Source organism: Brachycentrus maculatus, unplaced genomic scaffold, assembly GCF_059751285.1.
Source record: "Brachycentrus maculatus isolate JH-2025_06_01 unplaced genomic scaffold, ASM5975128v1 h1tg000326l, whole genome shotgun sequence".
In the NCBI taxonomy this organism is placed as follows: domain Eukaryota; kingdom Metazoa; phylum Arthropoda; class Insecta; order Trichoptera; family Brachycentridae; genus Brachycentrus; species Brachycentrus maculatus.
This window is the reverse complement of record NW_028281075.1, coordinates 2,624,869-2,696,957: the sequence shown is the minus strand read 5'-3', so window position 1 is coordinate 2,696,957 and position 72,089 is coordinate 2,624,869.

Here is a 72,089-nt window from a genome sequence, read left to right as displayed (position 1 = left end):
GCACTATGGAGGCAGACAAATTACATTTATTAACTCAAAAATAATCATGCGTTTCATACTAACATTTCGATCATGATGTAATCCCGCAAAGTTAATACGAAATAAATAAATGGCACACTAAGAAAATTTAACAAATAATTTTAACTAAAGTTTTTTTTTTTAAATATCCAATGACATTTAAAATATGTTCATTATATGTTCATCACTATTTATTTGACACCCCCCTGTAAATCGATCCCGGGACCTTCAGTACGGTAGCCGAGCGTGCTTACCATTACACTACGGAGGCGAACAAAGTAATTAACAACCTACAAAAATAATAAAAGATTTCTTTTCTCTACAGAAATTTTGCATAAAACACTTTTACTGGAGTTATATTAGCAAATAACAAATGAAAGTCGTCAGTAAAAAAAACTGTTTAAATACATGTTTATAGAAAGGAAATGTTTAGCCGTTGTTGTCATGCTAGTGTTGTATGTGCAATGTAATCAACTACCACAACACGTACATGTGCCACTAACGAAGTTGTTTTCTAGTGCATAGGTTTGAACCAATAATTAGAGTTATATTACATAAATACTATCATAATCCAATTTACCTTCATAATCCTAACATACCAATCTAAAATTTAGATCGTTTAATTTTAGACTGAAGAAGTGAGTATAATAAAACCTTACATATGCTAATAGCCATATTGGATACATCCAAACTAAAGTGATTAAAAGGTTAAAATATTATATTCTCAATATTATTAATATTTAAAGCTTTGAATAAAACTTTGTGGTTAGTCATTTTTACTTGTTTATTTTTTTACAAAAATGTTAATTAAATTAGTATATAACCACTCACCAAGATTTTTACGTCTACCGGTTTTGAGACGTACCCGTCTCATCGTCAGGACAATCACTAACACAGCATGCAAACGATACTACCCTTCACCACCATAGCACTATTTACACACTCAAAACGACACAAAATGTCTAACACGTGCGATTTTTGGTCGACCCGAAGACCAACATGCACTATAGTTTTTAATACAGATTTGCGTTACGAGCCGAGGTAAAACGTGCAATTTTACACGTTAATTTTGCACGTTTTACCTCGGCTTGTAACGCATTTCTGTATTGAAAACTATAGTGCATATTGGTCTTCGGGTAGACCAAAAATCGCACGTGTTAGACATTTTGTGTAGTTTTGAGTGTGTAAATGGTGCTATGGTGGTGAAGGGTAGTATTGTTTGCATGCTGTGTTAGTGATTGTCCTGACGAAGAGACGGGTACGTCTCGAAACCGGTGGACGTAAAAATCTCGGTGAGTGGTTAAATACTAATTTTATTAACATTTTTAAGAAAATAAATAAGGTTAAAATATTTTCATTTTATTCAATACTTTCAGTAAAAATATTATTTGTTGATTCGGCATTAACTTTGTGGAATGACATGTTGATTTTTTTTTAACTCAACACTTGAATATACCACCTAATGAGTTTAATTTATATATACGACTAGTTTCGAAAACTTACAGATGTTTTCATCTTCTGGTAAAAATAACGAACAAAAAATTTGGGGTATATATAGGTTAATAAATATAGGGAAGGGCGGGTTAAGGAACAATATTTTTTGTAAAAGGAAACATAGATAATAATGGGGCTGTATTTTGGAACAGTATATTATTAATTAACGTTTTATCTGAATTATTTTTTTTATTTATTTTTTTTTATTCAAATTTTCTAAATTTTTATGAATAAATTTAAGTTTAAGTTACTGGGTTTATTGGATGCATAATAAAAATAAAATGAATTACACGTTTTGTCGGTTAAAATAATTTCACATTCGTCACTCTATACTTGAATTGCAATTAAATTTGATTTTTTAATTTGCTCACATAATATAATAGATTTTGTTTAATTTGAATAACTAATGTTTTGATTTTTGTTTTAAATAGGATTATTTAAAAAAAAATATATACAACATGTTTTTAATATTGGTTAAGAGTAGCAAAATATGATTTGTATTTTTACTATTAGGATCGAAAAATAATAAATATATATTTTTTTAATGGTAAAAAAAGTCTTAAAATAGCACCCATTTTTTAAAAAATGTATCTCAACATCCGTTATTATTTAGAAACATCAAAACAACGAATGAATCATATACACATTTTACAACTAGAAATATCGTTTAATTCAGTTTCGGAATTATTTATTAGAGATGTGCATATTTCATTACCGACTAGATCACATCCAACTGCTACTAGATAAACCGGCTTAAAATTGAATTATCGATTACATTTGCGGGATAAAAAAATCTTCGTGTGTGTTTTGTGAGTGGCGGTGTCGGACGAAGCCATCGTGATTTTTTTACCAGTTTACAATCACAAATTAATCTCATTAGCGGCAAATGAGGCAGCACTGCGGACAACGTGATGAACGCTGCTACCGGTCTTGATTTCGGCTCACAAAAAACCGGTTCGGTATGCGGCTTCGGCGGAAACGGTAGCCGTCTGCCACGCCACAAACCAAATTATCACTCACCGCAATACTAAATAAACCAAGACACATTTGCCAGAAACACGTGTTAAGGGCCTCACCCACTCCGCTCACAAGCGCCAACGGGTGGCATATTAAAAAATAAAAATATACTTTTTAGTTTCTAAATTTACTGACACGATTTTTTTTAAAAAAGATAATGGTCTGCGGGTGTGAGGAGAATGGAACCATATTGACTCCTCCCGTAGGCTACTCCCGGGCAGACCACGAAAGAGATGGATTGGCATCGCATGAGGCTAGAAGAAGAAGAAGTTTTTTAAACCAAGTAAAAATGCTATGTAATATTACTATGCACATATAAATTAAATATAATTTTTAAAGTTTTTTTCCTACTATGTAAAGACTTGTTAACATGAGTTTTGGTTAATCGATACGTACAAAATAGACTACGACCATCACTGTAGTCGTTAGGGGCCTTTAGTTTTTCTACTATTAATGGCGATGGATTGACAATGAACCAGGCAGTAGGAGAATCATAAATTTCCCGGAACACGTTTACAATTACTAAATTTTATGAAGGCAAATATAAAATGATTACTCGAGATATGAAGTGTTACTCTATGCAAAAATTTTACGACCGCAATACGTTTTGCAGCATCAAAATCAATTTGAAAAAAAAAACTCTTTTTGTGAAAGTAAATGAACTTTTCACTTTTAAAATATCAGAGATCATAGTAATTTATTGAAAGTGGAACTTTTGATGCTGGAAAAAAACTAGATTATTTGTGAGAACAATACTCAAAAAATTAGGACAAAATAATAAATATTGTATTTCAACTGTGTTTCACTTCAAAATACTCCTTATAAGGATTTATTCAAATTCAGAAATATTAATAAATTGGGTACCATACATAAACTATATCGCTCAAGAATCTCATAAATTAAAAAAAACTTGATTTTGCAGGAGAACGTTTTTAATGTTTAAAAATATAGTACAATGCATTAAAAATAAATCTCAAGCCACATATTGAACTTTTTACTGTGCATCAGATCTTTTTAGGTAAAACCTGAAGGTTTTTTCTCCATTTGAAAAATATTTAGTTTATCAAAAAAATTAATTAAACAATACCTTTTTTTAATATGCAAAAACAACACTTTCTGCCCTGTAGCGGGTAAATATTGAGTTTAAAATATGCCTCTTTTGCTGGGATACAGTACATTTTCTGGGCATTCCGAAAACATACGCAACTGAAAATTGACGGTTGTTGATTTAAGACGTTCTTGAAAGGAGTGTGCGTATATCATTTGACTGTGACATTTATTTGATGTGGTTCTTTATCTTAGTATATTTTTTCAATGAAATTAAATAAGTACTAATCTGGACTACTACCTGAATCGCTGAACCAATCACCTCGCATTTATATAATTACGATCAATTTAACATTGCATCACTTTGATAAAATGCCCTTTCCACCATTGGGTTTGGATAAGGGTTAGTAGTAGTAGAATATGATTCACATTTTCACTTTAAATATTAAAATTCAAATATTGTTTTTTATTAATTATATGACGTTATAAAAACACGAATATAAATAAAAGCGTTAAGTAGGAATACGTGTAAGTCGAGCAAATCAGTAAGTCCCGATTATGGTTGTAAATTACATAGGTCAACGTTTATATTACTAAATGGGTTATTAAAATTTTAATTTCTTATCTTCATAGGGCTGAAGTGCACATAACTGAGAGAGGAAGTAACAAAAACAACCATATCAACCTACATATGTAATAACTTTTTATATATTAGCTTTTAAAGTGTAGTGTTTTGCAAGTTAAACAACAATGCAACACAGTTTAGGCACAATACCTAACTACATAACAATTTTATTTATATTACTTACACAATTAAGCGTTTAAATAAGAAGAACATTGCTGATCAGCTTCCATTATCGAAATAATTTAAGCATTCATCTCATAGATACAGAACCCGTTCAACATTTCAAATAAGTAAAATATTACGAATTTTATGGGTGCTTTTAAAACGTGTAATTAAAACATCGTAATAAAATAACGGTGAATCATAATAAATGTGATATTTTCTATATGGCTTCTTTACGAAATTTGTCTCTTATTTGCCCATTAAAATGCAGTTATTATCATTATTTATAGACGTAAATGCATGTATGTTTCTTGTAATAAAGCAAAGTCGTTAACATGAGACAAGATTTATGTTGAATCTGCTCTATTTTGCACTCTGCAGATTATTTTCATCAGCAATCTTTCAATAATTATTACTTCAGAGTGTATAAATTTTCATCAGCTGTCTTTCAACAAGTATTACCTCAAAGCGTTTATATTTTCATCGGAAATTTTTCAATATTTTTTACTTTACAGTTTCCATATTTTCATTGTCAATTTTTCAATAATTATTTATTTTCAGTTTCTACATTTTCATCAGCATAATTATAACTTCGCAGTGTCAATATATTCATCGGCAACATTCAATAATTGCTCGTTTTTCATCGCAATACCTATATTTTCACCAGCAGTCTTTCAATAATTATTACTTCGCTGTATCTTTATTTTCATCAGCAATCTTTCAATAATTAAAACATACTTAGCAGTGTCTGAATTTTCATCAGCAGTCTTTTAATAATTAATACTTCGCAGTGTCTATATATTCGTTAGCATTCTTTCATAGCAGTATTATTTTTTGACATATCAACAAAGATAAAGAAAAATATGGATGTCTTGGCATTTTCGGGGCTTACTACCGTCATAGGCTGGTTTAATTGATCACTTTGCATACGCGTAACATTCACCAATTCTACCCATGATTGACAACCACACTACTCAAATTCTTGGAAGTTCTATATATATGATCCAATTTCAAAACATTTCTCCGTAAATGCTCAAACTTGCATATTCTTCTTCATCTATGTGAGATGTCAAAAAATAATATTGCTATAAATAACTCCTATAATTGAACATATCTAGATTTGTGTACAAGTATTTGGACACACTCAGAATGTTGTTAATACATCGCAGTGTTTGTATTTTCGTCAGCGATCTTTCATCAATACTTAAGTGTCTAAATTTTCATTAGCAATCTTTCAATAATTAATACATCGCTGTGTTTATATTTTCATATATTTCTGTAATTACTATTTGGCAGTGTCTATATATCAGAAATGTGTCACCACGTCGAAGGATCGAGGGGGAAATTGATTACATGCTAATAGCGTCGGTAATTGTGGTTACATCTGAGGCTCTACGCCGTATTACGTGATAGCACGCATACGTGTTTGCTGTTGGATACGAATGATTAAGCAGGTACATTGGAATAATGGATTATGATTGAAGAAATACAAAATTAATGCAATCATTTCCAAGGTCCTTGACACACTGAGTCACGAATCGCAGATGAATACTCTTCGGATTCTGTTCTCCTGTGTTCTCAACCATGATAATATACAAAAAGTCTCATTTGCATAATTACAAAAACTACAATACCTTTACTTACTTCTTGTAATATATTCTATCTGCAATATTTTTCTTCGGGTACCTCTCCAACCAACGAAAATGGACTGCCATCCCTAAATATTGTAGAAAGTTTTATTTTATATAGTTGTACTTCAATCTGGTTCAATAGAAAATAAACAAAAGAGAAAACACACATTTCTTTTATGATAAATTTCACAATGTATTTTAAGCAATGAAAATATTAAAAAGTGTATGAAACAACAATGAAATTTGAAAAAAAGGAATTTCTAAGTGACAGCAAACGTCAAGAAGCACTATGTTCGCTATCAATATTTAGTAATCAGTTAGTCACTACGTTTAATAGATGGCACTGCGATCGAGGTTAAGAACCGGTTTTTACCTCTCACAGGTATCACCTTTTACAGGAATATTACCATTTTTATTTATATACATTAATAAACACGAACGTTTTGTAATGTGCAACGTTGTGTCACAATTTTAAAGCAATCGGTGAGTAACTTGTGAAGATGGAGGATTTATAACAAACTAATATTTACATATTCATTTACAACATAAAGATATGAATACAATTTGTAAGTAGTTTCTAACCCATTAAATATTACAATTTGTCACATTTTACGTTCGACCTACCGAAAATCAATCCCTCTTATCCTTTGTATTTCAATTATAGGTGAGAATAGTATCCCAGTTACTAACTTTTCGCTAAATTACATTGTCCACAATTATTCTAATTTAAGATCACTTATATGGGTAAGACTCCTGATATTACACAACTTGTAAATTTTACAAAATCTACAAATGTATTTACAAAGTAGGTACTAATTATTTTCCAAATATTCCTATGAGATGGTAGAGTAGATCACAAAAAATTATAACTGAAAAATACATTACTTTTATTGCCTTAAATAAATACTTGAGAATAAATACGTTTTAATCCTGTTCACAAAATTTATTTTTCTGCGCATTTACGAGAGAAAATCCCAGAATTTATTTTCATTCCTTTTGAGTCTTCATTGTTCTAGCCTCTTGTATTTCTTAAATAAAAAGGGGTAGGTACATTAAAAATGATTTCACCCTATTGTTTATTTTCTATGGTTTTTCGAGAAGCCAAAGAAGTCAAGTTTAAGGCGGTGGCGGTTTTTAAGCCGGTGCTGAAGATGATATTTTAAGGATTTTTAAAGGTAAATAAATATAATGGATAATTCATAAATAACCACAAAAATGGGCGCAAAACAAAGGGTTAAATACCTTAATACCGGCTGAATAAACCATTAAATTTATTGTTTCTTACTTTTTTTCCAATACATATATTTAGGACATATTTTTTCCAATCCATATATAGACTCCTTAACGTAAATAAGGCTACATAATCGTAATGAAATTTTTTACTAAAAATACAAATCAAATTGATGTCAAAAGACACAACCGTAATAAAAAATGTATGTGGAATTTAAAATAAGGATTAAAACCATTTTACTTTTCATATATTTTTATTAAGACTATATTTAAAAACGTTCTTTGCTGTGTCATGAAGGGCTGAAAAGTTTATTATTTTTTATTATGTGTTTTTATTAGTCGAGTTCAAACAATCGTTTAAACATGAATTATGCAACGGTAAAAAGTGATTTTAATCTTTTGTCACGAATCTTAAGATCCTGGGAATAAACTTTACGAAATCGTATAAAACAAAATCCTAAACACAAAAAAATCTTAATTTATCATAAAGCTAAATCCTAAAGTATCTCATAGTAGCTTACGTACGAGAAAATTAATTTACATTTTGGTAAAAAAAAACTGATATGAAAAAAAAAAGTTTATTACTGAACCTTGTCCGTGCTCAATGGTGCATAGGGCACTGCATCAAATTGATACAATGTTCACTTGATCGTTTATTACACGAAAGCAAAGTGATCAGTCCTGTTCTTCAGGTCAGAGGTAATCACCTCACGAGTCGAGGGTATTATTGAATAAGTATTGGAGTGAAAGAACACTTTTTTCGCTCTTATATTTATTACAAAACCCGGGAAAAACAGCGGAATCGAGCACGGGACCTTCAGCATGGTAGCCAAGTGTGCAAACCATTACACTATGGAGGTGTGACATGTTTAAAGTACTTACTCAATCCTGCAATTTTTTATGATAAAAGCATGTGATTCGTGAATACCTGTTTTATGAGTCTGACAATTTAATTTGAGACAGCATGCAGTGCTTTCTGATTACAGAAGCGACTGGAGTGAAAATGTCTTTAGAATCGTGACAAAATGCATCCCACATCTCGTATTATGTGCAATATGCAGAATAATAATTTCCTCTAATTTGAGCTCGGGCGCCACCGTTGACGACCCCACAACCGCAGTGGTTTTGCATTTCGAGCATAATTGGTATGCGCGTCGCAGTCTGCGCATGATTCATACATGATTCGTGCAGCTTTTATAATTATTTTCATGCGGAATATTAACTTTTATCTTAACTGCATATGATGACGCCGCGCCGCGGTACTTGCGCAATGCAAGCGACTATACTCATTGAAGTTCCCGGTCTAAATCTTTCTGTTTGTCTTTGTGCGACATCTTCAATGCATGCAATCTTAGGTAAAACTCCAAGCAATCATATTAAATGCAATACAGTGGAACCTCCATAACTAGCACAATTATTATTAATACCTAATAATAATACTCACTAAGTGAAACATTTTTGTTTTGTACGGCGCGGAAGTCTCGGTTCACAAGTGAATGTCGTGAAAAAGGGACTAGCCCTTTTTCTGTAACTCGTTATGCGAAATCTTGCTAGTTAAGGGGGAAACATTTTCAATTTTTTTTACTCGTTTTGCGAATAACTCGTTATGAGAGGTACTCATTACGAGAGGTTCCACTGTACTTTAACTTGAAAGTGTATACAATGCTTAGTCCCGGATATACAGGAAATTTTATTTACTTTTTTCTTATCCTCTTTTAACCCTCATCCGCGCCCAACAGTACGTGCGATACATATAAGAAGTGTTATCTAAATCGCTTAATACGCGAATGAATGGTGATCAGCCCTGCGCTTCAGGTATCAGTCGGGGGTACTTTGTGTATATATATATATATATATATATATATATATATATATATATATATATATATATATATATATATATATATTTATATATTTATATATTTATATATTTATATAGATTTTTGACAATTAATTTCTACATAAATGTGTAAATTCGAGTTTATCTGGCTTTTCTAAGGAAACCATCAGTCATTTGTTAACTGAAACTACATGATATAGTAAGTAACCCGTAAAAATATATAATTAAATATATACTAAAGATTATGACAAAGTTCCCAAAAAAATACTTGAGAAATCCATGTGGTGTAGTGTTTTATTCCCGCTTAACCTACTAACGACTATTTAATACTATTACTGCGAGCTTAAAGTGTTAACTGTCTCTAATAGAATATGCAAATTTGCTAAGAAACTCGATCTTAGTTCGCTACCTGACCGAGGTACTTATTGACAGGTTAGAACAGCGCTATGCCGATACATAATTTACATGCGTAAGGCATTGCGTAAGGGGAATTTGATTTTAATAATGTCATAACGAGCGACTATTTAATTTCTCCCGCAGCGAACTGCAGAGCATAATTGCAATGTGTGCATTATTTACGATCGAGCACATTTTCCGTATTATGCCTACATTATTATTTCATCAACTGTTAAGGCTCAGCATTCGTAAAAGCGCATTCATTCCACCAGACACCACCGGAGAGGTCATATGTCTGCTCACACCCGATTATTTTTAAGAATGTATATTGGATATTTTTGTGTTATTATTTTTTTTATTATTTTTTTTAAGAAGGGAATAGCATATATTATTTACCTTGCTTTTTATGCACAAGGTTTAAAGATCATTAAGTGAATTTTTGTTTTTCTTTAAATCGTTGTTGGGAATACAAGGGATAATTTAGTGTGGGCCAATCAGGAACATCTCAGCATTTGCTCATTGCTGTGAGGAAACCACGTAAAACTCCTACTTTTTTAGAATATATATAGAAAATTACTTTTGAAAAAAAAAATTATATCTCAACAAAGATGAAGATGAATATGGAAGTCTGGGCATTTACAGGCTTACGACCGTCAAAGGCTGGTTTAAATGATCACTTCATTATACACGTGTAATATTCACTAATTCTACCCATGATTGAGAAACACACTAGGTAGGTACTCCTAGGTAGGACCGTCTTAGGACTTTTTATCTCCTAACCTTTCAATAACTCTTTTCTTTTCAAAACCATCTAATTACATCGAAAAAAAACTTATTTGTTCAATGCAAAAACGGTGTTTTAAAGAAAAAATCTATTACGTAAAATTTTACCTGGATTTAGAGAAAATTATGTTGCGACTTTACGAATGCTGGGCCTTAATGTTATCTACATATTAACATACGTACACACAGGCGTAATGCAACTTTAATAGCTACCGTATTTAATTACGGCATTACTTAAATGCATTATGAATACGACAGTTAATCGATAAGTTTATGTTTAAACGCAATAAACAAATTCAGGATAAATTGATTTTATTATTATTCTATTAATCTAGTTATACTTTCCAATAAAATTTTCATATTATATTTTACGATGCTAATTATCAACATTGTATTTAAGAAACAGGTGTACTTTAAACTTGAGAAACACTCGCACTCAGTTACTTAAAAGCGGTTTAAATAAATATGTAGGTATTATTTTTTGACATCTCATCAAAGATAAAGAAGGATTTGGAAAACTGGGCATTTACGGAAAGTACGATATTATTATGAATTAATTGGAAAATTAATAAATCCAAAAAAAACTTAATTCTATTAATAATTCAATAAATAATATATTGTTTCGAAATTCTTCACCTTTGCTTTCCATTTTTCCTTTATTTTCAAACATCGCCTCCTTGACCAACTCCCCCTCCCTCTCACTTATCCCACTCCTTATTTATTATTACAGTTTATTATTATTTATGTTTTAGTTTACATTTAGACCTGAGGATGGAAGCTAAGCTTCCGAAACTAGTAGTCATAAATAAATTGATATAAAAACAAGTGTTTTTTAAGTATTTCTTCTGCTTCTAGATATTAACATAACATTATTTAAATACACTCAAAAAAACAAAGACCTACTTATTCTTAGGTGTATGCACTACTCTCGTATACAAGTAAACAACTTGTATACATCGTTGTATTTTATGACAGTAACTAGAGCTAAATTCATCAAATTAGGTAAATATAATGAATATGTATAGAAAATTGAGTAAATCCGTGTCGATATAAACCAAGCGAGAATGCTCATAATCCCTTCAATGAACCATTCTCTCACACTTTACAACAGAAAACATGTTCATCTATGAAATTTAAAATATATTTATATGCAATTACTGCATTATAACCTAATTAGTAACATACTATAAGAAATTTAATAATTCATGGTAATTAAGTGAGTGCTTTTCGAGTGATCAAAGTTTACTAAAGCGATTATCTTCGGTACTATTGATACCGTTCATTTCAAAACATTTGTGGATATTAAATTAAAATTTTTGAAAAGGATTATTACTATTATGTATATTAGAAATTATTGCAAGTACATGGAAGTTCCCTTACATAGTATAATTTTATTTAAAAAATACTTTTATAAATTACAGGTACCAAAAAATCGTTTTAAAAATCATGATACAAAAGTCTTTAAATATGTGAGTAAATTCAACGACGGTCTTTCAACTAATATTCGGTATTTACAACATTTTGAGTGTCTCCAAATAACACACTGAATATTTGGAAACCCTCAAAATGTTGTAAATATATTATCTTATTTACATATCACCAATAGATGTCTTTAGTGAAGTTCTAGTGATTCAAGAACAAGGTTTCTAAATTGGTTTATATATATATATATATATATATATATATATATATATATATATATATATATATATATATATATATATATATATATATATATATATATATATATATATATATATATATATATATATATATATATATATATATATATATATATATATATATATATATATATATATATATATATATATATATATATATATATATATATATATATATATATATATATATATATATATATATATATATATATATATATATATATATATATATATATATATATATATATATATATATATATATATATATATATATATATATATATATATATATATATATATATATATATATATATATATAATTTCCAAGAATTTGAGTAGTATGGTTGTCAATAATGGGTAGTATTGGTGAATGTTACACGTGCATTTATACCGTAATTATGTCATTCTTCGGGTTCATAGGTAAATGTCCACTCCTCATCCATACAGTACAATTGTTCTTGACGTGATGGCATCAAAGTTTACTAAAGCGATTATCTTCGGTACTATTGATACCGTTCATTTCAAAACATTTGTGGATATTAAATTAAAATTTTTGAAAAGGATTATTACTATTATGTATATTAGAAATTATTGCAAGTACATGGAAGTTCCCTTACATAGTATAATTTTATTTAAAAAATACTTTTATAAATTACAGGTACCAAAAAATCGTTTTAAAAATCATGATACAAAAGTCTTTAAATATGTGAGTAAATTCAACGACGGTCTTTCAACTAATATTCGGTATTTACAACATTTTGAGTGTCTCCAAATAACACACTGAATATTTGGAAACCCTCAAAATGTTGTAAATATATTATCTTATTTACATATCACCAATAGATGTCTTTAGTGAAGTTCTAGTGATTCAAGAACAAGGTTTCTAAATTGGTTTATATATATATATATATATATATATATATATATATATATATATATATATATATATATATATATATATATATATATATATATATATATATATATATATATATATATATATATATATATATATATATATATATATATATATATATATATATATATATATATATATATATATATATATATATATATATATATATATATATATATATATATATATATATATATATATATATATATATATATATATATATATATATATATATATATATATATATATATATATATATATATATATATATATATATATATATATATATATATATATATATATATATAATTTCCAAGAATTTGAGTAGTATGGTTGTCAATAATGGGTAGTATTGGTGAATGTTACACGTGCATTTATACCGTAATTATGTCATTCTTCGGGTTCATAGGTAAATGTCCACTCCTCATCCATACAGTACAATTGTTCTTGACGTGATGGCATCAAAGTACTTAGCTCATGAATCATGATACTCGACATCTTCATGTTCACACAAAAGAATGAATTGAATCTCTCACGTTGCGTCGGCATTGCGACTGTGGGAATAATAGTATTTTTTAAATATTTATAAGCTAGAGCGTATGGCCGATTAAGTCAAGTTTAATTGCGTAATGTGCGTGTCGAATATATACTCATTAGTGAATTGAGGACACCTAGAACGATGCAGCAGGTTTAGCATGCTTTTTTTTATCGACTATCAATTGTTTTTATTTTAATTTAAACGTTAACACGTTGACAATGCCTGCTATTATCTGGGATAACCATGCGATGAAGAAAATACTTAAGAGAAAATATATTAAGAATTTAATAATAAATAAATAATAAAACCCTTATCCGCACCCCAATGGTGCATAGGGCACTGCTTCATATAAGCACAGTGTTATCTTGATCGTTTATACATGAAGGAAAGGTGATCAGCCTTCCGCTTCAAGTACCAGTCCAGGGTAATATTGAATAAATAATATTTATTAACCCCCCCTGGGAATCGAACCCGGGACCTCCAGAACGGTAGCCGAGCGTGATGACCATAACACTACGGAGGCGGACAGAAGATTAAGAAATAACTATTATTTTTTGACATCTCATCAAAGATGAAGAAGAATATGGAAGTCTGGGCATTTACGGGGCTGACGACCGTCATTGGCTGGTATAAGTGAATAAACCAGCCTTATAAAATAAGTGTTTAAAAAATTAAATTTAAATGACTCCTGTAATTGGAGATAATCCAGATTTAGTGAACAAGTATTTGGATACTCTCAAAATGTTGTTAAGAACTAACAGGCATTGATATTTATTGGTACATTAATATTTAAATGAATGTTTTTGCAATTGAATCTGAATTAAAAGAGTACCCCGTCCCCCTTAAAATACCGTTTATATAATTTAGTACATATCGCTCACTCCTTTCAAGAACGTCATAAATCAAAAAACTTGATTTTTCAGGAGAACGTTTTTTAAGTTTAAAAATATAATACAATGTATTAAAAATAAATATCAAGCCACTTATTGAACTTTTTACTATGCAACAGATCTTTTTAGGTAAAACCTGAATGTTTTTTCTCCATTTAAAAAATATTTGACATTTAAAAAAAAAATAATTAAACAATACCTTTTCTTCAAAATGCAAAAACAACACTTTCTGCCCTGTAGCGGGTAAATATTAAGTTAAAAATATGCCTCTTTTGCTGGGATATAGTATATTTTTTGGGCATTCCGAAAACATGCACAACTGAAAATTTACGATTTTTGATTTATGACGTTCTTGAAAGGAGTGAGCGATATAAATACATTAACATTTTTGACATCTCAATATAGATGACGAAAAATATGGAAGTCTGGGTATTTTTAGGTGTTATAACCTATCATGGGCTGGTTTAGTAATCACTTTACACCCGTGCGAAATTCACCATTCCGCCCATGATACACTTCTTAACATACTCCAAGTACCTAACAACACTACTCAATTTTTTTTACTCTTTGATATTTTGATCAATCTCGTGTCACAGTTCATATGAATTAACAACAGCCTGTATGTTGGATTGAGCAAGCTTTTATTTAGCAGAGACCCTTTTTTAGCAGTGACTATTTTTTATTAAAAATAAATGGAGAAACCCATATTTGTGAACAAGTTTTTGGTCACATTCAAAGGGTTGTACATAAATACTTCGCTCATTCGTAAAGCAATATTTATGTTTTTAATTGATTTATTGTAATTTGTAATTTTGTCCGCCTCCGTGGTGTAATGGTCCGCGTGTTTAGCTACCGTGCTGGAGGTCCTGGGTTCAATTCCCAGGGTGGGGGGTGAAAATAAATATTATTGATTTGACACTGTAATATTTATTTAATATTGGTTTCCGAAGCGCAAGTATGATCACCTTGTCTTCATGTAAGTAATGATCAAGATAACACTGCGTCAATTTGATACAGCGACCTATGCACCATTGGGTGCGGATAAGGGTTATAAGTAAGTAGTGTAATTACTCTTACTGTCCGCCTCCGTAGTGTAATGATCAGCACGCTCGGCTACCGTTCTGGAGGTCCCGGGTTCGATTCCCAAGGGGGGTAAAATAAATATAAGTGATTTTTTTCTCTGTAATATTTATTCAATATTACCATGGACTGGTACCTGAAGCGGAGGGCTGATCACCTTTCCTTCATGTGTAAAAACGATCAAGATAATACTGCGTTTATATGACACAGTGCCTTATGCACCATTCGGGTGCGGATAAGGGTTTTATTATTATTATTATAGTGTAATTACTAGTTTACAGTCAAATATCTGCAAATTTCCCTAGCGGTAGATATTCGTAAACTTGGTTGATTTCTATATATAATTAATAAACTAAACATGAAAACATTAAATAATATACTTTAATGATAATCAAATAACATATAACCGTTGTCAGATGGCAGAAGAGAATGGTAAATGTAACCTGATTTTAAACGAAACGTCTCTGTTAGTTACAGCTGTAAAATGTTGATGGTAGGTCTAGAATCTTGGTAACGTAAGTAATACTTCGTATTAACAGGTCTCTAAACGTTCGTATAAATTTTAAAAATACTATCATTAGGTAGATAAAGTTGCATGTTAAATTTGTTCCGCTTTGAACACAAGATTTATCGCTGCAGGGATTGCTTCCAAAGTCGCCGAGTAAATACGAAAGCACACATATCACGTTACGGAAACTTCCTATAGCGGTGGACCAGTCGTCGGCAAACTTATCACCAAAGAACCACATATGCACATTACGACGAATAGAATATTTCTTGAGAGTCGAATCTGTTTTTGCTATTTTAGTACACCTTAATTATAATTTTAGACTTTTGTTAAATTACTGGTACACGCCCGATAAAACTTAATTTTACAAATCAAATTCACCTTTACAATAATTGAAATCCGACTTTCTCTGGGAAGTGGGCTCTTTTCAAATGAAGAAAATTTATGAAGATTGTAATTATATAAAAATTATTATAATAAAAATAATAATAAAACCCTTATCCGCACCACAATGGTGCATAGGGCACTGCGTCATATAAACGCAGTGTTATCTTGATCGTTTACACATGAAGGAAAGGTGATCAGCCCTCCGCTACAAGTACCAGTCCAGGGTAATATTGAATAAATATTACAGTAAAAAAATCACTTATATTTATTTTACCCCCCTTGGGAATCGAACCCGGGACCTCCAGGACGGTAGCCGAGCGTGCTGACCATTACACTACGGAGGCGGACAAAAATACTATCATTAATTTGTTGCGCTTTGAACACAAGATTTTTTTGTGCCAAATCAAATTTACCTTTACAATAATTGAAATCCGACTTTCTTTGGGAAGTGGGCTCTTTTCACATGAAGAAAATTTATGAAGATTGTAATTATGTAAAAATTATTATAATAAAATAAAATTCACCATCTCTTAATTGATTTTATGACAAAATTACGTAAAAATATCCACAGATGCCATTTCTATACAAGTTACATCATATTAACTGACAGAAGGATTTCGACGTTCAGTAACGTTGATACTCCTTTGAGAAATATTCCCACCGACGTTCATTTACGTCCATGCTCCCGGAAAGGTTAATAAGGATTTTATAGGTGCGTTTGATCGGCGCGTGATCACGGTGCGCGTAAATTCGATCACGCTTAACTGTCGTAGTTGCTTTTATTTTAAAAAAAAAAACGGTCTGCCAGACAGTAAAATTCCGTGTAGTGCACAAGCGCACAAAAAGTCGCATGCTGTTCCGAAGCCACACTTTTCCGATCCATGCTGTAGACCATGGGTCGGCAACCTTTTGTTGTAAAAGGGCCAAATATTTTTCATGGGGATCAGTGCGGGCCGCACTTGCAGTAGGTATACATACAATATTTATGTACAAATATTTTAGTTTTAAAAATAAAACGATAAGTGTATATTTTAACGACATTTGTTGTATTTAATAAAATCAATGAGATTCCCTTCGCTCCCTTTCTCGCTTCCTTTCGCTCGATTGTGTATAATATCGTCCGTCATGTGCGTTGCGGCGAGAATCTCGCGGGCCGCACCAAGATGTCTCGCGGGCCGCAGGTTGCCGACCCATGCTGTAGACTAATGCAAATCGTGTGTCTAATATCTCAATATCACATACGATACTGATTGATTGATTACCTTAAACTTGATAACGTCCTACCCGCACGCTCTATTAGTTTGATAATTTGTCACTATTTTACCTGTAAGTTTATATGTGTAATGATTTATAAATACGATTATGGTCATATTACACATAAGTGAACACACTTTTAGCTCCGGGCGATGCTGCAAAACATATTGGTCAGATAAATCATATATCATTACAACTAATAAAGTTGTTGGGGTTGACAGATATGTCAATCTACCAATTAGCACTTGTTAAATACAGCCAATCGCAGCATGAATAAAATGTTTTTTTAGGAATATTGAAATGTAAATGATTAATATCTTTTTGATCATTCAGTATAAATATGTATTTACGTACCTACAGCCGAATACAAATTAACCCTTCACTGCATAATGTATAAAATTTGTTACATACCCAAAAGTTAGTGTTAAAACGTCCTTTAAAAATATAAGCAACCATTCTTTGTTGTTACTGATTAGATACATTGATGACTCACGTATACAGTTCATAATTTAGCCAAAAGACGCGCTATGAACGCCAAAATACTATGTTCACTTGTCTCTCGAAGACGAACTGTCAATGCAGTCATGCAGTCATGCAAAAAAAAGTGATGCAGTGAAGGGTTAATATTTATTTAAATAATTTGTTGTATTTCATTCTCTAACAACAGTCAACAAATATTAATTTAATTTGTTATTTGCACCCGGCTACGCATTTTATTAAATGGAAAAGAAAGGAAGCAGAAAGCATAGAATTATTTGATATTTAATTTAACAATGCTTGTGAAGCATTGAAAACTTTTTAAGAATCTATGAAACAACAATTTAATCAAATTTAATAAAAATGTTTAGTGGCAGCAGCCAACAAGAAATATGCTGTCCGCCATAGACAATATTTTATATTGTTTGTGTCAGCATAATGGTCAGCACGCTCGGCTACCGTTCTGGAGGTCCCGGGTTCGATTCCCAAGGGGGGTAAAATAAATATAAGTGATTTTTTCACTGTAATATTTATTCAATATTACCCTGGACTGGTACCTGAAGCGGAAGGCTGATCACCTTTCCTTCATGTGTAAACGATCAAGATAACACTGCGTTTATATGACGCAGTGCCCTATGCACCATTGGGTACGGATAAGGGTTTTTTTTATGTCTAAAACACGCACATGTTTGAATTCAATGTTGTGTCAAAATTCTTAACTAATCTGTTAATAGCACTAGAAGATTTAAACTTTTGAACAAACAAACAGTTAAATTTTAAATTATATAGATTTTCTTCAATGTTATGAAAGAGTTTAATACGTTTTCATTTTCTTTCTAAACCATCTATTAACAACACAAATTTATGTTTGTTTTAAAGCAGTGGTTCTTAACCTGGGTTCGATGGAACTCCAGGGGTTCGGTGAGTCAGTCTCCTGGGTTCAGCGGAGGTCAAACTACACACCCGACTTATTGTATGACATATTGATTTATCTAATAGATCTAGTATATTATATTAAAATAATATATAAAATATTATGAAAAATGATACGACATACGATGTATTCATTTATACAATAGATATAGTACATTATTTGAGAGGAATATATCAATCCAGCAATATTTTTTTCAATTGAGGGTTCCGTGAACGCGCATATGAAACTGGTGGGGTTCGGTACCTTCAACACGGTTAAGAACTACTGTTTTAAATCATTTTTTTCTTCAGTAATTTTAATACAGCTCATGAGATATTGGTTTAAGTGCATGTTTTATTCCTTATAAATTAAAAGACATTTTTAAATAAAAATACTTTAAGAAAAATAATGACCTTTCTCAGGTATTTTATTAATGTAAACATTGATGTAAAGCAGCATTCAACGACGATAATTATTTGACAGACAATGATACCAGAAAACACAGAGATTTATTGCGTTAGATATATCGATACGTATGATATATGATACTCTACATTTGATACGACACATTGATTAATGGTAAGCATCCTGTAAATAATTTATTGTATTCAAACACGCGTTTTGCGAAAGCTCACAAACTACAAATTTATTTACTTTCATTGAGCAATTGAACATCTTAACAATTTACCGAACGAGCCATATTAAAATATTAAGCAAAAGTATCTTCTCACCTAGTACCCCCCATATACATTTTTTCTGGTGAATTACCAATCCTGGGAACAAAGTGAATGGTGCACTGAAATCAGTTATAGCAAATAGAAACCTATCAGCGGAAACTAAACTGGCAGTGCACAACGGAGTCCTGGTTCCAACTCTAATGTATGGAAGTGAAACATGGATTTGGCAAAAGAAGGATGAAAGTAGACTGAATGCAGTCGAAATGCGATCTCTCAGAAGAATGTGCGACAAAGCGATGTATGATAGATGTACGAATAGTGAAATAAGGAAGGAATGCAAAACTGAGATAAGCATTATCGATAAAATTAAGAAAGGTGTGTTGAGATGGTTTGGACATGTAGAACGAATGAGTGAGGAAAGAACGGTAAAACAAATTTATGGGCGAATGTTAGCGGGAAAAGAAGCAGAGGAAGACCGAGAAAAACATGGCACGATCAGGTATGCCGAATACTTGAAAGTGGTCAGGTTAGGAGTCGTAACAATCGGCGGGTATGTATGAGGAGATGCATGAACGTGGAAGAGGCGAAGAATGTTTGCAAGGACAGAGTGGTGTGGCGCTCTATTCTCTCTGCCTACCCCTGCGGGGAAGCGGCGTGATGGTTTTAATTACCAATCCTAAGGGCACAAGTGCCAAACAATCCGCAGTTAACTAAGCCCGTATCATTATGCTTAGCGGAAATTTACATTATTTTTTTTGATGCGGAATGAATCGAAACATATGTCATAATTACATATAATAAAACCCTTATCCGCACCCCAATGGTGCATAGGGCACTGCTTCATATGAACGCAATGTTATCTTGATCGTTTTACACATAAAGGGGATCAGCCCGCCGCTTCAAGTACCAGTCCAAGGTAATATTGAATAAATACTATTGTGAAAAAATCACTTGTATTTATTTGACCCCCCCTGGGAATCGAACCCGGAACCTCAAGAACGGTAGCCGAGCGTGCTGACCATTACACTACGGAGGCGGTCAAAACAAATATATTAAGTGAAACATAAAAAAAAGGAATTGTTAATATCTATTTATTAGTATATCTATCCAAATGAGATTTGAAAAAATATCTTTGGATTACAATATATGCTAAAGATGTAGCATTTTTTTATCATTTTCTTCAAATTGATTGGTAAAAATACGACTCAATTATAAATCAGACATTTAACGTGGTTGAGATCGATGTGTACAATATTATAAACGCCGAGTCATCATGTACAGGATACTGTTTGTGCATTTAATTAATCTTCTGATCATTCAATACATTCAATCGCGAAGAAACCAAATGACCGATGTAAACTTATTCAAATACGTTTAAATAGCTTGCTTACTTGCATTGTATATATCGCTCACTCCTTTCAATAACGTCATATATCAAAAATCGTCAATTTTCATTTGTGCATATTTTCGAAATGCCCAGAAAATGTACTATATCTCAGCAAATGCGGCATTTTTTAAAACTTAATATTTAGCCGCTGTAGCGCAAAAATTTTTGTTTTTGCATTTTGAAAAAACGTATGGTTAAATAATTTTTTTAAATATACTAAATATTTTTCAAATGGAGAAAGAACATTCAGGTTTTACCTAAAAAGATCTGCTGCACAGTAAAATGTTTGATAAGTGGCTTGATATTTATTTTTAATACATTGTATTATATTTTTAAACTTTAAAAACGATCTCCAGAAAAATAAAGTTTTTTGATATATGACGTTGTTAAAGGAGTGGGCGATATAATATAATATATCATTATAATAACATACTACAACCAAATACTACGTTTTCGTTTTGTTAACCTTTCCCTTACAGTGCTAAAAAAAATCGCGTGCAACGGTGATATGTATTTTGTACACCAAATGAAAATGAGAATTAAAAACGAGGAAAATGTAAATATTCCTAAATGTTGCTTTTATTGATCATATTTGGAGTTGAAATGTGTCAATTTTATAATGTTAGCTCTAGTAAGTATCTGAAAAAGAGAAAAAAAATACATCACAAGAAGCCGCCATAGCTAGCATAGCGGCACAACCACCTCAAAGGACGACTTGCGCACTAAAAGGATAAAGGAGCAGTATGAACTCGCGTGCACGTGTACGCAAAGCATGGCACACACGCACACTGGGTAACGTTTGTGTATTGGTGATTTTATTGGTGATTTTTTCACAAATTATTTATTTCCGTCGCTGCAAAATAAAACGATGTAAAATAAAAAAAATGTGAGTTCGTATTTACGTATTATATTTTTTTAGTATATTCTCATTTTTAAAGCATACATATATGTCGCAAACTTTATTTTATTAAAATTAAACACTTGAATAATCCACTTTATCGAGTTTTATTTTTATTTACGACTAGTTTCGAAAACAACAATTGTTTTCATCTTCTTTTTACCTTTAAGTATAATTTAATTGTTATTAAGATTACTAAACAAATACATAAATTTCACCGTATAATAATTATTATTATTGCATCTGTGTATGTAGAATGCATGGCATGTTAAATTAATGATACCAGGCAATCAGGAATAAGGCGGCTCGTATGCTAATCCACTTAAAGCCGCAACTTAATATTATGCAAAGCGTACTTATTCCATTGCCGCTAATAAACACTTCATATTTATTTAGTTCGCCGTGTGTAGGATTTGATGCGAGTTAATTTCATTTATGCAAGTAGTGTAAAGAGCTTAAATGATACACAATTAATGCAACTTTCACAGGGAAAGTAACACCACCATAACGCGTCTCTTTATTATTATACTAGCTATACAATGCAATCTAAAACACTAAGATATTTAATTTATGCATTAATTTAAACTTCATATATAGAAAAGAAATATATACATTGTTTGGCTTATTTTTTAAATCCAACATCTTCCAACCAACCAAAAACAGGTTGTCGATATTGGTGACAACGTTTTAACACCTTATATAGCTGTTTGCGATCAGAATGTGGATAGTGTAACATAATAAAACATTAATTATAAATTACTGCTCTATTAATTTAAAAATTGCCTTACATTTTGTCAAACATCTTTTTTTTATTTATGATAATAAGGAAAGCAAAGGAAAAAGGGAAATTGGAAAAAGGAAAATATTAAATGAAATATCAAAAAACATCTACCATGAGCAAAATTTGCGTGTAGTATTGCGTGTGTGTAGTTGTTGCGTTCAACAGATGGCGCTGCCATTACGTTAAAAATCACAATTATATAAATAAATAAAACTCTTGTACTCCTATGCAATATTGTGTCAAAATTTCAACGCAATTCGTTAATAATATTTTTTTTTTTTGATTTTAAATAATCTTATATTTACATTTTCATAAAAATATCTAGATTGGTCCTTTTTTCATTAATATAGATGATGAGGGGTAAATGAAATGCATTAATTTTTTTTTAAAACTATCATCTTTGAAAATAATTTTAAATCAGAAAAAAACATTTATTCGTAAATAATATTTGTTTTTTTTTTACGATTTGTAAATAATATTATTATTTTTAAAATTTAATAAAATAGTCAGGTATCTATAAAATTTTTTGAAAAAATGATTCATTTTTTACTGCCTGCCCCTTTGGAAAAGAGTCGTAATAGTGGATTAAATACCTATGGTAGAATATTCATGATTTAAAAGTCTTACCGTGTACAATTTTATGAATCGAAATCCTAAAAAAAAAAATTACAGAAAATAATAAAATACCAACTAAGTATATAGTCCTTTCCACACAAATATTACTCGACCAGCAAACGCGTTTCTTCGTAACAGACATCATCACACTAGTGTGAGGCTAGACAAAATTCTATATTACTTTTATGTTTTACATACATCAAGGCAGGGCTTGAAAACCATGATTTTATGTTTAAGAAATTTTGACAAAATGAATTTAACTTGAATGAGTTTAAGTAATGTATTGTAATTATAATAAAATTTTTGTGGAAAAACAATGAAGTTGTTATTTTTTCTATAAAATGCAGTTCCACCAAGAAATGTCGGTACAAAACATAACTTTTACAGAAAAATTTATGAATACACTGCACTCATTGTTATTTTGATATTTTTAAAGTTAATGAACCAGTAATTTAATAATGAGGACATGTATAATAAATACTAGTGTATATGTGAATAATAATCTAACATCAAATGTAGAATACTAAATTCCTACATACGTAATGCCTTGTATGGCTCCGCTTTGAAATAATCTAAATATGTCAATGTGGCATTCTCACTATAGAACATGTGCCTAGATTTCAAGTCTGCATTTGCAAGCGCGTAAAATAAGACTGTCATTTGAAGCATAAATCTGCGCATTGGCTTTACTGCGTACTTCCTGAACCACGAGGTATACAAATAAGGTAGAGGATCCTAACACTGTTCCAATCATGTCGCTCACTCCTTTCAACAACTTCATAAATCAAAAATCGTCAATTTTCAGTTATGCATGTTTTCGGAATGCCCAGAAAATGTACTTCATCCCAGCAAAAGCGGCATATTTTTAACTTAATAACTAACCTAACCTAACCCGCTATAGGGCAGAAAGTGTTGTTTTTGCATTTTGAAGAAAAGGTATTGTTTAATTATTTTTTTTATTATCCTAAATATTTTTCAAAATAAGAAAAAACCTTCAGGTTTTACCTAAAAAGATTTGTTGCACACTAAAAAGTATAATAAGTGGCTTGATATTTATTTTTCATACATTTTATTATATTTTTAAACTTTAAAAACATTCTCCTAAAAAATCAAGTTTTTTGGTTTATGACGTTCTTGAAAGGAGTAAGCGATATATTAAATCCTTTTTCAGCCATGAGTCCAGAGATAAAAAAATTCTCACAATATGTTAAGTAATGTGGTAGTCAATCAGGGGCAAAATGGTGAATGATACACGGTGCATGAAGATATCATTTTAACCAGGCAATGACAGATCTTAAGCCCTTTAAATGACCAGACTTCTATATTCTTCTTCATCAAAATTTTTAGTAGTATGGTTGCCAATCATGGTGAATGTTGCATTTTGTAAAGTGATCGCTCAACCAGCCTATGACAGGTTTTAAACCCTGTAAATACTCAGAATTTCATATTTTTATTCATCTTTGTTGAAATGATAATGCTGCTAATTGTAATTGAGTTTTATTTCATCTCACGCGACTAGTTTCGAAAACTACAATTGTTTTCATCAAGTGGTAAGTGGTACAAAAAGTTTTTGTTATCATTTGTTGATAAAAACATTTGTAGTTGTCGAAACTAGTCGTGTGTTATGGAATAAAACTCATTTATTGATTCGGCAATCTCTTTGTGGTAAAATCTATCCATTTTGAATTTTTAATCGTTTGAAAATGACGCGGAATGCATCAAAACATGTGTCGCAATAGATTTTAAGAAAAAGTGGTATTTACTAAGAAAAACTTAAATGAAATAAAACTCAATAAGTAGTAAAACAGGATGTTTAAATAATTTACCATCATCACATCACTTAAAATTGTACCTTATCTCGTATGTGAAATATATGGCGGTAAAGGGAAAAGTTACCCTTCATTTTCAAGTGATCATTTCCACACCGACATGTGAATCGTTACCAAGGAATGTACATATTTCCCAACGCGGTCGCGGCCGAACGATCTAGTACTAATTCCATAGTTCACGACGTATGGTAATTCTCCTTATCACGGGCGCTGGCAGCTTGTCAAGGGAGTATGTGACACCGGTCTTGATTCGATAGCTTATAATTTAAGAAGCGTGAGGCTTGAATCACAGTCCGGTGTCCGGCTTACTGCGTTATCACACGGGGGACCGGTTATTCCGCTACCAACGCATTCAATATATTATTCGAGGAACGTATTCGAGGAACGTTTGTAAAGAAACACCCAGATGTCTTAAGTCAATTCGCAACACTGAAGCCAATAATTAATATAATTAAGATAGCGAGTCAACGACGTATAATATGTTATATTAAAGTTCATACAAGCTGTTTTTTATTGTTTATTTATTCCAATTTTTATTTTTATTTTTTATTTTTGTTTAAACTTCATGTACAGAAAAGAAATAAGTACGTTGGCGGGGTTATTGCTAAAAAGCAATATCCTCCAACCAACCAAAAACTGACTAGTGATGTTGGTCAAAACGTTTGATACCATATACAGCTGTTTGCAATCAGAGGGTAGATAATGCTTGAACATTGAAAAAAACATTTTTGCCATTGCTAAAACATAGAACTCGAAACATTAAATTTAACAAAAAATTAATTCAATGTAGCTATCAATTGATGAAACAGCTTTAAAAATAACAAATGCCAATCTAATATGTAATTGAGTGTCAAGAATCTATTGTTTTCTATTGTTTTTCAGCAATTTCCTTTTATTCGACTTAAACCGACTGTGACTGTTTACAGTGTAATCATATAAAACGTAAATTCGTAACTTTAATATGACTGTAATTACAGTTAAATAAACGGCCATAATTCATTGGCTAGGGACAGAAGGATAATTTGATAACAGAATGCAATAATAGCCGAACAGTTTGTGAAAACTTGTTCGTAAATCATTATTTATGAACTACCCCGCAGCGGCGGGCAATGCTACTAGAACATGTATCTGGAAATTAAAATCATAAAACACATTCAATGCAAATTAATCGTATCGCCTTGTTAGCCAAAACGACCTGCGCCTAGGGCTAAACTAACATGAACGAAATATAATGCTGTAAACCACAAATTGAATTATGCTTAATAATGCATTTAATAGTTTAATTCAGCCCACCTTGTGTTATTAAACGATATATAATATAAACCATTTATTTAGTACGAGTGTATATGGTTGCACAATTTTGTTGAATTTACCGTTTTATCAACCTTCTTGTCAACTCTTTCATAAAAATATTTCAATACATATACATATACATATATATATATATATATATATATATATATATATATATATATATATATATATATATATATATATATATATATATATATATATAATGTTCAACCTTTTTTAAAGAAAAATGTTTTTCCGCAGTGGCAGCGCTATCTGCTGATGTGAATAGCAATACACCCACTTTTGATCGTAGTTTATGGCGGACTGCGATATTTTTGAAAGCTACCAAAATATTGTTTAATCACGAGTATTGTGAAAGCAAACGATAGGAAATGTGCGCTTTCTATTTCCTTTATTTTCTATTCAACTAGAATGAGCCACAACAACGCGAGGCTGGATACGACTTAATTAAAATAAACGTTTTGCTGTAATCAAATTTATAACACATGTTGTTTGCCACGACAGCAATAGGTAATAAATCATTAACTCAATCTAATCTTTTTAAGCCTCTTATTCACTGAAAATTTTGATTAATTTAATTTTTAATTTGCACTAGTAGAACCGCCAAGATAAAAAAGGCACAAAGATTTATTGAATTTAAAATAACTTAAGTTATTATAAATGATTCATTAATGTTCTAAAATATGCAACTACAAACTTTGATCAAGTTTACCCTTAATTTTACTCAGACTGTTCCAAAAACTAATCAACCATCACGCCACTTCTTTCCAAGGGTGGTCAGAGAGAATAAGACACCACACCAACCTGTCTTTGTAAATCATCTTCGCCTCTTCAACATTCATGCGTCTCCGAATACATACACGCCGATTATTTCGACTCCTGACCTGACCACATTCAAGTATTTGAAATAATTGTAAATGTGAAATAAAAAATATAAAGGATTAAACTTATTCATCGGACTTGTCCCTGAAGTGCAGGAGTGCAACCTTGACTTCATGTAAGTTACGATCAAGATAACACTGCGTCAATACGATGCAGTGCCCTATGCACCATTTGGTGCGGATAAGGGTTTGATGGAAAACTTATTCATCTAAATTTAACAACTTAAATGGAAGGAGTATGAATGAAGAAGTCAGTTTTATTATTATCACCACGCACATAAATTTTATGATAAGAAGTACTTGATCATGCAAATTTTTCCTCAGTCTTCCTCTGCTTCTATTACATTAAATGTTCCAATCGAAAGTTGTTTTGAACTTATACTTGTAAGTATAATAAATAAAAAATAAATAAAAATAAAATAAAAAAATAAAATAAATCAACTGAGGTTGTTCTCTCAAACAGCTGGTTTATTATCGAAGCTTTTACCACCACCCGCAACGCGCACCGGTAGCGGTCAACCAAAATTCTACCAATTTATTTTCAACCCGAGCGAACTCCAAATTAATGACGAAATTGAGCACTGGTTTGTAACTGGGTTTCACTTCCCTTACCCAATTATGACACAGTATTAATAAAAACAAATCAATAACTGTTTTAAATAGATTTATATCAAAGCTGTTTTAATAAACAGTATTGAAAAAATATTTACAACATTTTGATTGTGTCTAAACACTCAAAATGTTGTAAATAAATTATCTGGTCAAATAATAAGCTTAAATAATAAAAATTGAATGGTATTTTCTGGCGTTTCTCATGTGTGTGATTATAATCCAGGATTCGGACCTCACAGACTAATATAAGAGTTTCTGTTTGATAAAAAGCTTCTTTACATCTCACCAATAGATGTCTCTCGTAAAGTTCTAGTGATTCATGAACAAGGTTTCTAAATTGGTTCATATATATAGAGCTTCCAAGAATTTGAATAGTATGGTTGTCAATAAAGGGGAGAATTGGTGAATTTTACACGTGTGTAAAGTGATCACTTAAGCTAGCTTATGATAAATGCCCAGACTTCCATATTCTTCTACATCTTTGATAAGATGTAAAAAAAAATATAATAATATGAATATAAATATTTATTGTTTTTAACATTAATATAACCTTCAAAAATCGTAAGTATTTATCATATATGTGACATGTCTAATTATATCTTATGACCATGTCAAAATGTAAAAAATATCTTCTGGGGGAAACCAGATTCGCACACACTCCAAATGTTGTGAATAAAATAACTTGTCACATTATAAGCTTCATAAAAATTGATAATCATGTTTTCAGGTATCTCCATGTACGTAAAATAATTTGGTTAGGAGCTTTATAAAATCTTAAATAAATAACCATAGATTCATCTACATATGTCAAAAATGCATCCTTATACCATATTAATTTTCGTACCCACAAATTTTGTTAAAATTCAGCGTAATAACGAAAACTCCACACAAAAAATGACATTAAATGCTCTGTCCTCGCCCCTTGTGTCATATCATTTTCTAAATTAACTAGGAAATATGTTCTACGCTCATATTATGTAAAATAATTTTAGAGGATTTAGTTTATACGCGTATGAATAAGAAAGCATTGTATTCCGTTCCTCCTGTTTTCCGTAAAATATACATAAGCATTTATAAGAATCTATTTAAAGCAATGATTCTCGCTTACTCTCTTTTCTAATCGTTCCAAAAGCTTCATTTTATTTCTTCCTCTATTCGTTTCGGTTCATTATTCAGTGTGAAACTTCCTTCTACAAGGCCTGCCTTACAATGGTCCATCTACCGTACAACCAAGTTCTACTCGCCTATCTCTAACTAGCCTCTCGGCTCTCCATTCATAACGGGCTTGGAGAGCAATAAAAAAGGTCCAACTAATTATACGTGTCGACCGAAACGCTACAAGTGACTTCCGATGGATATTAAGACTAAATGCATTAACAAAACGTTATTAATTAGTAGGCAAAGAAGTGGTTATAATTTAACACATTTTTTTTATTTGTTTAATATTGTTACATTTTTAAGTAAAACATAATACAACTTCTAAACATGTATACATACTTATGTCAAACTTAATGTTTTAGATTCGCTGTGCCTCTCCAAAAAAGAGACTGAGCTATTGTACATATAATACATATTTAAGATTCAGAGAATCCATCTTTCACCCTTATGAGACTTATATGCAATCCTTTTTTTTAATCAATTATCCCTTCTTAATTTTCATACCCATATTACACTTATGTCCTTCAACCAGAGCTGTTGCAATATATCGTCTGCATCCCATCAAATACGTAATATTATAATCCTTCATCCTTAAATCTAAATCGCAGTAATGTTTTAACCCTGCTTTTGTATGACTAATTACAAAGTTAAAACCACATTGATGCAGCGACGCATGTGAGGAAAATATTGATAAATTTTAATTTATGATTCACAATAATATTTGTATTCATTTTACAATTTAAATACCCAACCTTCATATGATGGTTTACTAGGATATTTTACATATTTAAAATGGAGCATTTTTTTCAAATAATATAAACAAACAAAATAACACGTTTTAAAATAAATACAATGTTTATTTTTTTGTGAGGTTACATGAAAAAATAAAAACACGAGGGAGTTAAAAGAGTCAATTAAAACCAAGAAACTGCTAAATCAAGAAGGGAACATACTCGTATTCAGCTTACGGGCATTACAATTTTTTGTTCAGGTAGGATATTTTTTTATTGTTCACAGTTTTGAGTCAATTTGAGTAGAACGCGATATGGGTATTGTTGATTCTAGCTCAAGTCTATGTAAATATACGCGAATCAATTATTTAAAGAGAACAAAGGGTGATGACTTGGCGGATTTGGTCATTGAGTATCGCTTCTGTGGAAAGTTCATTAACACTTCGGGATTATTGAGGTGTGAAGAAGCTCTAAGCAAACGTAGCAGTGCAATGGGGAACACCATAAAACCACCGTGATAAATGAACAAATCGAATGTGTTTTATACCATCAGAGATATCCAATAACTCAGCCATTTCCTTTACGTGTGTAAAACCCACGTAATTACAAACATCAACATGTTATTATAAGGCACTTCCATTCGGGGGATAATTTATATCTGTAATACTGGAATCATTTTTTATACTATCGTCGACGGCGTTATAGCCCAGGTAAATTAAAATAACAGTAATTATTATCATTATTCAAAATAAATCATAAAAGAGTCTTTATTCTCCTTAACCTTCCTTAGAGAAATTATCTTTGCCACATTTAAATCGTATGTCATTATTAAATATTCCTATTATTTTTGTTTACTTTTTTTACTATTCGTTCGCTTTGTAATAAAAATAAACGTTCCCCATCAAAAATATTTATTTTTATAGACTGATAAACTGTCCAATAATTCCCATAGATTTTATAAAATCTCAAAAACAGATGTTTTGCGCCACCTGATATAAAGCGAATGATTTGAATCAATCTGGTCAAACTGCTGATACCAAAGGGAAGGTTATTTTTAGTTTTACAAAACCAAGCTTTAAAATGTTTAGAAAAATATTTTTTGCCGAGTATTTGGCCAAAATAAAAGTGTCTAAGAATACCCTACTTTTTTATGACAGCATCGACCTTTGAAATTCGCTTAAAGAAAGTAGCTTTTAGTCCAATATGTATCAATTTTAAATAAGTTCATAGTCCAAAAATTTAAAAATAGTATTTGAGAAGGTATGATCTTTGTGCTGAGTGAGTAATAAATACATTGATAGCTTCTGACCACCGCAGGCTGGTACCTAACCTACATCCTCAATTTATTTGCCTGGTCAACAAAAACGAAACGGTGGAGTTTTATGAATGAAATCCCATGGACAACAAAGAGAATACAAGAACACTCGGACGCTTTTACATGCTACCGGTGAGAATACATGGAGAAAAAACGACAGAGCCGTAAACGAATAAGAAGATAAAAAAAGCACACCGAGGTTTCGTCTACGTGCGTTCAAATCTCACCACACTCGACTGAGCGCGCAGGGCTATCATATATGGAAACCGCAGCCGATATTCGGCCGAGACATGCTTCCTACATACACTTGTTTCCCGACCAGTTCCGCAAATCGCTGAACATTCGACGATATCACGCCACGAACTGACAAAACTCGAGTTTTTTTACGAGATGATTGCCTGCACATATAAATTGATACCTGGTTTGCGGTATACCCATCGTACGAACGTGTCATTCGACCTCGGGCTTTTGATTGTAGAGTATCGTTGGTGGTATGCTATAAATCGAATGATGGCAAAAAAAAAACTCGCGATAAATCACATACTTCCATTAGCGCGTTAGGTGGAATATAGGTATTATTTGCGCATGAATGAAATTTATGGGAAGCCATCAATCGTGTTTTTTTAACGCTGTATTTCTATATGGTTCTCCATATAACTTTTTGCAGTTACAATAGAGACATTTTTTACTGATTTTTTACTCTGTGTTTTTTTTATACATTTCCCATGCTTTGTAAAACGTATGACAATTTTACAATTGTGATTAAATATCGGTAAGGATTGCTCAAAAGCTTAGGATTCTTTATATTTGGAGTAAAAATGCATACTACTTATAATTTCACACATTTTAGCTCACCATAGTTTATATCCGATTATGTGTTACAATTTTGATTAAATTCCGCAAATTCATATTGTTTTTATTTTTAAATGACAAACTTGTATGAATATGCTTAATTTCACATAAATGTTATACAAACATGATTTTTCTTTTCCTTAAAATTATCGAATACCTAATAACCACAATTCACAGGACGAGGTTGTTTAAAAGAATATTTTTATATTCTTCAATATAAATATATTTCGAGTTTTGTCAGTCATATTTTAGTGATATTCGCAAGCTCGGTTTATTATTGTTTACAACATGATATTTAAAAATAAAACATGTCAATCTTTATCGGGCACTCTTACTATGTAAGGGTCTTTAGAATATGATTTACGACATTTTGCTTTCCAGATATCTTGAATTCACGCACTGGAGAAGAAAGAACCATACTATTATAACTGAGACAAAATGCTTATATAATGCTTCCTTAAATAATTTTTATCAGACACAACAAATCCAAGGAAATAATATACAGGGACATTGCAATATTTGGCAATCTAAAAAAAATCATTAATTGATTCGGCAGATACGGTGTTTAAAAATGATGCTGAATGCATCGCCATTCCGTGTCACAATAGATTGAAAGAAATAATGGTGTGAACTAAATAAAACTTAAATTAATAAAATGATACCCAATTTATGATGACTAATTTTTTTAAATAAAATTTATGACGTTTTTACAGATCATGCGTATTTTATTTATTGTAACTGCAGACAGTTGGTAGAATTCCATATTGAATTGTTGGGTAATATATCCAAAATAAAACAAGGTTTTTGTTGGATTGAATTGTACATTTATTTATGTATGTACATATATCTTAATACGTGACGCGTGTCGTCTTCTTACGACATTGCAGTGTTTGATAATGTCCTAAGAAGACAAAACGCGTCACGTATTAAGATATACATAAATAAATGTAGAATTCAATCCAACAAAAACCTTGTTTTATTTTAGATATATTACCCAACAATGCGTATTTTATATAGATCCCGGTAATTATTTTTTTAAATGAGAAAGAGTTGATATTTTGTTACACATTTCAAATATATCTTCTACTCATTTTAATTGCTTGAAGGTCCCTGCCCTTCTGACGGTATAGTATCATTGAGGATGACTAATTGTTACATGTCTCCTGCTGAATCCCTTATCCGCATCAACTCAGTAGTCCAGTGGTTAATGTTACCGTTTAATGACGAGGCGTTGAGTTTAATTAACTCCGACTAACATTTTTTCCATCGCTTTTTAGTAGTTCTCAACAAATCGGTAGTCGCTTATAATAGTTAATGTGTAATAATTGAACCTCCGAGAATTCCAAAGCCAGAAAATCTTCGATGGAAGCGTTCTTTATTACCAACTTTGAGAATGAGAAAATAAAGATATTGTCATCTTGTCTGCTCTCGAAAAGCACAAGTCATCATTGGTTCCTCAGTACGTTCGTACTTCAATTAAGTCTAAACTGTATTAATGTAATATTTTATTGTGAGTAAACCAAACACCCGTTTAAATGAACGAATATTCATTATGCATACTCAGGGCTTTTTTCATGTAACGGCACCTTTTTCACGATTTTTTTTTTAATTTTGAAAACCAATTAGACGAACGTTAAACTCAAATATTTTAAGATTATATTAGCACTTTGAATCGATTTGTATTTTAAATATCTCTTGTATATTTGCAGTACCCTTTATTATAACCTAAAATAAAAATATATACCGTAAAGTGGGTATACATTGCACCAAAATACTGCATTTTTTCAAAAAATTGTCTATTCAGATCAGGTTTTTTACTTTTTCTGAGGTTTCAACTATTGCAATGTAATAACACAAATACCTGTAACATGTCTGATACATTTTTAAATTTTTATCTATTTTGCCTGTATTTTTTTTTTATATTTATATTTTGGTGCAAAGTATCCCGGGGTAAAGTACAACTTTGCACCATGATATTTTCTCTACACTTTTCGTACTAGAATCCAAATTGATGCAAAGTAAAGGCTATCCTACAAGTTTCGTTGCACTTTATGAAGGGTTTTGGCTCACAGTTCGCTAAATGCAGATTATAATATTGTATAATTATGGAAAAATAAGACACTTGATAGAAATTTAAAAAAATATATATTGAAAAATCCAACACAAATGATATTTTTTTCCAATACTGAAGGTTCAAAATTATATAAAATAAAAGGTGGATATTAAAACATATCGTACTACATAGGTAATAGGAATTAAAATTAAATTAGGTCTAAATATGGTCAAGTTCCGGGACGGTAAAGAAACCTCTTTTGGATTGCATTTTCGGTTATTTTATGGAACCCACTACATCCTTCCAAGAATATTGAAGAAAGTCATCCTTCATCAGCCACTTCCACGATTTGAGACTCTCCTGCATAGATTTAACAGCTCTGTCTTTCTTTATTTCCAAAATCTGTCCCGGAAATTTTTCTCCTTCATAATGAAATACAACATATTCTCCCACCTTCTTTTTTACTGGTCCTAATGAAACGGAAGAACAAATACGATAACTAGTTTCAGTCATCGTTTTTGTTCTTCTCCCTCTTCCTCAAAGCTTCCGTGTGAACTGTTATCAGTTAATGCTAAATATGCTGGAAGTTTCGATGCGGAAGATGGGATCATTGATGTAGTTGGTTCAGGTAGCATTTGTGTCTCGTCAACATTCATTTCGACATTTGGATCGTGAGCAATGCTCTTACCTGGTTCTATCGGTATCGTTTTCCTGCGTTTTAAGACTAAATTCTTTAGGTTGAATCTGTTTTCTTCCAAAAACTGTTGAAAACTCTGGCGCACGTCATCGTCGTACGCTTTTAATGGCAACCGATTAAGCAACTGACTAGTTTTAGCAACAGTCAAGGTTTTATGTCTTTGCAAAAATGATCTTATCCATTCAGAGCCTGGTACGTTGTTCTTTAATATTCGTACTCTTCTGCCAAATCTATCCAAATAGGCTATTAGAATGTAGCGAATGTTAAAAACACTCACTGAGAAACCGTACTCACTCATGTCTACTATGCAGTTTACGAAGGATTGCTCTTCGCCCTTGTCACATATCGGAGGTCCTTTGAGCTTATAGTTAATCGTCCTTCTGGGGATTTTAAAATTTCTTCAGCCTTTCTTTGACTGATTGTACCATTTCGAATGGCCTCCAAACACTGCTCCACTCTCTTCGGTGTAAAATCGCAGTATCGTCTGGCATAAGGCCGCTGTTTGTGTGTTCTTGAGATTTTTGAAAAAAATATACCATCAGGAATTAAGTAAGTACACAAAACCTATAGATATTTAGCAAAAATGTCAAGTTGTATTAGCCGTTTTAAGACTTTTCATCAAATTAATTAACTATGGTCTTTTGTGGATACTTTGCACCTGGTGCAATGTTACCCCAAATGTGGTCAATACAAGTCAGTTCTTAAAAAAAATATTATTTTTACATAAACTTGACAACGTAACTAAAAAATACAGCATTTGAGAAAAGCAGGGCTTACCTACCTACGATTTAGAGACCACTCACTTATTGTAACTTGTTTCAGTATACTGATTACACTGGATTTTTTCGGACACAATTTTCAGACAGAAAACTTTCTTTACATTCGGACAGGAAAAACGCATTGAAGCAATAGCGACCGACTGTTACTTTTATAAACCAAAAAGTAGATTGAAGTGCCATCTATCAGAAACAAAAGAAAGTAGAATGAAAAATGACATGTATCAGAGATGACCAGCTCCACAATATCTTTACAGAAGGTGGTGCAAAGTATCACCCATGGTGCAAAGTATACCCACTTTACGGTACCCACAAACAGGCAATTAAAAAAAAATAATAAAACGTATTTTGAATTTTGTCAACGTGGTGTTAAGGGTAAAAGTGTCAAAAGATGTTATTGACTACCCAATATACACATGTAACCCCCAAATAAATATTTATTTTTACCGTTTATTTCATAGTTGAATTTAATGCTATGAAGAAATTTATGTGAATTTCTATTTTTCAGTTTTATCTATGTTTTACATAATTTTTGGCCGCACATTCATCTAAGGTATCGCATTTCGACTGTATTCAGTCTACTCTTATCCTTCTTTTGCCAAATGCAAGATCATCTAGCTCTTTTTCGGGTTGGAGCCAGGACTCCGTTGTGTACTGCCAGATTAGCATTATTCTTCTTTTTAGAAAGTGATGTGCTGTTTGGTGATCACCACACATCTTCTCGCGTGTGGTGATCCCGCCCACCGGTGCAAATGATCGCACGACCCACTTAACCTTTATCTCTATTCTTTTGTTCTCGGATGTGGATTGCGCACGCGCATCATTATCCACACCGGAAGATGCAAATACTTAAATCTAAATGCGCACTTTGAAGCGATAAGGTAACAAATAAGCGAATTCAAATAGACTACGTATATAATCACTGAGGTAGCTTTTATTTTTGACTGTAACACTGGTCATAATGCTTCAGAATAGTGCAGGATAAAGATAGCGCATAAGGGGGTTGAATTTGAAAATAGGAATCAAGTTGTGTAAGAATGAGGATTGAGGGTACAGCCTCTGAGTCTGCTAGGATCTGCAACACTAACTACGACATTTACTTTTCATTGTGTTGTTAGCGTGTTACAAAAATTTAATTTTATAACCCTAGTAGAAAACTAACCACCATTTAATTTTTATATATTCAATATGGAAGTCTATTTATTTACAGGGCTAACGATTGTCATAGGCTTGATTAAGTGATCACTTTACGTACGGGTCCGCCTCTGTAGTGTAATGGTCAGCACGCCCGGCTACCGTTCTGGAGGTTCCGGGTTCGATTCTCAAGGGGGGTAAAATAAATATAAGTGATTTTTTCACTGTTACATATATCCGATATTTTCCTGGATTGGTACCTGAAGCTGAGGGCTGATCACCTTTCCTTCATGAGTAAACGATCAAGATAACAATGCTTTTATGTAACGCAGTGCCCTATGCACCATTGGGGTGCAGATAAGGGTTTTATTATTATTATTATTACATACGGGTAAAATTCAACAATTCTTCCCATAATTCACAAAACACACTACTTATTTGCAACTCCTACATACCATTTATCATAATATATCATGGTTTATCATTATCTCATGGCATTGTACATATGAGTTCTCAAGAACCGTTTATTTTGGATTGAAAAATCTTTTATTTAGCAGGAACTTTATTTGGATGTATGCAATATCCGAACCCCGTATTATTATTACGTACTGGGAATCACATGAAAACATAATTTTCAATTTTATGCAGCTTATCTACCAAGACTATATTCTTCTTCATCTATGTTGAGATGACAAAAAATGTAAATATAACTCGTAACTGGAGAAAACCTAGATTTGTGAATAAATATTTAATAATAATAATAATAACAACCATATCCGCTCCCTAGGTGGAGCATATGGAGTCCACAAACTGTCTCCAGGCTTTTCTGTCGGCTGCCAGCTCCCTCGCATCCTCCCAAGTCAGATCCGCGTCCCGAAGTTCTGACGAGAACTGCCGACGAATTGTCAGCAGTGGTCGTCCTGGGCGGCGCGAACCTGATGCCTTGTAAAAGAGGCAAGCTTGATTAAGGCTCTCAGGAGGCATGCGGAGTACATGGCCAAGCCAACTGAATCGCCTTTTCTTGACGACAGTTATGACCAAGATTTGCTGCGTCCTACGCCTTATCTCTTCATTCCTCACAAAGTCAAACTACCGCACGCCTAAGATTCTCCGCAAACACCAAAATGGACGCACAAAATGTTGTGAACTGTACTTTTTATTACTTAGTAACCAGTGGATTATGGACATTACTTACTTGCAACAGTTTTTCATCTGTAATATTAAGAAGTAACTAACTAAATAAGAGAATTTAATGATTTGGATGAATGAATCGTGGTAATTTGTATTTTATGTTTGGATTACCATTAATTTGATTATCCAACGGAAATTGTTTCGTTTGTGACAACATTTTTGAGTTTTTGACAACGTATTTGTCATTCAACCGTTAATAATTTTGTGGTCTGTATCTATATTTATTAAGTAAGTATTTTAAAAACTATTTGAAGATCATTCAATCTAGAAGAAGTAAATAAACAGAACACGAATATACCGACCAAGTCCATTCGAACAGAAAATAAATGTTATAGTACCTACTTTAAAAAATCTTTCCTGGAACAATTATCATAAAATTGTTATTAGCCAAAAATTAAGTCTTAAAGTGAACTGAAATGTTACGTTATGTAAAGGATTATGATCGCCTAGTTGGTCATTTAAAAAAATACACGCAACGATTTATAATACTATCCTTTCTTACTTCATCCTTACTAAATTATTATCCATTCAAAATCGTCCTCCATTTATTTAGATAGATAGAGTTTATTGTCACATCACTTTTATATTTATTTAAAATCTGTTTGATACTTGCAAAAAGACGATTTCAGTAAAATCAAGTTTTTTTTCAAATAAAGAGTTGGCATTTTATTATAAAAGTATTATGATATTGTGAGATATGATAAAAATTTTAATATAGTCTCACTTTTGACTTTGGTAGATATTTTTTTTTATCCGATATTGTTGATAGAATAAAAAAATATAAAGCTTTTTTTCAAAATTCATCCGGTAATTAAACTGATAATTAACTTTTGACATATCGCTCACTCCTTTCAAGAACGTCATAAATCAAAAATCGACAATTTTCAGTTTAGTATGTTTTCAGAATGCCCAAAAAATGTACTATATCCCAGCAAAAGTGGCATATTTTTTAATCAATATTTACCCGCTACACGGCAGAAACTGTTGTTTTTGCATTTTGAAGAAAATGTATTGTTTAATCATTTTTTTAAATATACAAAATATTTTTTAAATGGAGAAAAAACCTTCAGGTTTTACCTAAAAACATCTGTTGCACAGTAAAAAGTTCAATAAGTGGCTTGATATTTATTTTTAATACATTGTATTATATTTTTAAACTTTAAAAACGTTCTCCTGAAAAATCAAGTTTTTTGATTTATGACGTTCTTGAAAGGAGTGAGCGATATGGATTAATCAACGTAGAGAAAAAAACCATTTAGCTTTAGAAGACATCTCATCTTATTTAAAATAATAATTTCAACGATTTGTATTTTACTGTATTTCATTTCATGTTATGTGTTTTTCATTGAACCATAAATGTTATGAATTTTCCTGTGAACCATAAATAAATAGACAATAGAACTTGACAGGGTATCAGAATACCCGGTTCGAACCATACAGAAAAACAGTCACTTCTTCCTGTCATATGACGAATTCGAATTACCATAGTGAATTTCAGTTTCTTGTTAAATCAATAAAAATAACTTTTTTACCCATCTTAGAATCCAATCTAAGTCTTTATGATATCAAAATATGTTTTGAAAGTGGAGATCAACTCCTGAACATAATTTATAAATATCGTGTCGTGAAGCTAATTGATAAATTAATAATTACGACATTTACATTTATGAATATGTACACGTTTTGAGGCAATTTGATAAATGATTATTAGGAAATTAAATTTGCATTTCAATATGATACAATTTGCGATCTCACGATTCGAAACGTCCTTGTTTCAATATACTGTACTATGTCATTCGCAGTAATGTGTGAATGTAGACAGGCGCTATGACGAGGTTCGGTAGATGATCGACTGCCAATTCGTCATCAAGGGTTCGATTATCGCCAGTTACAAAGAAATCTAAAGAAACAAATTATCGAATAGGAATCCGGAAGTGATAATTTGGTAGATTGCAAAAGAGGCAATTTATGAAAATAGAGGTAACGTATATCAAAGTTACTTTATTGTTAATGTTGAACCATACCATACCTAGAATTGTTTAAACTCATGCATTCAACGAGATATAGAGTGTTTTTCCCTAGAATTGTCACTCAAAAATGTAAACAAATTGTTGTAACTTTAATCATAAAGAGAAAACCCAGTCGCAAGTAAGAATGGCTTTAAAAACTTATGGTGTTGCATAAGCCGTAACTAGATTTCAGAGAAAAACTTGGCATGATTAAGTATTTCATATACCTACTAGAAAGTGGTTAAGTCAGGAATAATTGGCGTGTTTGTATGTCGTCCGCCTCCGTGGTGTAATGGTTAGCGTATTTAGCTACCATGCTGGAGGTCCCGAGTTAGATTAATAGGGGGGAAGGGTGAAAATAAATATTTGTGATTTAACACTCTTATATTTATTTGATATTACCCTGGATTGGTCCCTGAAGCACATGACTGATCACCTTGCCTTCATGTAAGAAACGATCAAGATATCACTGCGTCAATACGATACAGTGCCCTATGCACCATTGGGTGCGGATATGGGTAAGAAGAAGGGTGGAAGAGATGACATGAATTGGTATGGCGTTCTATCTCGTCTGTCTACCCCTGAAGAGAAGCAGCGTGACGGTTAGATAGCTAATTGACCCTTGCTGTAGTATTTTACGAAAATGGCGCTATGTAAATTATCCAAATTATTATTATCATCACTAGTTAGTTTTTTTTATGTACAAGATACTTAATGAGTCACCGTAAGATTATAACTTAGACCTAGGAAATCGCAAAAAATGGTATGAAAATTGATCATATGATCATATCGCAGGTGGTAAGACCAACTGCAATAATCGCCGTTTTATAAATATCGGCGATTACTTGGACCAGTGGAGCGTGACGCGGTACGTCGCGATGGATGGTACGAATTACCTCCGCGACTGTCACAGGATCATGGCGAACGGCGATCTCGGACCACTTCAGGCCGAGTGGATGGACCCTGGACCCATAAAGCAAATTGGTAACAATACCGACTGTGTTATTACGGCCGGCATTAGATTGTCACGAGCCAGGTACAGAGTTAGCTGCAGTGACTTGATGTTAATATATGTCAGTGGACTTGTAGGCCTATGATTTTGCATCGTTCTTGAATTTTTTTCTTTCCAATGGTAAATATTCAAAGCATTCAGCCATACCTATTTGACATATGATCCAATTAATCGAATAAGTCGGACAGAAAACGAATATTAATGAATTGTGAATAATTTAAGATACATTTAAATACATATAACATATCTAACAATATAGAAACCCCTTATCCGCACCCCAATGGTGCATAGGGCACTGCGTCATATAAACGCAGTGTTATCTTGATTGTTTACACATGAAGGAAAGGTGATCAGCCCTCCGCTTCAGGTACCAGTCCAGGGTAATATTGAATAAACATTACAGTGAAAAAATCACTTATATTTATTTTACTCCCCTTGGGAATCGAACCCGGGACCTCCAGAACGGTAGCCGAGCGTGCTGACATTACACTACGGAGGCGGACGAAATCTAACAATATAACATATTCAAATACATAAAATAATTTAAATAGGTTTTTTGTACCCTTCGACAAATATAGTAATAATATAGCAAAGTATTTTTATTAAATGTGAAAAACGGTGAAGAAATAATAACTTGAAAACCAGCAGAGAATGTTATTGATTTTAAATCAAAAATTTATTTACACGGTTTTCGTATTTTTTTATTTTGTAATATCAATATAAATAAAAAGGTAAATATTTGTGAAAAATATAATGTTTCTCATTGCTTGGAAATTTGAACACAACGTTGGAATTAAATACCATATATTTACAAAAAATAAAACAGTTGACAGTATATTTTATAAATATAAACTGCCCTTATACCTCAATGGCAGCGCCATCTGTTGAACATAACATCAACACATGTAATACTGAACATTGGTCATGGTAAGTAGCGCTCCTCTTGACAGCTGCATTAATGTTTTCGACTGTTTTCATAGATTTTTTATATTTTTTATTGCAGCACAAGCCGAAATATATGCTTTCTATTTTATTTTTTCTATCTAACTAGGCTGAGCCATAGCATCGTATAACCAGGTACCGCTAGTATCAAATAAGAATAAAGTTGAGGTAGAATATTTACAAACCATGTGTGATTGAGGCCCCCACAAATTCGCTCTTGAATTCTAAAAATAAATGATTTTTTCTCTCAATTTATTCGTCTTCTGATGACATCTTGAAGTTACCTCTAGAAAGTTCTATATAAATATTACACACTATTTTTTTTCTATATTACTCAATATAGTACCAAGCAGCACTTTTACGCGGCATGTCCACTTTACTTAAGTCTATGTTGAATAGGTATACATTCCATTACGAACATTACCAGAACCTACGTACATCGGTAATGATAATTACCTCCCTGGAACATATACAGAGCATGTAATCATTGTGATTTCAGTATGGCCGCTATTTGATTGGGGAGTTATTATTAAATTACATCGCCGAGGTCCGAAAACGAATGTGCGCAATGTGCTCCGACTCCACTACACGTTCCTAACATTCTTATAAATAAAATATACATGCACAAGTATTGATCATGGGAAAATATTTTTTATTATCCAATCATGTGGGCCTGGCTCATTTATATGCTCATGTACTACAAAAACTCCATACTTATATTTACATTATAAATTTATGGCATTATATCTCAGATATTTAGATACTCCTTCATGTAAATATTTAAATAACAAAGTAACAATCACGCTGCTTCCCCGCGAGGGTAGGCAGAGAATAGAACACCACACTAATCTGTCTTTGCAAACAAGCTTCACATCCATGCATCCCTTCACACATACCCGCCTTTTTTCATACATATTCTGACTCCTAACTTGACCACTTTCCAAGTATTTGAAGTACTTTATCGTGCCAAGTTTCCCCCGTCTTCCTCTGCTTCTATTACCAACCGTAAATTTGTTCAACTGATATTTCTTCACTCATTCGATTCACATGCTTAAATCATCTCAACACAGTATTTAAAATAAATATCATATATAAGTATAGACAAATTCTATAAAATCCTAAATTCTTTTACAATATTTTAATGTGTTCAAATATCTGTACATAAATAATAGTCAATAGTAACTTAAAACTCATGTTTTTCAAATCTTTTTTCTATGGAGTGTTATTGATTAATCACATGTAGATTTTAAGTTTAAATAATAAATTATTAAGTTTTTGGTTATACAGGTAACATGACAGAATATTTGGGTTAAAATTCTCCTCCCTTATTGGCGCGATTTATCCAACGAAAGATCCATTGTTTCGATATTAGAGTACGGATTCACTCCTGCGGATATTCTAAATGATCGGACCTTACCTACATCTGATCCAAACAATGTTTTATGGTATCATACTTTTGTTTAAGTGTCAAGCCAGCCAATGACAAAATGTAAGCCATTCAAATCCCTAAAACTACATTATCCCTTCACATAAAATAGTTGCCTCGTCTCTTTTGAGACATCAATAATTATTTCATATTTATTGTAACTGCAAAGAGATGGTAGAAATCCATTTTGAATTGTTGGGTAATATATCCAAAATTAACCACGGTTATTGGATTGAATTCTACTTTTAATTACATATTATCATATTTATGTTTTATTTATTGTTTCGGCATTAACTTTGTGGTAAGACATGTTACAATGATACATGTTACATAATAATTTACATAAAATCATCGATAACTCAAAATCTAAAATTGATTTATTACAAAAAGGTGGTGTATATGAAATGTCGTGTGGAGATTGTGATAAAAAATATATTGGCCAAACTGCGAGAAATTTAAAGATTAGAATTAAAGAACATCATAGCGGTCTTGTTAGTAATCACATAATAGATACTAATCACTCATTTCACTCTCATAAATTAAAATTATTACACCTTGTTCCATATAAAGGCCAAATTATGAATTATCTTGAAAATTTAGAAATCCAAAAAAACCTAAATTCTAATAATAATTTATTAAATAATATAATATTTCAAAATTCTTCACCTTTGCTTTCCATTTTTCCTTTATTTTCAAACTCCGCCCCTTGACTAACCCCTTCCCCTTACTTTCCCCTCTCCTTATTTATAGAACAATTTTATATTTTATATTTTAGTTATTATACAGACCTGAATGATGGAAGTTTAACTTCTGAAACATGTAGTCTATAATAAAACTCAAGTGTTTTCTTTAATCATTGTATCATATTTATGTAAATAAAAGTAGAATTGAATCCAATAACCATGTTTAATTTTGGATATTTTACCCAACAATATAGTTATTTCGGTAAAATAACCATTTTCAAAGAATACGTACGATTATTTATTTACACCAATAAGCCTTGGAGTATACTGTTAGCTGCGTTTTGTCCTTGAAGAACCTTGACCTTACTGATGCTTCCCACAGTACTGCATACATAATTTATTCCTTTTGTGTTAATAATATATTGGTGTGTTTTAAAGATAGTGAAAATTGGTATGCAAAATCAAAGCGTTATAATAATATATGAACACCAACATTTCGGAGATTTTTTTAGGGTAACTGTCCCAATCCTCGCCCAATTTATGTTTATATATTTTTTTTAAATCCTTTTTTTATTTATTAACTAGAACTAAAGAGGGGCTGACAATAAACCAGCACAAGGTCTTGGATTCTATGGTCCGTAAAGTCAAGGAAGAGAATGAAAAGAAGAGTCTACGGTGCATAGGACAGTGCATAAAATTGTTGCAATTTTTAGTTGTTTTGATTATATGAGAGCGAGGTTATCAATCCTGCACCGGGATCAGAAACCAGTCGAGAGCAATATTTCATAAATATAATAATTAAAACAAACTTTTATTTATAATTTATATTTGAAGCACTAACTTTGTGATATTCCATTTTATAATTGAAATGCAACTTTGTTTTAAAATCACTATAAATTTATAGTGATTTTTAAACAAAGTTACATTTTAATAATAAACTTATATTTATTGTGACTTCAACTGGAAATCGATCCTGGGACCACCAGCATGGTAGTTGGCTGTTTTGAAAATTTTTTATTGTTAATATGATGAAATTAATCGTTATTTAAATCTGATTTTGTAAAATAAAACACGGTTTCTGGTACTGTACCTCATATGCTTATCTCCTTATATGAATACGGATTCTAGCGTCTAGGAGTCACGTCTCTATCTGATCCTATACTTATTAAATTAATGTTTACGTATCTAACCATCACGCTCTTGTAAAACACACATATACTTAAGTGAACTAACAAGCATGATCATTGAAATAAAAAATCATGACGTGTAGATGCAATTACACTGTTTTTCAATGGGAGTTTTTTTTTATGAAGATGGAATGTTACTGGTCGTTCATGTATTTTTATATATTATTTCAGCTGATAGTATTTCCTGGATCATAATTTTAGAGAAGATGGCACAACGTTTGTTTCGGTTTCTTATGTATATATATTTAATACATATAACAGATATCTAACCCAACTAAAAAATATAAAAAAATATATATGACAAAATAATTACTCGTTCATGAAACGTAAAATAAAAACCGCAATATACTTTTTGAGAGTTTTCATAAATTTCCCTTATAATACGATGTTTTCAAAAAAAAACGTTTTAAAGAGTGGTAATTTTTATCATTAGGTAGTGTACCTCAAAGGACATCACAAGCTTCATATACAACCCTGAGTGTCCTAGCCATTGCTTCTATTCTTCTTTTCTTCCTATTAATTCTCGTCTATATTCTTGTTCATATAACAGTTATGTCTGGCACTCCTTCCTTTACTTACATCAGCAGATCTCATCAAATATATTTCATTAACCACTGTGCCTTCATATAATTGAAATTCAAGTTAATACTGATTGTATTACAAATTAGGGGTTGCTAATAGGGGTATTAAGAAGAAAATACTTTATTTCGATTTTCATTTGAGATATTTTTAATGTAAAGATTTATGTAAATTTCGATGCAAATATATATTTTTAAATTTTAGTAGTTGAAAGAATATATTAACTTGTTTTTAATGACATGTTGATATAAATACTAAGTTTGGATTATATTCCATTGGTGTCGCAAAATTATTCATCCTGTTAAATAAAAACATAGATGACAATTATTTTATCTCCACATTAGTATAAAAAACTTATTACTTAGAAAGGTTAACAAACATAAATATTTTATATTATTTTTTGATATCTCATCAAGATGAAGACGAATATGAAGTTCTAGTGATTCAAGAACAATGTTTCAAAATTGGTTCATATATATAGAACTTCCAAGAATTTGAGTAGTGTGGTTGTCAATAATGGGTAGAATTGGTAAATGTTACACGTGTGTAAAGTGATCACTTGAACCAGCCTATGACGGTCGTCAGCCCCGTAAATGCCCAGACTTACATATCCTTCTTCACCTTTGATGAGATGTCAACAAATAATATGAAAATAACTCCCGTAATTGGAGATAATCCAGATTGTGAACAAGTGTTTGGACACCCTCAAAATGTTGTAAGTAAATATTTAAGGTATCTCAACTGACACAAAGCATACATTTTGTCTACAAAAGTAAAATGGAAGTCCGAGCATTCCAAGCTTACGATCTTATACTGGCGGCTAAAGTGATTATTAATTTGTACGATGTGTAACGTTCACCATTCAGCCCGTTATTGAATATTCACAATGAATTTAATATAAATTGTATATTTGCAGTTAAAGAAAAATGTTGAGAAAAGTAAAGAAATTAGAAGTTTAAGAAAAAACGATAGGCGCCGGCGCCGTGGCGTAGTGGGGTAGACGCTCGACTGCAAAATTAGCGTCGCGGGTACGATTCCCGCCAATTGCAAAATAAATTCAAGGAAGATTTATTTTCAATTGGTCTGAGAGTTTTTGATGCATTTTTCATATTTACCTTCTCTACTCTTACTATAATACCTTCAGACAAGCCCCTAAAAGTAGAGGCTTTGTGGGATATTCATTTAAAAGAAAATCATAAAAAATAGTACAAATATTTCTTGGATTTTTAATGGATAAATTCTTATACACACGTTACTTTGGGAAACAGTGTGATTCTCAGTTAATTGTGTCAACATTTGAATTAATTCGTTTCATTAATCCTTGTGATCGATTTGAGCTGGTCGCATTCATTTCGTCCGTTGAAAATATACAATAGAATATTGTAGGAGCGCTGAATTAGTTTGCACAGACCACACGAGCAAATAATAATAAGAAAGACATAACAGTAGATAATGTAGGGTTTCGCCATACTGCTCCACATAAGAAAAAAACAAACGGCCTGATCGTGAGCATCTCTTGTATGGGGTATCATTAGATCACCGGGTGACTAGAAAATCATTGTTTATTTTTTTTTAAATACTATTCAAGCCTGTACAATAGTTACTTTTAACATGCAAACTATTTATAACATTATTCGTTTTCCATATACATATTTTAGATAAATTGGATATTTAACACACTTAGAATATTTTTTTCTAAATCTTATGTTAGTCATTACTCTACAATTTTAAAATTGCGTTAAAACCTCGCAGTACTGTAAAGCATACCTGTAAATATTTAGTATTGACAACAGAGAAAAAAAACTCAATTCAGTCTTATTCTTGTGTCCAGTATTGAAAAAAGGCCTCTTAAAAAATACAAAACTTTTTAAAAAATCCAGTGAATAAAGTCCACGTGAGTTTTTACTTTAAAAAAAAACTTTGCCATAACCACTTTTATATTTGGTATTTTTTTCAACCGGTTTTGACAAACACCTTTAGGAATGGATATGTAAGCATCCACCCCTGAAGGTGACAAGTTGCTTGTCAAACCCGGTTGGAGAAAAGTAACGTTTTTTTTTGCAATTAAATTCTTGAACTCCATTTTAATTTATACCTTTAATATTAAAATCAAACACTGAATTAAGGAGTGCACTAAATTGTAGTTTATTATTAAAAACACATAAAAATAATGTTTATGACAATTGCTTCGCCTTGTGATGGCATTTTTAAACTAAAAATTTGTATTAAATATGTTTTATTTTATAAACTTTTTATTGACCCTGTATTTTATAGCACATCTAAAAAGTAAACATAAAATTATGATAATGCTTACAGAAAGTATTTGTTATGTAACATATTGATTTGTGAATCACATCGGTCGAGGCTGAGTGGTTCGAGTCACGGTTTGTGTAATGAGGGGTCACGGGGGCAGGCACTGGGGAGATCCATACGTCGTTATACCTACTATACACGAGTACATTCAGCGATGGAGATGTTATTAGGTTACCTCCAATTACAGGTTGCGATATACTTATCGTGCTCTTGTCTATCAACAGAATCAACATGCAATCTTACACGGACGAATCAATCTAATCCGTCATCGATATATTATTATACATTCTTTTAAACTTTTACATATTTACCCTGTTTAGTCATTTCTCTTTGATACCATTATTCTGCTTATTTTATAATATTTATTTTTTCTGTCTTCTTCTTCTTGTTAGTCTTCTTCTTGCCATTATTCTGCCTATTTTATAATATTTATTTTTTCTGTGTTCTACGTTTGCCTTTTTTTCATTTTAGTCTTCTTCTTGCCCTTATCGGTATTCAATGGTATAAGGACACGCAGTGTTTTATTTATCGTTTGTCTTGTCTAGATTCTCCTAATAATTATACATGTATTGCACAAAGTGAACGATGAATTATAAAGAGAGTGTTATATGACCATACCACAAAGTTAAAAATGTTTTAATATACACGACTCTAGATTCCTTTTTTTTCATTCAGTTTGTACCTTTTTGGCGTTTATTTAAAAAAGAATTCAATTTAATGAACATTCTCAGATTTCATTTTGTTGTTTCTTATTTTTTTTTCTTGTTTTTGATTTATCATAAATTACTTAAAGTAAACATTTCTTAAAGTAAATAAATATTTTTTAAATTTTTTATTCGCAATAATTTGTAAGAACGTAATATATTTTTTTCAAATAAAAGCATGTACATTTTTTTTAAATAGAGAAATATATCGCTATTTAATATACCCGAATATAAAATTTATTGATTAAAACCCAATTTCAATTTCGATCGATTTCAAAGTAAATTTATTAAGTTAGTTGAATTTTATATGTAAATTTTTTTATTTTTTATTAAAGGTATTTTTTGTATTACACAGTATTTAAATTGAATTGTCTAAATAATTTGCTATTTTACATTCGTTATAATAAAACTAATAAAACTCATATTTATTTCCTTTTTAAAATGGATCATTCATATAAGGTTTCCGTAAAAGTACCCTTACGTTATTATTACCTTTTTGAGAAACTCGTATGAAAGCGAATACGTCTGAGTGCATGAATCAATTCAGCCGATCTGTCGATACGTCAAATACTCGGCACCCCAACCTGTTTCCCTCACTTGTCGGTTATTAGATCAACATTCGATTACCCACTCCATCCCCTTCACTTTCCCAAATCTTCCCCAAAACTCTCGCATTTATATTTCCAACCCTCATATGAATAAATAAAGCGATTGTCCCACAACAGGGTAAATAAAACCAAATCTGGTACTTTATCTTCCCACTGTCACTCAGCGAGGTACTTTGCGAGGAGATGAAATGTGTAGAAGGCTGTATGTGGGGATGATATAATGTTGTAGGTAGTACAGTTCAGAGCCCGGGGCTATGGGGTGGGTACGTGAGTATGTGTGCTGTACGATGGGGTTGCTTGATACAGCGTATCACCCCTTCCTTATACGAATAGGCAAAGCGAAATATAATGGTTACACCTTTCAAATTGTTTTCTTTTTTATATAAAATAAATCGTTTCATTTATTATCTCGGCGGCATTCACTTTGTAGTATGACATGAAATGGTAAAAGAAACACTTCTTTTTTACTAAATGAGTTTATTTTATTAAAACGACTAGTTTTAGAAGCTATGCTTCCATTTTTTAAACAACATTTAATTAACAAATTTGCAAATCGAAACCTTTTTTTTTTAAATGTACGTGACATTTTTTTCTCATATTGTATTCTGACTTTTTATATATTAGACATTGTTTAAATATTTTATGCGTGATAATTAAAAGTTCAAACTTTCATCATGTAATATTTTTGCTAAAAAATAACAAATTATTATTATTGTGTCAACTTTTATTTGTTTTTTTTTTTAGTTTGTTTTCAAATAGTATCTTTCATCGTCCGTTTGATATAACATAAATTATGAATAAGAAAAATTATACACTTCCAACGGTTGACAAATGTTCGTTTATATAAAATTGTCTTAATACAAAATCCGCCTCCGTAGTGTAATGGTCAGCACGCTCGACTACCGTTCTGGAGGTCCCGGGTTCGATTCCCAAGGGGGGTAAAATAAATATTAGTGATTTGTTCACTGTCATATTTATTCAATATTACCCTGGACTGGTACCTGAAGCGGAGGGCTGATCACCTTTCCTTCATGTATAAACGATCAAGATAACACTGCGTTTATATGACGCAGTGCCCTATGCACCATTGGGGTGCGGATAAGGGTTTTAATAATAATAATAATACAAAATCCACCTAATTAGTTTAATGGTCAGCACTTTCCCACCGTACTGGAGGTTCCGGTTTTGATTCCCATAGGGGGTTCAAATAAATATTATTGATTTTTCACTCTAATATGAATTAAATATTACCCTGGACTCGTACCTGAAGCGGAGGGCTGATCACCTTCCCTTCATGTGTTAACGATCAAGATAATACTGCGTTTATATGATGCAATGCCCTATGCACCATAAGATACGGATAGTGTTTAAAGAAGAAGAAATATAAACGCTTTGGACAAAAAAATAACTAAAAACGAGTGTTAGAATAATTCCTAAATGCAGAACCCAGATTTGTGAACAAGTATTTCGAGGCCCTTAAAACGTTCTGAAAAAAAAGTCTTTCAGGCATTCATTTGCTAATTAAAAAATATATATTCTACGTAAAGTATGGAAGGTGTTCAAGGTGCGATAGAAAAATAGGGTTTGTGTATTTTTTTTGTATCACATTTTGTAAATTGATGTAGAGTACGTTTTTGTCACATGTCGCCTGCAACCTGTGGCTCGCGCCTCACCTGTTGCGCTCCCCACACGCTGACATGGGAAGTGACGGGACATGGGAAGCCTGTAGCGGGTGGCGGCCCCCCAAGCCCGCCAATGGGGCCCCCTGCCCCCTCCCGGCAGAGGGAATAGTTTCCTTTCTCGTGGAAAATATTTTCCGGAAAATAGCTCCATACATCCCTCACTTCTCGCAACAAGTGGGAGATGTGTTGCGAATGAGTCTTACGTACCTGCATTTTTCTTTCCCAGATTTACTCCCCTTCTATATAGAAATTGCTGATTTTTAAACTGAAACTATTCTTGCTCGAATAAATATTAAAAAAATCATAATTAAACTGTTTTTTTAGGTTAATGAATATTATGAAATAATTTTTTGACATCTCATCAAAGATGAAGAAGAATATGGAAGTCTAGGCATTTACGGGGCTGACGACCATCATAGGCTGGTTTAAGTGATTTTTTTTCACTTTACACACGTGTAACATTCACCGATTCTACCGATTATTGACAACCACACTACTCAAATTCTTGAAAGCTCTATGTATATGAACCAATTTAGAAACCTTGTTCTTGAATCACTTGAACTTCACTAGAGACATCTATTGGTGAGATGAAAAGAATCTTTTTATTTAGCAGAAACTCTTTTATTAGTATGTGAGGTCCGAATCCTGGATTATAATCACACACAAGAGAAACACCAAAAATGATATGAAAATAACTCCTGTAATTGGAGATAATCCAGATTTTGTGAACATGTATTTGGACACACTCAAAATGTTGTGATAAATATTTGTTTTGTTTCTTTTCACCTCGTTTTATTTTGCCTGGTTTCGTTTCGTTTCGTTTCACTTCATCTCATTTCATTTCGTCTCATCTCGTCTTATTTCGTCTCGTTTCGTCTCGTCTCGTCTCATCTCATCTCGTCTCTTCTCGTCTCGTGTCATCTTTCGTTTCGTTTCGTATCGTCTCGTATCATTTCGTTTTGTTTCATGTTTTTTTCATTCTAGATAAAATTAGAATAACTAAGGCATTTGGGGTTGCATTCCCTGAAGACGCACAAGCTTATGTTATTATGACGCAGTTATGTGTAGGAGTTCCTTGAGGTGGAACCTAAAATTTAGTTTCGTAATAGATACTACTACTAAATAGATACTTTTAGTACCTATAAATATAATAGCTGCACATTATGTATTGAATACCTATAACTTAGAGATGGTTATGATTGAACAATAATTCAAAATTAAAACAAATTTTCCATTGGTTCTATGAACAAAGTAATAGAAATAGGAATAAAATAAGACTGCTATTTTTGAAAAAAAAAACAGAGTCGCAAAATTGTATAGTGTAAAAGGGTTTGAAAATGTATGATGAGATGCCTAAATGTATGACAAATAAAAAGATTTTAAAGGAATTTTAAAATAATTGTTTTGTTTACTGTAAGAAAAGGTAAATATACGTATGATATAAATTAAGTGCAAAAAATTGTTTATATAAAATGTGATACAAGCTAAATAAAGAAATTGAAATAATGAAATAAAATTCAAAATAATTTTAAACGCTATTTTGAAAGTCAGGTTTCGTCTATAAGATCCGTGAATGTGACTGATGGTCCGAACGTGTGAGCAAAACAGTCGGTGATGTAACAACTAACATTTTGGGACTATCATCCATTGTCATCAGATTATATAAATCGGCAGTGATAAGCACAACGCCATAATATTAAGGAAGACCCTTGCCATTTAGCAGCTTGATTAATGATTCAGATTTTAATACGATTGAGATAAAAGATTATTAGAAGATGACCATGGCAAATAGTTCCTCCGAAAAGGATTAAGTGTTGCAAGGTAAAATATTTTTAGTTACACTCACGTACTTACGAATTATGTATCTGTTAACAGTCATTGGACGTCGAAATATATTCATAAATATATATGATACAAATAACGTTTGATGATAAGTATTTTAGTAATGAGTTACTTATCTCTCTAATGGAGCGTAGTTACCTATGCTAAGGGATAATTTATTAAACTTTATTTATATTTATAATTAAAAATTTTATTGAAACAATATTTTTTAAATTAATCTTTACTGTATTAAAGAGTAAAAAAAAACATAACTTGAGTTTACTGTGTTTTAATTTATAATATGTTATATTTATAATATGTATTAAGAGTAAAAATGATATTACTTTAATTAATAATAAGCGATCATCCTAATAAATTATTGAAATGGTAGAATTTTTTTAAATGTTCTTTTTGAATTTATTATAATATTTCTCCATTTCAATTTCTTTTAATGTATGTATGCATCTAAATACCATTTATAATTATTTCTGATCTCATCCATTGTTATTTCATTTTTTGTAAAATCTTAAAGCCGACTGATAAGCAATTAACAAGAACCGAAATTCAACGACACATTTTATGTTATAAGATTTAAATTTATCTTCAAAAAAGTAGAGTAATGCACATTTACCATGGACAAACTTCCTCCTTATAAGATTTTCAATGTAAGTGGCGTGTAAGTGTATTTTTTACCTAACCGCAAAATATTCAACACTTTCATTTTAACGAATTCATTTAGTTTAACAATATATTTTGAATTGTTAATCGAAAAAATACATCATAAAGTTGTGTTACTAGATTTCTCCTCTTTCTCAGGCGTTTCCTTATTTCTTTAAGAATGTATTCACATCATAAATTTAACTTTAAAGAGGTAATTTAAAAATTTTATAACAATGAAGTGTGGTTATCTCGGTGAAACACATTATTTGTCATGTCTTGATTATTTTGGTGACTGATCTAAAAAAATATGCCCATATATCACCTTCTCTCACTGAAATAAAATGCCTTCTTTTTAACCATTCTCTCTCATTTAAATATTTTGCGTTTAATTTGTAGAACACCTTTTAATTAATTTATTTAATGTTAAAATCAAACACTAATTTTTAGAGTTGACTAATTTTTTAATTGTTAAAAACACTTAAAAATAAAATTTGTGACAATTGTTTCGCCTTGGTATAGCATTTTCAAACTAATGTAATGATTAAATGGACTGATTTTCCTTATAAATGTAACTATACAATTCTACAATAGGTACTTAAGTAATAGTTGTAGCATGTGCAGTAATAATTAATGGGGAAAACAATAATTAATGGGACATGAAGGTTCGTTTACTTATATTCATCCGTGGAAAGGAAGAATTTATTTAAATGGTAATGTGAGACATGTAATGTTTTTATAGCTTTAGAAAAATGTTGGTAATATTAGAATAGGTTAGTATTATTTGACTCTAATACATAACTTCAGTGTCAAATATTCAATGGGAAATGGTACTGTAGGTAGATATACTTATAATTTATTAATTTTCGGGGAATCCAGAATCTATTGACATGGCATTGTAAAACAATTATCTTTTAAAAAATAAAAATAAAAACAAGAATCTTAATTTGCTAACCGTTAAAATGAATTTAACCATTAAAAAGCAAAGGCCCCAAAATGAATAAACTAGAACAATTAGAAATGTATAAGTATCAAAACAATCCTAATTTTAAAAATAATTAATGAACAAACCAACTTAATATTTCACCACTGTTATTTTGTACTAAAGGAATTCGTACAAACGAATTTTTATTTATATTTATATATGAAATATTTGAATAAACAACATTTTGAGTATGTCCAAATGCTTGTTTCTCAAATCTGGATTATCTCCAATTATAGGAGTTATTTTTCATTTTATTTTTTTGACATCTCAACATAGATGAAGAAGAATATGGAAGTCTGGGTATCTAAGAATAAACATGAGTTTCTACTCATTAAAGCTTATTCATCTCACAAATAGATGTCTCTCGAGAAAATTCTATTGATTCTTGTACAATGTTTCAAAAATGGATCACATATATAGAACTTCCGAGAATTTGAGTAGTGTGGTTTTCATCATGTAAAGTGTAAAGTGATCACTTAAACCAGCCTATGACAGCCATAAGCCCCGTTATTGCCCAGAATTCCAAATATCAAAAAAAAACTTTTGTAGGCTGTTGAATACAAAAAATAAATATTTTCATTCTATTCCATTTCATCTAATAGCACGTTGAAATGGTGACAGTAGCCAGGAGTTTGACTGTACCGGCGTTGGAATACGTCGCTCCCGTAATATTAGTAACCGAGCTGATGATTGATGAGGCCAGGGTTGGTACATGGCAGTGGCCTCACTAGACTCGACCACTATCGGCCGCTGCTGCTGTCTGGGCCATTAAGGTCGCCCAAAGGCCGCCCTGAACTCTACACTGCTATATGGATGGGACAGCAGATAAAAATATCAATTATTCAAACTCAGAGATGATCCCTGACTTCTGCGCTGAAACAGAAAGTATTTTATTTTTTTATTTTTTTTTTATTTGTATACATTTATTTAAATCACAATTTATACATATTTAGTTTTTTTTTTGCAGAGACCCACCAAGCTTCATTGTGAGTCTTGTCCGTGGAGTTGTTTTTTATACATTTTTATTGTTTTTAACGATTTTAAACTTCTATACATATATATTTATTTATAATCTTTTTATTTATTTACACTTCATGTACAGAAAAAAGTATACTGGCTGGCTTATTACTGAATAAAATATCTTCCAACCAAACAAAAACAGTCTAGTTATATGATTAACAAGTTTTATACCATATATAGTATAGCTGTTTGCAATCCGAGGGTATATTGTACTTGAACATTTAAAAAAACAAAAATTACGAATTCATGATAATAAAGAAGGCAAAGGAAAAAGGGACTTTAGGAAAGGAGGTAGAGGAAAAAAACTAGGGGAAGAGGTTTGATGGACAATTTCTAATGATAGATAGTAATTTTTAATTTTTCCCTGGACTGGTTGGTACCTAAAGTGGAGGACTGATCACCTTTCCTTCATGTATTAACGATAAAGAAAACAATGCGTTTATATCATGTAGTGCCTTATGCACCATTGGAGTGCGGGTAAGGGTTTGATTGATTTTTTTTATTTATTAGCTTAATAATTTAGTCGGTTTAAAGTAGGTAGGTACTTGTACGCATCATAAGTATATTGTAATACTTTGTCTGACTCTATAGTGAAATGGTCAGCAAGCTCAGATACCGTACTGGTGGTACCTATTTCAATTCTCAAGGGGAATCAAATAAATATAAGTTTTTTTTACTCTAATATATACTTAAAAGGTGTTGATTATATTTAATTCTTAAAAATAGCAAATATTCAAAAAATTAAACTACTATCTAGCAAACGTTACAATTTATATTTCACGGTGCATAAATTGACAAGACCATTTAAAAAAAAAATCATCACATACATCAATTAAAAACTTTTTTTAGTTGTTATTATTTTTATTCGAATATCCATCCTGATCGATATTGAAGAGCACTTATAATTATTATTTAAAAAGGGGAAATTTATCAGCTTATTCTAATATTAACGGTTAAGTTACTGTGGTATAAATCCAAGCATCTTAGTGAAAAAAATGTGTCCAGTAATGTAAAAACAAATGTAAGGGTTTTATTGCCAAAAGTTTTTAAATAAATCAATAATGGTTATTTCTGAGAACTCAAATTGAATCGACGCAGTATTCCGTGGTTTATCTTCATCTCTACGTGGCTTAATACTGCATGATGTATGGAGGGGCTCATTTCACGATACACGTCCAATATAAGTCAAAACACTTAATCCACCGTAAGAGCCCGGATGTTCACAAAACATATTATTTGTACCACACTTGACAGGAATAATATAACATTATCTCAGCTCAACAACGCCCATATTAGACACTAAACGATGTTGCGACATTCTCTACTTTACATAAGTCGTATTCAAACATGTCAGTTTGCCTTGAAGACGTATGTACATCAATTATGAATAATAATCGTACGAATTATCTTTATTCTTAAACAAACGGATATCATTATGGAGCGCATACGGGGGGCTTTCTTTCAATTGATACTCACTCCTGATTTAGTATTTTTTATATTATATTTTAATATAATATTTCATACTTTTTTGGAAGGGTATGCCTCCATAGTGTTATGATCAGCACGCTCGGCTACCATTCTGGAGGTCCCGGGTTCGATTCCCAAGGGGGGTAAAATAAATATAAGTAATTTTTTCACTGTAATATTTATTCAATATTACCCTGGACTGGTACCTGAAGCGGAGGGCTGATCACCTTTCCTTCATGTGTAAACGATCAAGATAACACTGCGTTCACATGTCGCAGTACCCTATGCACCATTGGGGTTGCGGATAAGGATTTAATGCAAAAACAGACCTTTTATTTGCATTTTTAATTCATGTGTCAAGTATTACCACTATTTCTTGAAATCTATTAAGAAATCTATTTCGATGTATTTCGCATTAATTTCGAACCCCGTATGTGAAGCTAAGTCATAATTTTAAAGCTTAGAGGGGGTGGGAGCTATTTCTTATTTTTATTTTATCAACCCTATTTTGTATTTATCCCTTTATCGGGTTTTTTAAACTCAAATGTAATCAGCTATAGAGTCTTTTCGTGAAAATTTGATTAAGACATTTTAATTCTGTGAAAAATTTGGTGATGGGTGATTTATGGACGGATGATTAGTATTTTCATCGCATACAAACTTAAACTTTATCAAAGAAAATAGTCTCATTTACGGGTTTTTGGAACCCTAGAAACAACCAATTGACCTTAAAAACGAATTTGGAAATGACAGTTTTTACCATAAAATACCCTGTGGTACACCGTAACCCTTTGCTGTACTTTAAATTTTTTTTAAACTATTACCTATTATAAATTATAGAACTACGATTACAAATTTAATAAATCCTGCAGGCGTTTTTTTTTCATTTATGCATAATAATACAAAATTATCTCTACCTTTCTATATGATAAACAATGCAATACAATATATACACATGTAGAATATATTGTATCGTGCTTCAAACTGAGTTCACCTTTCATTAAACAACATAATGATTCAATTGTTTTATTGAAAGCATATTGTAAAACAACAACAAAAAAATAACATATGTTAATCTTATATGCAGATATAATAATGTTGTTTGAACATTTAGTTGAACTCAATAAAACATAATTGATACACGATTAAAACAATACTTAATTTAAATCGTACAAATCACGAACATGCACGGTAACAGATTAAATTTATTTTTGGGGTTTATTGTTGTGAGTACAAGCGTACAATGTGTTGTAACCTCTTTTTTTTAATCCATCAGTTTAAATATTGAAGTTCTGAAACTGAGATTTTCAAATCGTATATCATAATCAATTTTACATTATGGAATATTGGATGGGGACGATCCTTTAAAACTACTATAAATCCTCTATTAATAACACAAAAATGTATTGTAAAAATTATCTTAAAAAAGCCTAGGATCTATCCATCAAACTTGATTTTCCAAGAATTTAGCGCACCTACTGTAGAATCGATTTTTAAAAGAGCATCAATTTTACAAATATTTAAAGAAAGGGAAACATTATTGACACATAATTTTAGAAATACAAGATCACAAAATAACTTAAAGACCCCAAAATATAATACTAGTGCAGCTCATAACCACTATTCTTTTATAGGAATAAAACATTTTAATAAACTACCTGCAAGAATAAAAAATATAATCAATTTAAAATCTTTCAAAAATGATTAACAAAAACATATAAGGCAAACTCCCGTTTGATTACCATTTATTATTTGTTATTTTTACTTCTTATTTATATGTACAAACCCTGTAAGCGAACTCCCTCTCTAAACACGAGCAATCTGCTCTCTTAGTGAGGTAGCACGTAAAAAAAACTATGTATATGTAACTATGTTGATTATTTTGCCATACAATGTATCTTTGATTTAAAAAATTATAAATAAATAAAAAAATTAAATAAAAATCACGTAGTTTCAAGTGGAAATCTTAAATGAAAACTGAATTTGATGTGTACTACGTTTGGTCAAATGAACTTTGAATATTACTCAAGAAAGCTGTATAACCTGATTCCAATATCTATAAAGTTTTTAAATCACGAAATTGTTTATAAAAGAGTTTTTCATAATTCGATAATGGAGATGGGTAAATTTAAAATAGATCATATCATCCGGCTATGTCATCCATGACTCTTGATAGACAAAATACTACCAAAATAACATTAATAAAAAAATGTAAAATGTGCCCTCGGTACGGGGACATTCAGGAAAGACACAATATCATAAATATTCTATTTATTGTTTCGGCATTAACTTTGTGGTAAGACATGTTACAATGATTAAAGAAAACACTTCGTTTTTTTACCACTTGGGTTTTATTTTATACTACATGTTTCAGAAGTTAAACTTCCATCATTCAGGTCTGTATAATAACTATTAAATAATAATAAGTTATTATAATAATAAGTTATTATACAGACCTGAATGATGGAAGTTTAACTTCTGAAACATGTAGTATAAAATAAAACTCAAGTGGTAAAAAACGAAGTGTTTTCTTTAATCATCATAAATATTCATTTATAAATATTTGTGTCTTCTTCTTCCTTGCTCCATCCCAACTTATCGTCTTTGTAGACTGTTAAGATCACCTCTCCTCGTCCTCAGGTTGTAGGTCCTTCTATCACAAATAACGTCACCTACATCATGCCGTCGAATCCTTTTATATATCTGTATCATCCATGCATTTGTTGGTCTTCCTCTAAATCTCTTTCGAGAAAAATCCATTGCGATTGCCTGGTTTACAATATGTTCAGATTCACGCCCTATGTGTCCATACCGTCTCAATTGCCTTTCCTCTTCATTACTATTTATATCAGTTAATTCTTAATATATATGTCATAAAATATATCATATCAATATTCTAGATAAACTTAAATTGTTTTAATCTCAAAATGTATGTACTTGGGACTTGATGTTTATACCCATGAGATCAAAATAAAATGTTTCTTTGTTTGGTTATTGTACGGTCAGCGATCCAATAAATTCAACCACACCCCAGTTTCTAGTGTTATTTAAATGCCTCTATACTTATGTTTACGTTATTTTACGATAATGTTTTAGCAATACTCTTTATAACGTGTTAAAGTCACGAAGGTTGAATTTGCTTAATTTGATATGACAAACTGCTACTTCCAGGGATGACGAAAACTCGATGATAACTAATGACGTTTAAAATATAACATAATATATTATAACCGTTCTTTCCTTCAACACATTTATTTCTCACTCTAGTAAGCATATTTTTAAATACACATATCATGCGTGTCGTTCTTTTGCTTTTTAATAAATAATTAAAATAATAAATAATAAAAACATGTAACGATTCAGGAATCATACTGATGATATATATACTAAGACGACATTTAATCTCACTTAGAAAATAATACTACGAAACTACAAATTAACTATCATAAAGGCTAAAACAAAAAAGTACGAAATTATTATTATTGTACACAATTATTTTTTCTATGTATTGTACTTTTATGTAAATATCCTTTTGCCAAACTTTATAAAATAAAACTACTTTATATTTAACCGCTTTTTATTGGTACTTTTCTTCAACCGATTTTAACAAAAACCTTGTCAAACGCAGTTAAGAAAAGTACCAAAAACAAGTGGCTAAAAACAAATTTGTTTTATTTTATAAAGTTTATAAAATGTGCCACAAAGTATCTGCGAAAAACATTAAGCCAATAATACTTTTTTGCGTATCCCTAGTCTGGATCTTATTTAGTGACCGGTATTTAACAAGAGTGTGTTTACCGGAGGTCACAAGGTTGGACCAGCTTGCAACCTTCCAATAACAACATAATGCAATGTGTAACACAACACAACCACTTTGTGGAACATGCAATAATGCACACAACCTTTATACACGTATAACAAGCACTATTCTCTTACCTTCATGGGCAAAATACCAATTCTACAGCACTTAAGTTCTTTCAAAAATATATAAGCAAAAGTAACTAAATAAGTGCTAAAATGACCCATTAAATTCCTCACGTAATTTGGTTTAGAGAAATATATATAAATTTCATATTAAAAAATGTATTTAAAATCTTTAATTCTAAAATTTATGAATTAATGCAAATCAAGTTATAAAATTTTGATTATTTTTTCATAGCACGTAATCGTCATTCAGATACAACATAAAGATTATAGACATTTTTAAAAGGTCATAAGGGTAAAACAAATTATGTTTTTTTTTAATATAGTAATTTTTCATATTTTTATACTATGTTTTTTAAAGCAATTTTTCTACAAATATAATATTTTATATTTTTTTTTAAGATTGTAAAAACAATGCGGTACTATACGTAAAGAGTGGATGTTATGGGAAAAACCATTTGTTCATCTCCAATAACAGGATGCTCTATTCAATCCTTTGTTTACTAAAGACACTTATAAAAATGTACACATTCGATTATACATATAATAATGCTTATACAAAATATAAAGTTTTCAACCTATAGAAGGCAGTGATGATTTCGGTATTATTAATAACCACATTTGTACTGACCTCAATAAAAATAAGAAAAAAAAAAGTTGAATAAGAATAGTATTTTTTATATAAATTTTAAGACTTTGTTACTTATTTTTTTAGGCGTTTGTTTTTCAAATCTCATTTCCAAAATAAACAAACATTATAAAGTTATATTTTGTAAAATTATATAACCATATAATATTGTATATTACCATACCACAATGTTGACAATGCTTTTAATTTACAAAAAAATATTTGGAAACCCTGTTCAAAGATTCAACGTTGAGAAAATCCTAATCAATTTCAGTATTATTTTTTTTAAAGCATTTCGAGAATATTTGATATCCATTGTTTGTTTGACCTCGCACTTATTATTTTCGTCAGTCATTTATCCGCTATGGTTAAGCCAGTTAGCTCACATCTTTCTTCCCAGCATTATCCGAGTCAAATCTCTTGCGCATAAGCCTAAGAAAACTAATAAATCAGATTAATTTCATATCTTAAATATTAGATTCTTTCCTCTAATGAAGGTAGAAGTTCGATAGCAATATTCGACTGTTTATTTTAATAAATCTTCCTATCATGTAGGATCTTACTAATGCCAAAGAAATTAATTTAACCTTATCTGCAGGCCCATGCATCATTTGCAAAGCGTTCTCTTTTAACAAAGCTATAACCACTTAGGATGTAAACATAGCGCTTTGTACAGGTCGATCCAATAGTTAGGCATTCCGTAATTAACGTGATATGCGATAATCGTGCATTGATAGTAGCGGCGTTTCAGACATACGTGGACTCGGGTTTACCGAGACAGAAATACCATGCATGTTGTATGGGAATACGCGTCAAGGGGGAAACAAAGATTATCGGCTTGTGAACGAATTTGTACTTGATATTATCTTTTTACGGTGATTTATTTTTATTGGATTATGATTTAAGGATTGTGTAACTACAAATCACGAAGGAAACGGACACATGGAACGATTTAAAGGTCAGTTTATTGGTCTCTGAGAATTTTTGTAATACTAAAGGTTACACCTTCTCGCAAATATTCTCTGTGAATCGCGGACCGAAATGATACGAGGTTAGATACATGTTTTACTAATACATTAGTATACCCACTCTGGTGATCAAGTTTTAGAGGTCGCAATGGTAAAAAGATTAAATGAATTAAACTATTCGATTGTTGTAATGATAATGCAAATTGTTATGAGAATTGATTATTTGCATAACTTTGTAGAACAAAACGATCTGAAAAAGTGCAATAAGTCTGGGAATATACATTGTCCTTTCAAAAGCATGTTTGAAGTTATTTTTTCATCTCCGTGGCGGTCTTTCAAATGTTTTTTTTTTTTATTATTATCATCAATAACATCGTGGATGGAATCATGTGTGTATGTATATGAAAAGGCCGTTTGCTGATAGATGTCACTAGCTTTTACGTGTAAAGTGATCGCTTAGCCAGCCTATGACAAGTCGTAAACCACAGGGTTTACATAAAAAATGTAAAATAACTCTTTAGTGGAGAAACCCAGATTTGTGAACAAGTATTTGGCCACACCCAAAATGTTGTGATATAATTTTATTTAAAGCAATCTTAATATAAACAGTTCTCCACGGTTAATTTTCTAGTCAAAAACTGAATAAGAAAATACAGTAAAACCTCCAAATAACGGACCTCTTCTTAACGAACTTTGGATACGACGGACAAAAAAATCTGATCAAATGAAAAAAAAATTCAAAATTCATGCCTTATTTCAAGTGTCGCTTCATGTAAAATATTTTTGTTTGCTAAATAAGTTTGCATTTTTTATTTTGAACTTAAATCTTAAAACAGTGTTCATATATATTTTTAAGGGTTTTTTATATTTATTTAAAACCTATTTTTACTTGTGTCCACCTCAGTAGTGTAATGGTTAGAAAACTCAGCTACCGTGTTGGAGGTCCCGGGTTTGATTCCCAGTGGGGGAGATAGATATGTGTGATTTTTTCACTCTAATATGTATTCAATATTACCTGAAGGGTTGATCACGTTTCCTTCATGTGTTAACGATCAAGATAAAACTGCGTTTATATGATGCAGTGCCCGTTGCACATTCGGGTATGGGTGAGGGTTTGGAAATGAAAGAAAGAAAAATACATAACGGACTTTGGGTTTTAACGGACACCCCCAATTAGTCTGTTATATCGAGGTTTAACTATAAGTTTAAATTTGGCAAGTCTCTTGTGTTGTGTATTGGCGCGGGGCAAGGCGACAAGGATCTCCGATATTCCCTCGGGATCACCAGTTGTGTGTGCGAAGTCACGAGTTGGGCATGTGTGGGTCGGCCGCCATTACACGCTCGTGACTCATTTTAATGGAACCATTTGTAATAAAAGGCATCGCACTTCACACTGTTGCAGCGGGCAGGGAAAGCGCCCGGCGCAGAATCTCGGCGAACTAATTTATATAATTTGCCCATGTGATATTTTATCACATTCTCCTATCTAAGCATGAGCGAGGCTCAGTAAGGCTCCGCAGGAACTTGTATAAGGGCCCGTAGAATAAATGACCGTAATTCGTGATTCCATTTTTACACACACGAAACAAAGGCGCATTGAAAATTTATTTATTTATTTAAACTTCATGTACAGAAAAGAAATAAGTACATTGGCGAGCTTATATTGCTAAAAAGCAATATCTTCCAACCAACCAAAAACAGACTAGCGATATTCGTCAATACGTTTATTACTATATATAGCTGTTTGCAATCAGAGGGTAGATAGTGCTTGAAAATTTAAAAAACATAATTTATGTTTGAAGCACTAACTTTGTGATTTTCCATTTTATAATTGAAATTATATAAAATCACTAAAAATAGTGATTTTAAATGTGATTTTATTGACATGGGGAAGAGGTTTGATGGACAGCTAGGAATTTAATGATTTAGTCATAGAATTTAATCATTTCATTCTTCATTCTTCCCACATACTTCTTCTTCAGACTTTCATATTATTTTTCATCTTTGATGGGATATCAAAAAATAATATGAAAATATCTCCTGTAATTGGAGATAATTCAGATTTTGTGAACACACTCAAAATGTTGTATCCTAATTTCCTATCACTCTACATCTCTGAGAATCCAAATATTATTACTGAAGAAGATGAAGAGATAGCTAACACGATAGACGTTCCTTATAGGTATTGGAAACGGGCGGATTGCTTTAATCACGCGTGACTTATAGCCGATTTCTCGACGTCCTCTCGACATCTCGGGTTAAATGCTTCAAGTACGTAATATATTACGTACGTCCAACGTTTATTTTAGTATGTTCAAAGATCAAGCACGGTGCTCTTCATATGCCGTGCACCGCCCCCTATCGTGGTGAGCCCATCCTCATTACACCAACTTCCACATTCATAGTCCACCGTGAATGTAGAGGTTTATTCAGTCCCCACAAGAATATTCTATTTTCCCTACATAAACCTCGATTTCAGGTAACAAATGACTTATTTTTTGACAACTCAAAATAGATGAAGAAGAATATGGATATCTGGGCATTTACGAGGTTGACGACCGTCATAGGCTGGTTTAAGTGATCATTTTAACCCGCCTATGACGGTCTTTACCCTCGTAAATGCCCAGACTTCCATATTCTTATTCATCTATGTTAAGATGTCAATTATAATATCAAAAATAACTCCAGTAATTGTAGATTATCCAGATTTGTGAACAAGTATTTGGACATAATGCACTCAATGGTGCATAAGGCACTATACTGTATATAAACAGCGTTACTTCGATCGTTAAATACACGATGACGGTAATACGCCCTGCATTTCAGGTTCCAGTCCAAGTTGATATCAATATTGTTAAGTTTTTTATTATTTTTTAATGTTTGTGTGAAAAAAAAAATAATAGTTAAAAATCTACGCAAAAATAATTTCACTGAAAAGACGCATACAACCATGGAAGGCTGCGTTTTAAGATTTTTAAAGTAAAAATGTCTAGAAAATTAATTTTAGAAAACTGTTGTAACCAAATTTTTTTTTAAAATTATAATAATATAAAGCTCACCAAAAAAATGTTGATTATGTTTATGAATTTATTAATGAATGTATAAAAGTATTAATATATACAAAACGAGTATTTTTCAACAAATAAATAAAATTAATACAAATTCTACAGTTCGTTGCCTTGTGAACTCTGCCTTAATAATCAAGATATGAATATCATTTACATGTTGATCTGAATATCACTATTTTAATCATTTAGAAAACTGTTATATGTTTAAAAAAATTACTCGATTGCACTGAAGTTACCCTCGGTAAATAAAAACCATCAACCTGAATGTAATGCGAATTCAGCGGGCTTAAAAAGTTTCGTTTTCCAGATTTATCACAAAAGGAAATATATTTCAAAGCTTCTGTAACACTTTCTGATGACAAATAAAACAGGGTGTTGTTGTTCCTCTGAAGGCGATAGAAGGTTTTTGAAAGGAAATAGGGGTCATTTGAGGACAAGGTTGATAAGAAACAATTGACAAAAACAAATTTTGAAGTATCTAATATGTAAGTAGATTACGCCGATGTAATATTTGAAACGATTATGCTTGGCAATAAAGATATGTTTTTTTTAGCGAAAATACTCTTATAAGTGTATTTCCCTGGGTGAATACAGATAGATAAACGGCATATATTCCACATTGGACACACTTGAATCGTGTGACGTGTGATATTTACGAGTATGTGCCACCGGTTCTATATCTCATACAGACAGAAGTCGATATATTTTGTTAGCTTTTCTCCTTTCAAGTATTAATAAAAAATATCTGCATCAAGATTACACGTAAACGATCCCTAGTGCATGTTTAACCTCGGCTCTTAACGCAAGTTTGTGCTGCAACGCTTAGTGCATGTTGATCTTCGGGTTGACCGAAAATCGCACGTGTTAAATATTTTGTGTAGTTTTAAGTGTGTAAATAGTTCTATGGTAGTGAAGGGTAGTATTGATTGCATGCTCTGGTAGTGATTGTCCTGACGAAGAGACGGGTACGTCTCGAAACTGGTAGACATAAAAATCTCGGTGAGTGGTTTTTTACTAATATCACTAACATTTTTGTAAAAAATAAATAAGAAAACAAAGTTTTTCCATCTATAGATTTATTATTACTTTTTAAAAACATGTGTAGATGCAACATTTGGAAATTCGACTAGTCAATTTTAGAAGAAATTTTATAAGCCAAAACATAAGGGCATACCAACATTAAACGACAGTCAACGATAATTTTATCGTCATCTTTAAAATTTAACAAAACCATTTAGTATTTTAAATAAAACATAATATTACAAATATTGTAGATCATATCGATATGGCAAAGTTATCTTCATGTATAAACTGGCCAAACCATGCTTCATAACATATGAATTCTCACGCTTTGTTATTTCTGGCTATAAATTGGATACTTTCAAGGTTTTAAATTAGTTAGTATCTTCAATGCTATATGTGATTTAATATTCATTTATTGTAGGTATCAGCTATTGTCTACAGCCATTACTAATATGTATGTAAATAATCTACTAATAAATTGAAATATTTCTTTTTTAATTAATGTTTTACTTAGTAAATACCACTATTTCTTAAAATCTACTGTGACACGTGTTTCGATGCATTCCGCATCATTTTAAAACACCGTGAAAATGATGCGGAATGCATCGAAACACGTGTCACAGTAGATTTTAAGAAATAGTGGTATTTACTAAGTAAAACATTAATTAAAAATGGATAGATTTTACCATAAAGTGACTGCCGAATCAATTAATGAAATATTTCTGTAGGAGTTCACTATCAAATTCATATTTTCAATAAATATTCTGTTTTTTTTTACAAAATAATAAAAAAACTACTTGTATCCGTCCATGCAATGCTGTGGCTCAATCTGAATAAAGGATTTTTTAAATAAGCATAAGAAAGCATGCAGTTATTATACGATTCACTTCACAATGCTTGTGAAGGAATGGAAATATTAAAAATCTATTTTACAGCAGCTGTCAAGAAGCACGCTTTTCGCCAAGACTAATGTTTAATACTACGCGTATTGTTGTTACGTTCAATAGATGGCTCTGCCATTCGGTAAGAAAAGATAAAGAAAAAATAGAAAAAAACACTTGTCACAGTTTACTTTTTGTAAAAATGCAGTGTTGTGTCCAAATTTCGAAGCAATCAGTGAATAACTTTGGGAGAGTTAAAATTTACATTTTTATTTATGGAGATATAAATTAATGATACATGCATGATTTCAGTAACCGAATTCGAAATATTGCAAAATAACTAGTTCCCGGTTATGAAATATTATATTATCATTCGATATAACGAGTCATCACTTTCCCATATGAATCGTACCAAACTAAATAGTGGATTGGATTGTTTGATTCTCCAGCGACAGGTATCTTCCATGTCACAATACCAAGATAGACTTGGAGATCATATCAATCTGTTGCATGACACAGCACTTCGGGATCGGTCTCTTAAAGGGCAGTCAAACAAAACTACGTTGTCGCTTCACAACCGTGTATGCTACATTTTCTTTTTTAAACATGCATACAAAAAATATATTTTTTAAGGTTCGGAACTTGCATATAAATATAGGGGTCTCTGCTAAATAAAAGCTTTCTAAATCAAATCATGGATGGCTGTTGTGAACTCAATCACGGAATGTCATACAGCTTTGACTTCCAAAATTTGAGTTGTATGGCTGTCAATCATGGGTAGAATGGTGAATGTTACACCAGCTTATGACAGGTAAGGCCTATGAATGCCCAGACTTCCATATTCTTTTACATCTGTATTGAAATGTCAAAAACATATATTTAACTCTACCCATATATATTACTTGATATATCTTACTTGATTGTGTTGATCCTAATTTGCATCGAAATTTGTCTAGTCAGTCTGATGATTTTGGTAGCGACGAAACCTGGTTACTAATCATATGAAATATATTTGATTTATATGATTAGTAACCATTTTTTACTGCTGTTATTTTATTTTAACCTATAAAATGCAGTTTCACTTAGAAATGTCAGTACAAAACTTAAATTATACCTATTTAAAATCATTATGTTATTCCGCAAAGTAAAGGCAAATAAACACACTAAGATATTACTATTATTTTTTTGACATCTCATCAAAGATGAAGAAGAATATGGAAGTCTGGACATTTACGGGGCTGACAAGTATTTAGACACACTCAAAATGTTGTAAGATATTACTACATACTATTTAAATATTTCTAGAATTTTTCAAATATTTATCAAGTTTATGATATCTTATGACACTAAAAAAATGGTAGCCAAGAACTTACTGTAATTCAAGGTTTTATTACAGATGTTCTTATTTACGGAAAATTTGCATTAAATACTTTTACTACAGATGTACACACATATTAGCATAAATGAAAGTCATCAGTAAAGAACTGTTTCATTATAAGTTTATTGAAAGGAAATTGTTAGCCGTTGTTGACATAGATACTAGTGTTGTGTTCGCTTTATAATTAACAGCCATAACACGTACATGTGCTACTAACGAAGTTGTTTTCTACTACATATGGTAAGTACACAACGTAAATCTAATTAATACCTTGGAAATCGATTTGGATGCAATTACGAGCTTTGATATCATATATAGCTAAATTATTACGTTAATTATTTGTCAACATACCACGTTTTTAATCTGGACATCCAGGATGAACAGTGAACAGATTGAAGAGCAAGCACGCGTTATTCGCTTCGTGTGAACCCTCCGAACATCCGAGCCGGGAACCGATCCAGTTTGAGCTTTAGAATTAGCTCTGTGGAGTTTACATCGTGTATGACCTCTGCTGCAAGTAGTTGGGCCTAGGCCCTCTGCTGCTCAGTGGGAGATGCTTTGCCACACATTAGAGTGCAATCGAGTTACTTGTAAACAGATATTTTTACCGAGAATTTCACCCGTCCGATGTATAATACAGTAAACCCCCGTATAACGCTGAGATGGGTACCGCATTATCGGAGAGGAAGTTATAGAGAAGTTAATGTTTTTTTATTGTATTTCAACTTTAAATGACTCATTATGGTGTGGACTGACCGGAGTCATTTCGTCGTAACGTAACACGTTACAACATTTTGAGTGTGTCCAAATCCTTGTTCACAAAATCTGGATTATCTCCAAATACAGGAGTTATTTTCATATTATTTTTTGACATCTCGTCAAAGATGAGATGTCAAAAAATTGAAATTGATTATAAGCTAAATAATAAAAATGAAAATGATATTTTCTGGCGTTTCTCATGTGTGTGATTATAATCCAGGATTCGGACCTCACATACTAATATAAGAGTTTCTGCTTAGTAAAAAGCTTCTTTACATCACACCAATAGATGTCTCTAGTGAAGTTCTAGTCATTCAAGAATAATGTTTCAAAATTGGTTCATATATATAGAACTTCCAACAATTTGAGTAGTGTGGTTGTCAATAATAGGTAGAATTGGTGAATGTTACGCGTATGTTAAGTAATATTACCCTAATGGAATGATGAATGATGACGAGAAGTTTTGTTATTTTAAATATATATTTTATGTTATCTACCTGTGTCAGGTGTTTTTATCCGTGACTGGTAAAAATATGTTAAAAAATATATTTTTTTTACAGAAATGGAGGAGCCATCTGTTGAACGTGACAAAAGGCAACCAACTAAATACTTCAAATTGCTGATGGCGGATAGCGCGCTTTTTAACAGCTGTTATCACTTACCATTTTTAATGTTTTTGGTTGCATAGTTGTTTTTCAATAAAAACTCACAAGCATAAGTAAATGTGTTCTTGTATTGATAATGTGTGTTTGTGTGTTTTTTTTCTTATGCATTCAACCAGACTGAGCCGCGGCAACTCGTTTTCGGTACAGCTAGGTATAAATAAAATATTATTTATATACTGAAAAACTTTCGAACAATTTTTATATAAAGTTTTTTTTCCGAGAGATGAATTCTGATCTGGTAAAAATTGGAGCGTGTTTATTACTGCGTTGAATATTCCACTTACACAAAACTCGAAATATTCCCACGTACTTATTTATTGCAATTATACACGCTCTTAAACATAATAATTCCTTCCAGTTCTTACGAAAAGTTGGAATTTGAGAAAACTACATTCCCATATCACGTCCGAGACGGTGACCAATCCATTGTTAGCGTAACTCAGTATGCAGCCCTGGAAATATACAGATAGACTAATATAAAAATACTTACGCTTTTTTTGTCACAAGTTTTTAGAAGGGAAATATGTACGTGTACCAATAAAATTAACAAAATTTAAGGTAAACTTAAATATTTTCTTGAATATTTTTCGCAAAACCTTTTTGGCACATTTTATAAACTTTATAAAATAAAACAACTTTAATTTTTACCACTTTTTTATTGGTACATTTTTTCTTCAACCGGTTTCGATAAGATCCTTGTCATCATCAGTGTTAAACATGTACATGTACATGTTGTCGAAATCGGTTGGAAAAAAATATATCAATAAAAAAGTGGTTAAAAACAGAGTAGTTTTATTTTATAAAGTTTAAATCTGAATAATGTATGCTTAACTTCAAAACCCGTCAAATTCAGTTTTATAACATAATGAAGTATTTACTCTATCGGAATGCCAATTGTGGGTTTTATCGTTTAAAATACTAATCCCATACTTGGATACTCTGCTGGTTTTCATGTTAAAAATAAGATATCTACTTTTATTTTCTGACGCTTTCTTTTAACGTATATGGTTTATGTATACGCACATTTTTGATATCAGTAAATCAATACTCTATGTTTGATACCTCAACAAGGTAATTTGTTTTAGACACTTGTGTAATGGTTTACTTTATGTATATTAAACTGAAAGATGCATTATTGCATTTTATAGCAGATTTTGCAATCAATAACTATGTGCACATTAAATCGTATAAAATCATTTTAAAGACATCTCAACATGGACAAAAACATTTTGTTTGAGAAGGGAGTATTAAAAAGTATACGAGTTTTACAGGACTGACTATAGGACCTATCATTGACTGGCATAAGTGATCACTTAATGTACTGCGAAACATTCACCATTCTATCCGTGATTGGATATTTATGTAAATCACAGAGTTTATCGTCTTGTGTGTATTTGTATGTACGTATAATAATAAAGTACGTTTTTCATGCTGGCTCGAAGCGCCATCTATTGAAAAAAAATATGAACGTATGTGAGATTTTTTTTTCCTTACAATGTTTTTTACATGTATTATGTATGTATGTATTTTAGTTCACCAAAAATGGATTTAATTTTTATGATGAATTTTTATCGATATTTTTAACCATATAAATATTTAAAATAATCTCTAGGATGTAAAATCGCAAATTTATTTCCAAATACTTAAATTTACTCAAATATTTTTCACCATTCATGTATATTTTGATTTCTCAGGAATCAAACTTGGGACCTTATGGTCACTATATAGCCACACTACGTGAGTTGACATTTTCCGAAAATTATGAATTTCTCGATATTTTTAACTCTTTTTTATATTCAAACTATTATTGCAAATATATTTTACGGTTATCTATAAACATGGTCCGTTGACGACTTTAAGGCGACGCCCCTGAAGGCGGCACTTTGTACCGAGGGTGGCGGTCCCGATCAA